We start from the raw sequence: 72,089 nt of genomic DNA on the forward strand, positions 1-72,089 counted from the left end.
TGTTTTTTATTTTTTAAAATTAAATCTATTTTCTTCCTATTTTTTTACCGGGATTTGCATATTTTTTTAAAGTACAATAGTTGAATTCTTAACCAAATTCCAAAAACAAAAACGAGTTTTTAAAAACTACTTTTTTTAGTTTTCAAATTTTGACTTGTTTTTTAAACTATTGATAAAAAGTAGATAATAAATGAAGAAATTTGAAAGTGAAAATAATCTCCATAGGCTTAATTTTCAAAAACAAAAAACTAAAAACCATATTGTTACTAAATAGGGTCATGATTTAAAATTTTGTGATTTGAAATTTGAGAAGTAATTATAAGTTTTTTACTTAAAATTTTGTATTTGAATGGTAACTAAAAAAAAATGAAAGATAAAAATATTTAAATAAGTATTCTTACCCCCTATGAAGCACAGACACAGATACGACTACACGATTTGATACAGCGATTCGTCAATTTCTGAAAAACTAAGATATGAATACGTTGAATGATACATCATTTTTTATACATTATTTTAATATATATTTCTAAAAAACGAGGATACTGATACATTGAAGGTACATTTTTCTCTTGCTTAAAAAAATAGGTTGCCTAGTTTTAAATTGAAAAAGATTAGATGAATTGTTTGTCATTTTTTTTTTTAAAAAAAAGTAAGCGTAAAAGTAGATACATCAAATGTATCTGATACAGATTCTTTGTCTCACATGAAGTATCTGTGCTTCGTAGTTTACCCTTGAACCATATGAAGTCTTGGGAAATCTAACCATTTTAGTAAGAAAGTTTTTTTTTTCTTTGGGTTAAAATAGGATTTGAAATCCCTCTCAATCCTAAGGTTTGCAAAGCTCTATTTGATAACATTTTCGTTTTTATTTTCTATTTTTAAAATTTATGTTTTCTCCTAATTTTTTAATTTTGATATTTATTCTTAACCTTATTATTTAAATTGTAAATTTAGTCCCAATAATTTAGAGAAAGTTAGAATCTAGTTTCTATGGTTCATAATTAGAATTTAACCCCTATAATTTGATAGAAGCCTCATAGATAGTCCCTACATAGAATTGACATATTATTCATATAAATGGATAATATGTCATGCTTGCTCATTTGTAATTAAAATTGTCACAATCTTAACGAGTATACATTCATGTATCAATCGTCATGGACCTTAATCGTAAGGAATGAGATTTTTTTTATTGTGTTTACTACAAATTGATGTAAAGGTAATAAAAAAAAGTACATTGGTATTATTTAAGATAGGATACCGTAATGAAATATAGATGATTACCATAATGTCATTCTTATATTTCTCGTTAACTAAAACATTATAGTAAATGATGAAAAGTTAGATAAAAGGAGGGAGTGAGTCCCAACAGATTTCATAGTGGGACTTACATTTCATTACGATTACCCAAGTTAGACGAACGATTTGCACGTCAGTATCACTGTGGGCCTCCACCAGGGTTTCTTTTGGCTTCACCGTGCTCAGGCATAGTTCACCATCTTTCGAGTCCCGACAGGTATGCTCAAACTCGAACCCTTCTCACAACATTCGATATAATCAGATAGATGGATTGTATACAAGAAGTAAACATGGCCCAAAGTATGAACTTTCAAGTTCGTCCCAAGTAGGTCCTTGAACTTTAAAACGTTTCTCACATGTATGAACTTTCACTTTTAAGTCCAATAAATTCTTTGATCTATAAAAAGTTCCTAAGCTTTCAACTTTGTATCTAATATGTACTTAATCTTGTGATTTTATGTCTAAAGATTACTATCTATTAAACATTTTATAAAATTTGCAAATCTATTGAACAGAATTGGACACATTTAATGATCAATAAGATGAAATTTAATTATATGTAAAGTAGACTTGTATTTTTTTTTTTTTTAAATGTTGAATATCTCATGGACCTATTTGACACAAATTTGAAAATTCATGACCTATTTGACATATTTAAAGTTGAAGAAAATGTTTGGTGCTAAAATTCAGAGGAATATGGAGCCTTTTCTGCCAAATCTGTAAACATTAGTATTTAATGTTTGGTGCTGAAATTCATGTTCAAGAACCTTATACATTCACTACCCTCAAAAAAATTTTATCGCTCCATTATCCTAAAAAGATGAAGTTCTTCGTTGGGAAATTGAGGCACAGCCTCCTCAACGCACTGGATAAGTTGCAAAATCAGCCGCTCTGATGGGTATTTTGTAAGAAGGGGCCAAACAAAAAATGGATATTTTTTAAAATTAAATGAAAAGTGGTCTTCTACTTGGATCAGTATCGTGTGAATTTACCCATCTATCCCTGAAAATCATCCGCATGCTACTATTTATAAGTTTTCTTGATACTTGATATTCGATATTGGATGTTGGATGCTTAATGTTATATGCTCTATGTTATATACTCGCTACTCGATTCTCAATACTCGTTTCTCGATGCTCGATGCTCTACATTTAGAAGTTATGGTTATTTCACATATGGCCACCTCTAGAAATCTCTAACCATCACTGCCGACAAACCTCGACCACCCCTTCCAACCACCACCATCGTCAACTTTTGACTGTCGCCAGAAAACTCCAACAACTGTTGTTGTCCTACCCCAGCCACTACAACTGGCCGTCAACTCTCGTGTCCACTCAATACAACTAACTCTGACGACCATGATTTTAAATTATTAGTTCATAGTATTTTATAGCTATTCTTTATAATAATTTGACATCAAACTAAACAAGCTTGTATATGAAAACACTTTTGAAAATGAGTAGTCAAACACATGTGTTTTTTTATTATAAGGAATTTTTATGAAAAGTATTTAAATAAAAATAAATTTTAAAAAATAAATTTTAAAAAATAATTTTCTTCTAAGTCATTCCAAACATGAGCATCATTTTTTGTGAAGTTGGTTTACAAATACCTCTTCGTCTTCCTCTACATATTCGATAGATCCCCTATCTTTTTTTCAACAATCATCCCTTCAAAAAGGAAATGAAGGTTCCGCTAAATTTCATCCAAGCATACTTATGGTGATCTACTTGGTTTGAGAGAAACTCACGTGTCTTTTCAGATACAGAACAATACTACCATTTCTCACATCAACTACTTTTTTTTTATCCCTTAGTAGGAAAAAATTGAATCCTCCTTTGTCTAATCTCATGATCAAATTGGAGAAGTTTTACTTTTGTAATCCATTAGATAGGATTTTTCTAATGTAATTTCATCTCATCAATAAATTTTTCCGTTTTCTATAAACAAAAAAGAATCTATTAAACATAAAATTGAAATCATAGAAAGTCTAGGAAGTCTATTAGGCACAAACAAACATGAAAGTCTAATCAACCATACTTGTAATTTAAACCATACAAGTTTCCCTGACTTTTGTGATCCACAATTGGTAGTTAGATGATGCTGCAACAACATTTTCGCATGGCCATGTGGTGTTTTAAGCTTACAAGATAAAAGAAACTAACAAATAGCCTTCGCTGCAATATATTTAAGGACATAGGTTATTGCATAAAGCATATGGAGAGAATTACAACATAAAGCTGTGAAACAAGATCCTTAGGCTCGAGGGCGTCCAGACAGTTTGTAAATGCCACTTTTTGAAGTATCCTAAACATAGATGATGAGTAATGATCTAGCATACAAGGAAATACAAATTAGAGGGTGTGATCAATTTGTCTAAGAAAAGTCTATGCAGGCAGCTGCATGTTTTATTCATGAAATCTTACAGCATCGTTATCGACCTAGAACCAATCAGAACCAATGGAGGCACTTTCGACGCTTCTCAACTCTCAACTGCTTCGAGAAGCTATGCCGATTCTATCTGCATGATCAACAAGCCACCTCCTAAAAGCCGGTGAAGAAACTAGTCCTTCCAAAGCCTTTTTAGTCGAGTCCTTGGTGAACTTTTCCCACTCATTCTCTGAAAACTTTCTCCGTTTAGGCGTGGAATGGAACGCTGAAGGATATACATCACTACTTTTAAAAGAATGACAGGACTGCAGCATGAAGTTTTTGTTTTGAGGTCTATAGAACCTAGGGTCTTCATAAAGCAGGGGAGTCTTCAACGTGCATTCATCATCAGAATCATCCAAACGTAGCATATAATACTTTTGAGATCTCATGGGACTTTTCTTTGGAGATTTGAATAAATTCTTGTATAGGCGACGACAAAGAAATCTGTACTTAAAGATTTTCCTCAGCATTGATGAAGCCACTATTCCAGATATTAGAACTCCTGTTGCTAGCAAGGGATCCAAAGAACATTGAAGAATGAGAAGAGTAGCAAAAATCCGAATGGACCATGTGACAAAAAGTGGTATACTTGTATCAATCGATCCATCTTCCTGATGAACAAATTTGTGGACTACCCAAAAGCCCAGCCATGTTCCAATCAGAAAAATAAAACCCCCCAGAAATGCTGCTATTGTTAGAGGATTAACCATTTCCAAAAGTACTTGATCCAATAATCCAAATGTGTAATGAAGAGAAAAAGATACCAGACCTACTGCAGATGCGTATAGAAAAATTCTAAGTGAGCTCCTCTGACCAGTAGAAAGAAGCTTCATCCCCTGAAAAAGGATTATTAACACTACAAGGAGAATTCCAATTACCATAGAACTGCTATAATAGGATACCAACGACTTGCTCAGTATGGAAGCTGAACTCATCAATACCACGCCCAGGATTAAAAAGATTATGCGATACAGAAAGAATTCTTCTTCAATTGATACTTCAAAATTCTTCAAGGACGACCCAGAAGTTCTAATATCTAAAATTTTGTGGTTAAATGATGACATGGATTGAGCCCAAGAACCTATGACAGCTTTCTCCCATTGACTTTTGAGGGCACATTCCTATCCCAAGTGACATATTCCTATGAAAACAAACCTCAACTTTTGGTATCCTAGAACTTGAATTTCTCATTGAAACCTTCACTTTCACTGTGTGTGCAAACTTCCAAAGATTTTTGAACCTCAATAATCCTTGGATGTATACTCTTTCACAAACCATCAGAGTTCCAGGTATAGAACCTGAAGAATTTTTCACAGGCAAGCCACAAGATAATTGAATAGTTGTGGATTCAGAGACAACAAGACGAAGGTCTTCAGGGTCAGGAGTGGAGTAGGCTGAAGCGAAGAACATTGCAAGAAATAGAAGGCAAGTAGAAGCTCGAAACGGTGTTGAGTGGACCATGCTTTTTCTGGTTAGAAGGACAGAATCAAAGCTCTGTTTTTCTTGACGAAGCAGAAAATTAGGACGGTTAGATTGTACAGAATGTACTAAATAAGCATTCTTAAATCCATGCTCACAATATACCAAATATTATCGTGATGTTTCCATCTAGACATTTCATTAAACATGTAAAGCTCAAAGTGTGAACTAGGAATGGTTTAAGAAATTCCAAACTACAAAAAAGTTCATACTCTTGCAGACTTTATCCTTCAACCTAAATTATTTCATCAATCAATTAAATGCTACTATTTCCCAAATTTTTTTTTTTAAAAAAATGAATGTGATCAACCTTGAAAAAGAATTTGCTAGAAAAATTCTTCAGAAGTAAGAGGAAAAGTGGGGAAAAAAAGAACAAAAAAATTTGAACATACCAGGACAGCAGCTGAGAGAGGTGGAAGGTTTGTCTCTGTTGACCAAGAAGAGGATGAAATTAGGTTTATTGTTTGGCAGTTCTGATCGGAATTTGTTGGCATTGAAGTCGGAGACGGTGGCGTTCACTACCTTCACCGGCATTTTTTTCTTCTCAGATCTCCAAGAATCGCAGGTCAATGGACGATAGTGAAATGGCGGGGAAATTATACGGTTGACCCCTTTGATCAAAATGCCAATAAACATTGACTTTCTATTGAAATTACGGGTGTGCCCTTTTAAAAAAAAAATTCTTCAACGGTCATGTGGGTTTGTTTTTGAATTTATGATCAAATTTTAAGAATAAAAATAGATTCTTGAAATATAAAGATTTTTTTTTAAATAATATTTTTTTAATAAATAATGACAAAAATAGGGTTGGAGGGAATCAATTTCTAAGAATAGGTGTTTTGGGAAAGTATTAATAAAACTAGGTTAGTGGAATCGTGTACCGAGTATCCAATTTCCATATGGCTGACTCGTGTACCCGGTACACGAGTACCATTTAATCTAGTCAACTGACTACGTCGGCTGACTGGTTGACCGGTCAAGCGAACTCATGTACCCGGCACACGATTCGCTTATAATTTTTTTTCTTTTTCTTTTTAAATTAATTATTAAACTTAATTTCTTCATTATTGCTTATAATTATTTTTTTAATTGTTAAACTTAATTATTAAACTTAATTCCTTCATTATTAAACTTAATTATATATTTAATCTACAATGAAAACATTTTGCACTCATATTAAAACAAAAAAACACCATGATATTAAAGAATATTTACAATTAGTTCTTTAATTTACAATTTGAAAATGATATAATATGGGATTAAAAACGACCCGTCTGGCCCTTACTCCTCATGGGGATGTCTTCGTGTCCCTCTAAATTAGGTTCACCCCGTTGTCGCTGTTGTCTATGACGAATACGTCTTCGTCGGTGTCAGCAACATTGAGTCGTCTTGTTTGTTGAATAATACCTTCTACATTGACCAATGTTTGTTGACACATTGAACCCAATTCTGGTAAGTTGTTCTGCACTGAATATTGTTGAACATCGCCAATAAAATTATTCTGTACAATAAAAATAAATAAATATTAAACAATATTCATATCATATATATGGAAAATGTCTAATTTTAAATCTCTTACCATGTAGTAATAGTAAGCGCCATCAGGGAAAGTAGTCATCGCCATCAGGGAAAGTAGTCATCTGATACAGCTGACTCATTTGTTAATTCTCCTTGTGGACAACAATCACGTCATCCATGCCAGTAGGATAAATATTACGCGTGGATTCGACGACAGTCTTGGTCGTGCTTACCTCTTAAATCGATCTGGTGTAGTGCTGGGAGTGTATAGGACAATGAAAGTATCGTTTGTCACATACTGAACTGTCTCAGCACACGATCTGGATGATGCCACTCTACTATATGGAAGCATATAAGAGGGCTAACAGTCAAGTAGATGTGTTCACCATCACGACAATAATCAGGTAAGGATGACCAAATCTGTGTGTATAGCTTCCAAATAACCTGACAAAAAAATAATAATAAGTATACATATAAAATATTTTAAATATTCATTTATATACATATTTACTACCTGATTATACGTCAGCATGTCGAATATTTTTCTGTACACGAGCAACATATTTGCTGACTGTTTAGAGGCAGCTAATACACCACTCCATCTAAAATTATAAAAAAATACAATTAATTTATATTCTTACATAAAATGGTAATGAAATAAATATATAAATAAAATAATATCTAGCACTAAGTGGACGATGATCTGGGGCCTGTAGTTGGACTTATGGTGCTATAATTGGAAATCGATCATAAGCCCATACTTGTAATAGTATCAGTGGCCCCGCTATTTCCAATGGACTCCATTGGAAGCCCGACAAAGTTCTCTATACAACCATGCAAGACATGCACCACCCCACGAGTACATACCAGCGTGCTCGAAATTAGACAATAATGGGAGGAACATGAGATGCACCAGAGTATTTGATTTGTCGGCAAATAAAAATCCTCTAATAAGCTGCAGGATGTATGCTCGAGCGTACCTACGTACACTGATGTCGTCGGCATCGGGAGATAATTCGGGAAACTGGGACGCCAACCAAGGGATACTCAATCTTGATCCCTTCAGATTCTCTGGTAGAACACCTAAGAGCTCTTCACAAACGTTCTTCCAGTCATACTATAGTGAGCCTGTCAGTGGTTGCCCATCCACTCGTAACCCAAATTGTATGGCAACATCCTGCAGCGTAATCGTACAATCCCCATAGGACAGGTGAAATGTGTGGGTCTCTGGTCTCCAGCGCTCAACTAAAGCAGTAATAAGGTGCCAATCAAGCTGGATGAAACCAATCTGTGCAACCCTAAGAAAACCTGCCTCCTGAACATATGGAATAATGCGGTGATCAAATGGGATAGTATATTGTGCAGTCGCCTCCCTTCTCCGACAACTCAACACTATAGTGGAAGAACTATCTCATACTGTCTGTGAACGATGCGTGTTTTGTTGGTACAATTGTACATGATTAGAAGGACCAGACTCCATTACCTAAAAAGTTCAAATTGTATTACATAATAAAATCCATGACATAAAACATACATAAAAAGTACATAAAAAATATAATTACATAAAATAAATTTATTACATAAATTCATTATAAACACATAAAGAATACAAATACATGAAATATACAATTACATGAAAAATATAAATACATGAAAAATACAAATACATGAAATATACAATTACATGAAAAATATAAATACATAAAGAATACAAATACGTGAAATATACAAGTAAAAAAAAAAATACACCTAATGACCCGAAGACGACGAAGCACCCAGTGTACGGTGTGGACAAGGGCGTCTGTTATGTCTTTCTCTTTTACAAATTGTACATCGCACTTTTTGGCTTGCTTCTCTCCAATCCATTTCATTATGAATGCACGTACTTTTTGGCCGACCTTATTCTCTTAGTAAGTCCGCATTTGGACGAATTTCTGTAAATGATAATTCTGGCCAATAATCTAGGTGTTGAATTGGATGGAAGCGGCCTTCATAACAACGCTTGAAATTGGACAATTTGTAGCATTCATCAATAAGTAGTAGGTATGTCATATGCATGTAATTACAAACTGCAATTTCATGAGAGCATGAAATCTTGAATGATTGTCACTTATAGCAACAATATGTCCCTTCTTTCAAGCTTAAAACTTGGGTGTGGTGTCCTTTGTAGGGAGAAATCATACTTATGCCAGTTTATACTTCAAAAGTTTGACTTTCCCTGTCAATGGATGTCACTGTATGTGTCGATGCTCGTTTTTCCCACCTCTTCAGTTTCTTTAGGGCATATTCTGTATATATGTCCCCACGATCAAGTGCTTCACTGATTTCTTGTCTCCGGTGTTCAAAATACAATATTGTGCAATAGAATGTTACCCTAACCAAAGAAGTAATTGGTAACATTCTAGCACATTTGAAAACGCTGTTCATGCATTCAGTTGCATTGCTGGTAATCCACCCGTAGTAGTACCCACCATCATGTGATTATGTCCATTTTTCCAAGTCAATGTCTGAAAAAAATTCAAGGCATTCATGGTGCATTTGTTTCAATTCTTTCATGCACCGAATGAACTTACGCCTTTGGTGTTGATTTCTGCCTTAAACACCAAATATTTTAGTTGCTTCGATTTGTATTTTGTATTCAAATTACTAGCAACATGGCGAAGACAATATCGGTGGTACGCTCTGGGTTCACTCCAACCAATTTCTTCATTTTTAATTGCAGCAAGAATGCCCTTATGTCTGTCAGAAATCAAGCAAATACCCTCTCTTTGGGTAACACATTCACGCAATGCCCACAAAAACCATGACCAGCTGGACGAATTCTCATCTTCTACGATAGCAAAAGAAAGGAAAAATATATGTCCGTTCGCATCAATAGATAAGGCTGTTAATATTTCTCCTTATACTTTCCATAGAGATGAGTTCCATCAATCTAGATTAATGGCCTACAATGGTTAAACCCTTCTCTTGCAGGACCAAAAGATCAAAAAACTCGTCCAAAAATAGTCGTACCTAGCACATCAGAGGGAAGAAAAAACCAATCTGTTCGTGTTTTTGGATTGTAATGAACAATAGCACTCAGCCAATACGGAAGCTCCGAATATGATTTCTCCAAATTGCTAAACACAACAATTAACGCTTTTCTCTTGGTTTGCCACACCCGTCTTTAATTGACATTATAGCCATATTGTTTTTTAATGGCTTCTTGAAGTAAGGCCACAGGTATTTCAGGATCAGCTCTAACCAAATTTTGAATTTCGATACTCATGAAATTTGAATCCAGTTGTGAATGATCCTGTGTCAATTCTGAAAACAAACATGAGTATTCTCCTTGAAGTTTTGTGATTTCGAACATCCCATGAGTTTTGCGCTGACATGCCCGTAGTCTCCAAGCACAACTGTCACTTCATGATTTACATTTAACATACCAAAGATCCTAATTTGATTCCACTACGACAATTTCGTAGTGTTCTGTCACACAATATTTTTTTACTGTAAATCTTCTTTGGTATTAAACAACATTCCTTTTTGTATTAAACTACAATTATCTACTCCTACATTCCTTTCTTCCTAAGTAGACCCTAGTTCACACGTTGAATTTGTCATTTCCCAATCTATTTGGGTAAACATTTCCGATGGTACCAACTCAAGATCATGTTCACCACTACTGTCGTTTTCGAATAATTCATCAACTTCAATGTCAATGTCACTATCTCCATCATTTCCAGGTTCAAGAATTACTAAATCTTCAGGACGCATCGACATATTTATTATGTTTTTTTCAAATCTTATAATTGACAAAATATATATATAAGATCTAAATATTATACATTTAAATCAGACCAAATCTTAGATTTATAAATTATATATTTAAATCAATCCAAACAAATAAACAAATTTAAGATCTACAAACATATACATATAAGATCAGCCCAACAAATACATATAAGATTTCTAAGTTTAAATCAACCCAAACAAATAAAAAATATATAAGATCAACCCAAAAACATACATAACTAGATCAGCCCAAAAACATACATATACATACGTATAACATACATAAACTAGATCAGCCCAAAAACATACATAAACTAAATCAGCCCAAAAACATACAAATAAAAAAATATAAGAATTTCATTGATCAGCCCAAAAACATAGATAAAAAGCATACATAAGCCCAAAAACATGCAAAAACATATGATTAGCCCAAAAACATACATAAAGTAGAAAAAGAATTCCAAAAACATACATATATTTCTAAGTTTAAAATATATTGAAAAATAACTAGAGAAAGAAATATACCACATAAATGAGCAAAAATCGGCAGCCAAAAAGGTATGATGGAGGATTCGGTGAGGATCAAATGGAGGACTAAAAATTGAGCAAAATCAAAATTTTGGAAGATTTCGGTGAAATGGAGGCCTCGGTGAGGAAAATCAACGAGATTTTGGAAAGTAAAAAGCAAAATAGAAGAGGAAATCAAAAAAATCAGTGAGAGGAAGAAATCGTTCATGCAAAAACAAAAAAGAAGTGTTGGTTTCGGTGAGGAAGAAGAAGGGTCGTTTCGGTGAGGAAGAAGAAGGGACCGTTTCGGTGAGGAAGAAGAAGGGGCGGGCGGAGTTATTAATGCGAGGAAGTCGTGTACCCGGTACACGACTTAGGGTAATCGTGTACCCGGTACACGATTCCCCCAGTTAAACTTGCATGACTGTCACGCCAAACTGGGCGTGCCAAGTGGTCAGGTACTCGTGTACCCGATACACGATTTAAACACCTATTTTTGGGAATACTTTCCCTCCAACCCTATTTTTGTCATAATTTATTAAAAAAAACATTATTTTAAAAAAATCAAATATAAATAAGTACACACACACACACATATATATATATATATATATATATATGTTTTAAGTTTTTGAAATTTGATTTGGTTCATAAAAACATGAGTAGAAATTTAATAACAAAACATAGAAGTCGAGGAGAAGAGTGACAAGAGTGTTTTTGGTTTTTTGTTTTTGAAAATTAAATATATAGACAATACTTTCACCTCCGAATTTCTTCCATTTTTATTTATTTTTTGTCAATAGTTTAAAAAACTAAATCAAAATGTAAAAACTAAGGCCCTGTTTAGTAATCATTTCGTTTTTTAAAATAAACTTATTTCCTCCCTATTTTTTTACAATAATTTGTATATCTTTTTAGTACAATGGTTGAATTCTTAGCTAAATTTCAAAATCAAAAGTAAGTTTTTCAAAAGCTACTTTTTTAGTTTTCAAACTTCAACTTGATTTTTTAAACAATTAGTAAAAAGTAGATAACAAATGAAGAAATTTGAAGGTGTAAGAAGTGTCTATAGGCTTAGTTTTAAAAAACAAAAACTAAAAACCAAGACCCCATTTGGTTTTTTAAAAAAAATTAAAAAAAAAATAAGCTTATATCATCCACATTTCTTACCAAGATCTGCATCTTTCTTAAGTACAATCATCAAATTCTTTGACAAATTCCAAACACAAAACAATTTTTTGAAAGCAATTCTTTTAGTTCTCAAAATTTGGCTTAGATTTTTAAACAATTTGTGCAAAGTAAATAACAAGTGAAAAAATTTTGAGGTGAAAGTAGTGTCTATAGACTTAATTTAAAAAATAAAAAATAAAAAACGAAATGGTTACCAAACGGGGCCCAAATAATTACCAAACGGAGCCTATAAAAGTAGCTTTTAAAAACTTATTTTTGTTTTTGAAATTTGGTTAAGTACTCAACCATGATACTTAAGAAAGATGCAAATCATTGTAACATAATGAGAAGTAATATGTTTAATTTTCAAAAACTAAAAACCAAATAAAATAGTTACCAAACGGGCCCTAAATTATTATCAAATGTGATCTAAATTAAGCAATTTCATTAATTCATGTGGCTTAACTTCATTTTAAATGATTCAATTGAAAGAGTAGATAACTATTCGCAGCGAACGGATCGTGTTCCAATTTTAATTTTACAGAACATAAATAATGCAGAGGACGGAAACTAGGATTAAACAATGTTAATTAAGTAGAAAAGAAAAAGTAGAGAGGATGAAGGGATTAGAGGATCACTTACCCTTGAAGACCAAGTTCTTCACGAATCCTCCCCCAGTGTATTGTACGAACAATTCGAACTCTCCCTTGAACTCACGAACACACGAACAAGAATGGATACCATCAAGAGCTACTCCTTATTATTCTCAATTATGAGAATCGCTAAGAGGTGTAGGTTTCAGTAAGATTAACTTGGTTGGGAGAGAGAAAGGTTTTGATCAGAGAACAAATAATTTCACAGAGAGAATCTTAGATATTTCTTGGAAGAAGAAAAAGTGACATAAATCTCCTCTGTCTATTATACACAACGTTAAAGAGGGGAAGTGAGGGGAGGGGGGTTATTAAATAACTCCCTTCACAATAACTGTTAAATTATTATATCACATATATTATAACATATATTATAACATATAACACATAATCTATACGTTATATTATATAACGTATATGTTATAACCAATCAACAGTGCATTGACCCTTCACAAATTGCTCGCAAGTATAGCTAGGCCCAAATTGCCGTTTTGACCCTATAGTTACATTTAGCTTCTTTAGTACCACTTTTAAACCTCGAACCCTACTTTTCCTACTTAATTATGTTAATTGGTGTGTTAATTAAGTTTAAGTATAAGTTAATATTATGTTTGTAGGGAAAAGCTTGAGGATCATTAAGAAGAAGAAAATATTCTAAGTGTTGAGGACGGTGCTCTCGGGTAGTAAAGCATGTAGGCATGGAGTGAGGAAAATTTGACTAAGTATGGAAGTCTTGCGTTGGAAGCCTTGATGCGTTGAAGAGGTGTGCGGCAACCATGTTTCATTGAGGTTAAGTGGGTGTTTGATGGGCGTGAGGCTAAGCATTGGCCGAAGATGTTGTGCATATTGGGCTTGAAGCTATGCGTTGGCTAGATGAGGCTTTGGGCATCGGATGTTAGCCTACGTGATGGTTGAAGAGACAATGACGTACAGGATGGAAGGTAGTTGGCTGCAGGTGTCAAGACAAGGCCATGCGCTAACCACCATGCTAGGCGATGGCGCAAGAAGATGTTAACGTGCATTGATCGAGAGGTGTGTGCATCCAAGGTTGTTGTGCGATGGCAAGGAGTTGGTGAGCATGCGAGATTAAGAGATGATCACAAATTAACCACCAACTTGAGTGGGTCAGCTGTCATGATTAGGAGGGTTAAACCTGAAGGAACCCATATGAGGGGACCATGAGCGAAAGTGGGATCGTCCCAAATCCTAATTCTTTTGGAAAACAATTTTACAAAGAAGATAGAAGAGATCATATATTTGTAAAGATATACAGCATGCTTAAATTAAAAGAAAAAAGTTAAGGTTTTTAGAAAACCTACATTTGAAGACTTTTCTTCACTGGTGAATCCCTTGGAATCCCAAATAACATTACCACTTGGAAACCTCACTATCCTCTAGATGATGGACCCAAGAGTGGTGGACTCTTATTGATTTTGGGAAGAGGGAAAAAGAAGAAAGAATTTTTTTATTTGAGAGGGAAAAAGGATCTCGGTTGAATTCTATAATTCTATCTTTCACACCCTCTTCTCTGTTTTTGCAAGAAGAAGATGAAGACCCTTCTACCACTAAACCACGTATGTAGTGGAGAGAAATAAAAGAGGGGAGAGAGTTGTAACACCCTCCTCTTAATTAATTTTAAAATTAAATAATAAAATAATTAATCATTAATAAATAATTTTAATTCATGACTAAAATTATAAATATATAACAACTAATTTATTATATATTCATGTAATCATATGCCATATCATATACAACATATAACATATAGTTTAATATTGTATCATATACAATATATAACCTATAGTTTCTTTTCTCTCACTAATGACATTTAATATAAATCACATTTACATTAAATTTTTAAATATATAAATCTAATTCATATAGTTACCATTTGAATCATATTCAAACATTTAATTCAACTCACAAATACTTTATGTTATAATGTATCAAATACATTATAGTAATTATATCACATATAATTAAATAAACTTAATTATATCACATATAATTAATTTCCTCAATTAATTTGAACAATTCAAATTAATCCAAAACTTGATCCTCATTAAACCTCGTTGAGCTACCAAGGGGACCTCATGGACCTGTAGCTTGAAGCTTCAATGGTTCGTGAATAATTAATTAAACTCTTTAATTAAATTACTCACCATCTGTTAACTATCAAGCACTCCACTGAAGACCGACAGGTACACTTTTTGCACTTCAAAAATATTTATGTGTCCAATGGATATAACTAAACAACAGTACGAAGGTCAGGCTCTCGGTTGAATCGAGGTGAAATATTAAGGAATCGAGGTGACATCTAACGTTTCCTCCAAGAAGGTTTGGCTCTCGATTGAATCTGGGCCAGTGGTGAAGATTGGAGGTTTTCAAAAAAACCATGAGGGGTTTAGATTTGAATAAGCTGGCAACTTCTTAGGATGAACAAGCAGGCAGCATGAACAGCCAGGTAGAGGCGCTAGTGAGTGGGCGCGCGAGGGCTAGTTGACACAAAGCACTACGCGGGTAAGGATACTCAGTTGTGCGAAAAATGAGGCATAAGTGTGCGCACAAATCGCTGGGCACAAGGGCCACATGGAGCATTCGTTGGCGCGCAGCTGGACGAGCGCATAAGGCATGCGATAGGCACATGGATGGTCTTGTGACCGCATAGCCTAGAATCATAACTCAATAAAATTCTAAGTGTTAAAACGCATAAAAGAGGTGTGCGTTGAGCTAAAATGTGATGTTCAAAGTTAAATGTTAAGCTTCTTTATGTGAGATAGCCTCACAAGGAGACCAATGGCTTTGGCTAAACATGTTATTCATGTCTACATGGTTAACACCAATAGGAAAAGCTTATCAAGCCTAAGAGAAACGTCCAAGGCTGTGAGTGATAAAACTAAGAGTTTTCTAAATGTTCTAGTAACCCATGTTTTTCTTAAAAGTTTAGACTCATGCTTACTTATTTTAAAGGAATGTTTAAGATAATTTCCAAGCAAACTAAGTTTTAGAGGGCTATTAACACGTGATAGTTTAAAAGGAATTTTATAGAAGCACGTGCTAAGCATTTATGTGCTTTATGATCACAAGCATGCATTTGAAGTTTATGTTAATATGTTAAAGATGTTAAAAGCTCGTGTTTCATGTTATTATTCTTCCAAGTATACATGCTTCAATGATTAAGTTTTTATGATGTATATGTTGAGTTGATACCGAAGGACTATGAGAAGGTATCTAGGTAGTAGTACCTAAGGTATGATGGTACTTAGCTATTACCACGTGCAAGTAGGTAGGGTTGACATTGGTTGTGTTAAGATTACTCCACATCAACTAAGGATTGACGTTGAGGGAATGAGCAAAAGGGGCTCTCTCAACTAAGGATACAAATTTTTACTGTTTTCTAGCAGTTTCATGTCTTAAAGTTTTAAATATGAGTTTGCTTGGAAATTTTCAGTTTAAAACATGATGTTTATGGTTAATTGGTCACTCACGGGGCTAGTAACTCATTTGTTTTAAATGTTTTCTTTCTTCCTAGGTAGTGGTCATCTGTCTAGAAGTTAACTATACTACCGCTCATACTACCGCTCCACCACTCAAGAACTCCAGTTAAAGTTCCAGTTTCAGAGAAGTTTTAGGTGTTTACATGTAAATGTCTGTACATATGTGCATTCATGTTAGGAACTAGTGATAAGTGTTGGGACCCGTTGAATTCTATTTTTGTATATATGTGGTAATTATGTTGTTTGTTCAACCTCAGGTGTTGCTGAAGCTGTTTTAGGTTCTATTAGCACATTAAATGTTGAGTATGTATTTCTAAGGTTTTCTAAGCAGGTTAAGGATGTTAATTAGGCAGTAAGTGCCATAAAAGGTTGGTAACTGCTGTCGTCACATTCTCTACTGGATTAAGAGAGTAATCTGGGAGGAGATATGACACCATTGATCCCTCTAATGAACAATTAGTTATAGTCCAACTATAACACAATGAGAAGAAATATGTCTAACTCCCTACCTTCGTCTTTTCCACCCACTACTTCCACTGAATTTCTTCATCTGCTTGTACTTTCAGTGATCATTCTGACTTCATCTACTTTGGTTCAACTCACTGATTCTTCAATTACTCATCACGAACAGTACATTTTCCTTACTTCTTCTAACAATCCCTATGTTTTGCATCACACTGATACATCCAACGTAGTTCTTGTGACCAAGCCTCTTACGGATGATAACTATGTTACATGGATTTGTTCAACAATCCTTGCCTTTTCGATTAAGAAGAAGTTTGGCTTTATTGATCGATCGATTGTTTAACCTACATGTGATCTGCTACTTTTATGGATTTAGCATAATAATGTTGTAATAGCCTAGGTTTTGATCTCCGTTTCCAGAGGAATTTCTTCAAGTATTTTGTTTACTAATTGAGCTCGAGCGATTTGGCTTGATCTTCAAGATCGATTCCAAAAGCGCAATGGATCACGAACGCTCGGGCCTTTTCGTTTGTCCGTGTCCATTGTGTGTATGCTTCTCAAACATTTCGAGCAGCATTGGGAGCTAGAATGGGAGGACAGTCCTCCATCAGAAAGAAACGAAGGTCACCGATTATTAAAATTGTGTTGATCGTATTTTTCCATGATATGTAGTTTTCGTTGGTTAATTTATCAGCAGTGAGCAAATTTAAAGTAGTGGTAGCCATTGAAACAAATTTTCTGAAACATACAAATTATTTATAATTAGCTTGTTTGCATTAAACCACTAAGACAACCAATCAGTTTTAGCAAAATAATCTAATGTACCCTAAGTGACATTTATTTTGCAATGATGTTTCAGTGAGGCAGGACAAAAGTCACCGTAGGGTGATCAAATACCCCATCACTGAAATGAGACATTTTCAACCATTAGACAGAAACAATACCTTGTCATTGTAAATAAAAGTCACCATTGTTTGGTCCAGAATTTGTTAACTTACATAACAATTCTTGTAAGTATAACTTCTCATTTTAGGTTCTAGAGTTTCATCCCAATGAGCCAACTATAAGAGTATATCAGGATGCATCGAAAATAACAAGGATCGATAAGCACTCTAATTCATTAATTTTAGCAGAAACTAAAACATGTTCATCTAACATAAGAGGGTTTGAAGTCATACCTTTGTAGAACTCTTCAAGATCTTGATTCTCAGTTGTTGTCCTATCCAAAACTTGTCGTGAACCACCTCAAGATATTCCTCACCATCCTCTTGGAGCTTTAGAATGAGTTGTGGGACTCAATAACAACTTGAACGACCGAAACAAGAAGAGTAGCTCACTGCTATAACCCACTTTGAAGAACAATTCTTTAGCTCGAATTTTTCTGAAATAACTCTTTGAATGCATCCCTCAATTCCACCCCAATCTTCTTTATTTATTACAGGTTAACATGCAAAGAAGATAATTACATGAGATGCAGTTCATGCTTGGAATTAATGAAACAAATATGAATGGTTTTTTTGTGAGCTAGTTGAAGAAGATAATGAAAAAACTCATTTTTTTTTTTTTATTTTGTGTAAGTTTTCTAATTTTTCAATTTTCCATCAAGTTATTTCAAAGTCAATTTGATTTTAAAATTGAAAATATTATTAATTTTATAAAACTAATTTCATAAATTATTTTTCTAATAAAATTAATAAATAATTATTTAAATAATTCAATTAATTCCATTTAATTTAATATCCAATATTAAATTGATTTTTACACAAATCCATCTTCATAGATTTAAATTATATTTAAATATAAATTCTCATATTCCATTTCATTTTAATTTGAACGTTTCAAATTAACTTATCTACTACTCTAAAACTTATCCATTTATGAGCTAGTAGAGGGACCTCGCAGACCTATAGATCATGGGCTCTAACTATCCGAGATTAATTGGCTAAACTCATTATACCGAATTAACCCTCATTCATTAACTAATGGATCACTCCACTAAAGCCCATAGTTGAACTCATCTCACTGTAGATATATTATGTCCACTTGATATAACCATAATCAGTAAGTCGATCCTTCACAGGTTGTTCGTAATCACAGTTGGGTTATGATCACCGTCTTACCTCTGTGAATACATCTTGTTCCTTAAGTTCCTACTGACCCTCTAATGAAAATTTTTGATTCATAATACCTATGAATCAAGTCCTTTCTCTATCAAGAGAAGGCGGGGCCCCGATTATTCAAGACCTGGAATCAGTACTTAAGAGAACAACCTATCTGCTAACCCTAAATCGAGTATGAGTGAATTCCATCTTGCAAGGCTATGTCCCCAACTATTCATCCGGTCTTATCCCCAAAATGGAAGGCTTATTGAGCAGTGTTGTTGGACTACTCTCACCCATGTAGATCAAAGGATAATCTCAAACAAATAGGAATTCATAGCTAGCTCAGAATTAAGATCGAGTTAACCTAGGTTACTAAATAATGAAATAGTCAGTTTTAACAGTAAACGGTCGTTATAAAGAAAAGTGACTATTTTCGTGGTCTAGTCAATATGCAAACTCATTGCATAGGATGCCCCCACTCGCATGTCTCTACATGAACGATCTATGGATCACATCATTTGTAGCACTTTACAACTCCTTGTAACAACTATAGAGCGGGCCGCATCTAATAGTGTTACCAGGCTGAGATATCTAGTTCCATCCATATACTTATTAGACCATTTAAGCTATACACTTTAACTTGATTCTGTTTATGTCACCACATAAAGTTAAAGTATTCAGACTATAGCGATGAATATGTTTATTGGATTCTCATAATAGAATGCAAAATCAACAACTTTATTGAATAAATTACTCAATAATATTTTATTGATAAATAGAATGTTTAACACGAACTGCAACTTCTAGGACATTCCCAACACCAACCGTAGAAAAAACTGATTGGGACATGAAATTAAAGTAACTCTATCCATTTTTGGAGATTGAATAAAGCGTCATGTAAAAATGTCATCCTTTAGTAGTGAAGGAACTCTAATGAGAGAACCTTGAGCAGAAGCGAATTGACCAAATTCCATAATCTATTGAATACAAAGTTTACAGTAAATAAGCAATAAGATATGCATTTAAATCTAAATTACAACATGCTTTACAAGAAAAGGGTTTCAAGAAAACTTTACCTTTGAAGATCCTTTCTTCACAATTTCCCTTGAACAAATCACAAACTTCTTGAAGACCTTCTTCAAGATAAACCTCGAACCAAAATCGGATACTACCACAAAAATACCTTGGTATTCTCAGGGCGAGAACCCAGAAGTGGTAGGCTCTGACTATTTTGTTTATGAGGGAAAGCTTAATGTCGAGGATGACGATTGAGAACTCTTAAAAATTAGGACAAAACTCACAAAACACTTCTGTAAAAATTCTCAATCGTTCAACCAACTTCAATGTAGAAGAAAAAGAAAAACATTTTTTTTTCTTTTTATTCTCCTTGCCATAAAAATTAACAACCACCACTAATGTTGGTGGAGAGAAAAGATGGGGAAAAGTGTAACACCCCGCACATTTTTTTATATAGTAATGTAATTTCAGTAACGTTATTATTTGGTAATTCAATAATTGCTTAGTTAGAGGGCATTTTTGGAATTTAAGTTTGGCGGAAAATGATTAAATTTTAAATTTCAATTGGCAGGAATTAATTTTTCCTTTCGAAACGGAAAGAATTTATATTACATTTTAAAACCCCCATCAATCCTATATTTATTATTATTATATTTTAAAACCCCATCAATACATTTATTATATTTATATTTTAAAACCCCCCATCAATACATTTATTATTATTATATTTTAAAACCCTCCATCAATACATTTATTATTATTATATTTTAAAACCCTCCATCAATACATTTATTATTATTATATTTTAAAACCCCCCACCAACCCTTTCTTTCTTCTTCCTCGCACCGCATGCCTAAATTTTTCCCTCTCATCTCTTCCAACGAACGTCGCCTCCGTCCAAACCCACGAACGTCGCGCCTTTTCTTTGGACTGCAAGCACCTGTTCAGTGGCGTCGACTCGACTCCCTTCAATCGTCTAGGTCACGAAGTAGTCGTCGTCTCTGATCGTCCATGGTATCGCAGCAGTCGCCGCCTCTGATCGTCGACGGTGTCGCTCGCTAATCTGCGCTGGTCTCCATGGATTGCAGGTCGTCGCCCAGAACCTCGAGATCCCACAATCACTCGCACCCAGATCTGAATATTTATAACCAGATAGTCACGCAAGGGTGTTTCGGATCCGTTGTTTCTCGTCGTTTGTGCTGTCAGCAATAAAGATCGTCGGAACTTGTGGATTTGGGGTAAGATTGTGCCATTTTAATTGGATTTGTTGGCTAATGGTGTTCTGCTTCAACCTATTGACACATATTTATTTGGGTTTAAAAATCAAGTTTTTGAGAAGCTTTGAAGTTAAAAGTGTGTTGTAAAGAGGATTTTAGTTGTGGTTTCGACAAGCTTTTTGGTAAGATTATTGGGAATTAGTTTGATTAATTTGGTTATTGGAACTAAGTTCTTTCTTATTAATTGTAAATTTGGATTATGTTTAGGCCTAATTCAAGATCCATCTAAACTAGGAGGAAGATTAATTTGCTTGTCGCTTAGACATAATTTTGACTTCGAGATAAGTAATCTTACCACTGGAACTGCCCACAAGCCAGCTTTAGTTGTATGCTAGCATGGTGAGTGTATGTTATAGTAAATTGTTAGCATGTCAATTGATAGTATGTTCTGGCACGAGTTCTGAATTGTTTAAATACACACCTAAGCACTTGATCGTTAGTATGTGATGGTATGTGTTTTCATATGTCGACGTCTGATCTGCTGGTGTTGAGGCATACTTGTATGTTGTAGAATTATGATGTAAGGTTTACATGAATGTTGTATAATATGTTTTTGAGGATTATGTGTATGTGATGGAGCCATAGTACCAAGGATTTCATGTATATTTTAGAATTGTACGGTGTTGATTCTTTGAACATTGAGACTGTGTGAATATCCTCATTGATTTGTTAGATGCTCACAAGTTTGTGTTTCCTTCGGGATTCACCAGTTTTGTGTTTCCTTCGAGATTTACCAGTTTTGTGTTTCCTTCAGGATTCACCAGTTTTGTGTTTCCTTCAGGATTCACTCACCAGTTTTGTGTTTCCTCTGGGATTCACCAGTTTGTGTTTCCTTCGGGATTCACCAGTTTTGTGGGCATACCTAACTATAATAGGATAGGACTCGATCTCTTGTCTGTTTCATGTGTTTATGTGTCATAGGTGAGTATCTAGAGGACATAGATGCCTAGCCTGACCCCAGTGGTGGGGTTACTTACTGAGTATTTCATACTCATCCTTTCTTATGTTGATGTTTCAGGAAAAGGTAAAGATGTACCGGCGATAGCGTAGCAGAATTCGATCGTGTCACTAGGACTAGATTTTTCGCTTTCGCACCTTGAAACTTGAGTCCTTATTTTCCTCTTAATATTTAGTTTTACTGTTTAAAAATTTATTACTAAGGATTATTTCTTTTATATACTTTTGTTAGTCTTTAAGAATTTTGGGTGCCCTATTATTTGTTTTAACAATTGCATTTAATAAATGTCTTTTGAACTTCTCTTGTTTAATTAGCATTTATTTTAAATAACTGAGCGTCGTTTTAAATTCTGTGCATGCATTTATTTTAGTAACGGCCTTACCTAAGTCCTAGGGGGTCGGGTCGTTACAGTTGGTATCAGAGCCCATGTTTTGGGTTCTGTAGACTGACTTAGTATGTAAGTCTAGATTGTCCCTGTGGCCCATGAACGGATTCCTCGTCATCGCCAAGTACATCTTATCAATTACAAGTTTTATGTTAGTTGTGCATTAAAATATTTGTTTAGCTTAAATGCACCAGTTATGTTCTAATGCTAGGTCAGTGACTCGTTAGAAGTTATTATAAGAGGATTATCAGGTACAACACTACAAAAGGGGAAAAGTAAAATAGAGTAAATTATGAGGTCACTTGGTACTAGTTTATCTCATGGAAATTATGTTAGGAACGAACAAATATATGCCTCAGTTCAGAGATGCTAAAGATTGATGAAACTATGTATAGTTATGACAATTTAGGAATGAAGGTATTTAAATGTTTAAGCCAATGAATAAAATTGTCGAGACAAGAATTGATCAAGGACTAGTGTTATGTGTTGGATAGTGCAATCGGTAGTAGTATAAATACACAGGCCAGTACTCAAGTATAAGGTTAAAAGTTGTTTTATGAATAATTAGGAAAAGAAAAAGAGTCTATAAATTTATTGAAGGTTTTGAGGTATTAAGAACCCAACATTTTGAGAAGAATTTTAGAAAGGATTCATAAGTCATAATCATTTGGGTAATACTATAACTTGATGAACTAGGTAAAGTATGTGTAATGATATAAAGAATTCTTTTGGAATATCTAGCTAGGTAGATGTCATTAAAGGAAGATAAAATAGTTGGACATGACCTTGGACTTAAAGGGGTTAAAGCAAGGTGTTATTTGTTTAGGTTGAAGGGTTATTTTAGTATACCTAGACTAAATCCAGAGCCTTATTGTGTTAAGGAGATCCAAGTTAGACATATTTGAAGAAACAAAAGTCTTTTGGAGTTTAAACGTATGCAAATTGGCAAAGAGAAATTCTACAAGATGGAAATTCTTAGTGAGAGAGATAATATTTATGGAGGAGTTAAGTAAAATATAATTTAGTAAAGAGATTATGTTCCACATGGAAAGTGGAGAAAAAAAAAAGAGGTGTCTTGAATTTAGTAGTTTTATCAGAGATAAGTGTGAATGAGAGAAAAGTATCCAAGAAAGTTTACTCTTTTGGAAAGAGAAAGAAATTTAATGTGTTCGAAACTCCTAGTTAAGTATGGTTTGAAGGCTTGATAAGAGGGGTTACAAGGTATTTGTTTTGGTGTAAAAGAATAATACCTCATTATCATGTGGAACTTTAGGACAATATGTGTTAGATGGAAAGATAGCTTATATAGATGATTTGGTATGGAACTTTATTTTAACACAAGAATCTATTGCCGAAGTAGAAGGTCGAGAAAGGATAAGCTAAAATGGAGTTACTAGTAGCAGTAGATGATCGAGAACTATTGACATGGTATGTTGAGGCTTCATTAGTTAGGAGGTAAATCATTGAGGGCATTAGTAAGATTTAAGGGATTTTGAGTTTGTGTGCTAGTTGGAAACATGAACTAGAAAGACCATCAAGTTGATTGAGAAAAGAAAATAATCCAACTCGAGGTAGACAATAATGGTATATGCACAAAAGTAAGTAAGTTGGATCTTCCAATATAACCATTGGTATAAAGGATAGACTTGGCAATAAAGTTGAGTTGATAGTAAGAAGTTACTAAAAGTGGGTTTAGAGCATTACAAGATAGTATGTATTCTCTTGCATGGGCAATGAGTTAACTAGATTTAGGGAGTACGAGTAATCTAAGCTAGGACATATGAATAAAAAAGGTTTTATCGTTAAAAAAAATTGATTTCAAGGATCAATTACGGTTATTACGAGGTTATGAAAATGTGTTATCAATTGACCGATGCTTTAGCATCTAGGGACTTCAAAACCTCATTTTCATAGGGAATTTTAGATTCAACTATAGTAGGGTCTGAGTAACGATATGTGATTGTTTTAAGGCTAAAGGATAATATGAGGATTGGCTCAAGCAAGTTTTATAGCCCATGATAGTATAAAGCCTCATGATGAGTTTCTCATGAATGTGAGATCTAATCAGACAGAGTTATTCTTAGACATGTAGACCCTAATAGAGACATCATAGTCTGCGCTTCTAGAGCAGAAACAGTATTCAGTTGAGCAAATTTGTTCTGATACGTATCTTTAGATGACACATTATATAGCATGACCAGTTTCTTCACTACACATATGAAGTTTTCCCTATGACAAAATGGTAAGTTCATATATGTTTTTAGTGGATAAGTCTTTCTTAAGCTCACGATAGTTTTCATAGTTCTCAGCTTGAGTATGTTTGTATTGTTGGTTTTCAGCATCTTAAGTTTCACAGTTATATATGGAAGGGGTTGTCACACCTTTTTTTTATACTAGTTTCAACTATGTCAAACAGTGACTCTCGTTTTACATCTAGTTTTTGGAAGAGTCTCCTTTAACATTGGGTATTCGATTAGATTTTAATACAACTTTGCACCCACAGACTGATGGTCAGAAAGAACGTTTGAACCAGACATTAGAGAATATGTTGTGCACTTGTGCGTTAGAGTTTTCAGGGAGATAAGTCTCTCACCTGCATTTAATGGAATTAGCATAATAACATTTATCCGGCTACCATTGGCATGTTGCCGTTTGAAGCCCTCTATGGGAAGAACTGCAGGTCTCCTGTGTGTTGGGATAAGGTAGGATAAAGGAAATTCCTAGGACTTGAGCTAGTGCAAACCATGAATGGGACAATACAGAAGATCAAGGCTCATATGCAAACAGCTCAGAGTAAACAGAAAAGCTACGTCGATGTGAGACGTAAGGACCTAAAATTTAAGACTAAGTGATAAAGTGTTCTTAAAGGTGACACCTATAAACAGTGTTTTAGGTTTGGAAGGAAAAGGAAGTTGAGTCTGAGATTCATTGGACCTTTCGAGGTCTTGGAGCGAGTTGGCCCCGTAGCTTACCGATTGCCATTGCCCCCAGCACTGTCTTCAGTTCATAATGTCTTCCACATTTCTATTTTGAGGAAGGTATGTGACAGATCCATCCCATGTAGTTGACTTTGAGCCTTTGCAATTGAATGATAACTTAAGCTACGAGGAGGAGCCTATAGAGATCCTTGCCAGAGAAGTAAAGACATTGCGCCGCCGGAAAATTACTTTTGTGAAAGTCTTGTGGCAGAACCATCAGTTCAGGGAGGCCACTTGGGAGCGAGAGGATGAGATGAAAGCTCAGTACCCAGAGCTTTTTCAAGAATGAACTTTCGAGGGCGAAAGTTCCTTGAGGAGGGAAGAATGTAACACACGGAGTGTTTTAACTTTCGAGGACGAAAGTTCTTTGAGGAGGGAAGAATTTAACACCCCGCACATTTTTTTATATAGTAATGTAATTTCAATAACATTATTATTTGGTAATTCAATAATTGCTTGGTCAGAAGGCATTTTTGGAATTTAAGTTAGGCGGAAAATGATTAAATTTTAAATTTCAATGTGAAAGTTGGTAGGAATTAATTTTTCCTTTCGAAACGGAAAGAATTTATTATAATTACACTTTTTTTTAGTTATTACATTTTAAAACCCTCATCAATCCTACATTTATTATTATTATATTTTAAAACTCCCATCAATACATTTATTATATTTATATTTTAAAACCCCCCATCAATACATTTATTATTATTATATTTTAAAACCCCCCATCAATACACTTATTATTATTATATTTTAAAACCCCCCACCAACCCTTTATTTCTTCTTCCTCGCACCGCATGCCCAAATTTTTCCCTCTCCTTTCTTCCCACGAATGCCGCCTCCGTCCAAACCCACTCTTTCGACCGCAAGCACCTGTTCAGCGACGTTGACTCGACTCCCTTCAGTCGTCTGGGCCACGAAGTAGTCGTTGCCTCTGATCATCGACGGTATCGTAGCAGTCGCCGCCTCTGATCGTCGACAGTGTCGCTCACTAATCCGCGCCGGTCTCCGTGGATTGCAGGTCGTCGCCCAGAACCTCGAGATCCTACAATCATTCACGCCCAGATCTGAAGATTTATAACCAGACAGTCACGCAAGAGTGTTTCAGATTTGTTGTTCCTCGTCATTTGTGCTGTCAGCAATAAAGGTCATCGGAACTTGTGGATTTGGGGTAAGATTGTGTCATTTTAATTGGATTTGCTGGCTAATGGTGTTCTGCTTCAACCTATTGACACATATTTGTTTGGGTTTAAAAATCAAGTTTTTGAGAAGCTTTGAAGTTAAAAGTGTGCTGTCAAGAGGATTTTGGTTATGGTTTTGACAAGCTTTTGGGTAAGATTATTGGGAATTAGTTTGGTTAATTTGGTTATTGGAACTAAGCTCTTTTGGGTAAGCTCTTTTAGGCCTAATTCAAGATCCATCTAAACTAGGAGGAAGATTAATTTGCTTGTCGCTTAGACATAATTTTGACTTCGAGGTAAGTAATCTTACCACTGGAACTGCCCACGAGCCAGGCTTTAGTTGTATGCTAGCATGGTGAGTGTATGTTATGGTAAATTGTTAGCATGTCAATTGATAGTATGACCTGAATCAAAGTATATTTTGGCACGAGTTCTGAATTGTTTAAATACACACTTAAGCATTTGATCGTTAGTATGTGATGGTATGTGATTTCATATGTCGACGTCTGATCTGCTGGTGTTGAGGCATACTTGTATGTTTTAGAATTATGATGTAAGGTTTATATGAATGTTGTATAATATATTGTTGAGGATTATGTGTATGTGATGGAGCCATAGTACCAAGGATTTCATGTATGTTTTAGAATTGTACAGTGTTGATTCTTTTAAGGTTGAGACTGTGTGAATATCTTCATTGATTAATTAGATGCTCACCAGTTTGTGTTTCCTTCGGAATTCACCAGCTTTGTGTTTCCTTCAAGATTCACCAATTTTGTGTTTCCTTTGGGATTCACCAGTTTCGTATTTCCTTCGGGATTCACCAGTTTTGTGTTTCCTCTGGGATTCACTAGTTTGTGTTTCCTTCGGGATTCACCAGTTTTGTGGGCATACCTAACTATAATAGGATAGGACTCAATCTCTTGTCTGTTTCATGTGTTTATGTGTCATAGGTGAGTATCTAGAGAACATAGATGTCTAGCCTGACCCCAGTGGTAGGGTTACTTACTAAGTATTTCATACTCATCCTTTCTTATGTTGATGTTTCAGGAAAAGGTAAAGATGCACCGGCAATGGCGCAGCGGAATTCATGATCGTGTCACTGGGACTAGATTTTTCACTTCCGCACTTTGAAATTTGAGTCCTTATTTTCCTCTTAATATTTAGTTTTACTGTTTAAAAATTTATTACTAAGGATTATTTCTTTTATATACTTTTGTTAGTCTTTAAGAATTTTGGGTACCCTATTATTTGTTTTAACAATTGCATTTAATAAATGTCTTTTGAACTTCTCTTGTTTAATTAGCATTTATTTCAAATAACTGAGCGTCGTTTTAAATTCTGTGCATGCATTTATTTTAGCGACGGCATTACCTAAGTCCTAGGGGGTCAGGTCATTATAGTTGGTATCAGAGCCCATGTTTTAGGTTCTGTAGACTGACTTACTATATAAGTCTAGATTGTCCCTGTGGTAGAAATGACTAAATTAGAGTCGAACCAAGTGAGCCACGAACCAAACCGGACCAGAACCGGTTGGTTCTTTGTGTATCGCAGCATTACGACGTTGTGCCCGTCGTTGCAATGCTACGGAAAGAACACAACGTTGTTTTTCCTCCAACGTTGCAATGCTACGCTACAATCCCGATTGTACTGCTGCGAAATCCCTTGATTCTTCGTCAAATTTGGTCCCGTCTTCATCAGAAACTCATCGAAAACGCCACGAATGACTCAAGGACTTGTAAATACATAATTAATAGAAATATTATGCCCCAAAACATAAGCCCTTACAAATAAATTTGTATAGAAATAAAGCCATAAAACTATGTATCCTATCCAAAAACATCCATTAATTATACCACATTCATCAGACAACCATTCATTACATAAATTATGACAGAATGCAGCAATTAAAAATCCCACCATGACTGTAAAAATAATTTTAAAAAATGGAAATTTGGGATCAAAACCTAATGACTTTGATACCAATTGAAGGACCCTTGAGCAGAAGCGGATCTCTCAAATTCCAATTCTTTACATAATCAAAATTTTACTAAAAATAAGGAAAAATTATGCATTTAAATGAAAAACCTACAACATGCTTTAAAAAATTAAAAGGTTACAATAAACCTCACCTTTGGTGACAATCTTCACGAATCCCTTCTCTATGAAATTTACGAACAGAAAATAAAACTGGCCAATTGGACACCACCGTAAAGAGACATTGGTATTCACTAGGATGAGAACCCAGAAGGGGTGGGCTCTGGCTATTTTGGATTTTAAGAGAAAGAAAGAGATTGAGAGGAAGAGAGATCTGAGTTTTTTTTTTAAATTACGGAACTTTTTTGTATCTTTCTCACTCTCTACTCTGTTTTGTAGGATGAAGAAGAGGTAACACTCTCTCCATACAACTAGGGTTAGCAAAAATCTCCGCAGGATAGGGTCCCCGTAGATCCCCGATTTGACCGAGGATGGGGGTCAAACCGGGTCCCAATCGGGGATGGGGAAAGTATCCCCGCTCCGTCCTAGATTAATTTTTTTTTTTAGTGTATATATATATATATATATATATATATATATATATATATATATGGGAATGGGTCCCTATCGGGGTTGATGCCCTAAATCTCTTAGGGTCCTATAGTTTGTAAACATTGTATGAATAAACATTTTTGTGATTAATAATATATGATATTTTATTCACTTTGTCTATAAAATATATGATATTTTAGTTGCATTAACCACAAACCAATAAACTAACATCCAAGGTTATGTTGTAACTTAAACATGTATGTGGAGACATACAGGTGGATCGTGTTTAAATGACAACCTAAGTAATCTGTAGTATATGGATAAGGCTGGATATCTTATCCTTATGACACTACAAGTATAGCCCGCTTTGTAGGTGTTATAATTGTTCTAAAGTGCTACAAATGATCTGATCCTGATCATTCATGTATTAGACATGCGAGTAGGGATATTTTATACAAAGAAGTTTGTATAAAACTGGATCACGAAATGTTTAGTCTCATTATATAACATCGTTCATAATAGAGACTTTCATTTCACTAGGATGACAATAGGTAACATGACATTAATCCTGAGTGAGTTGTGAACTCATGCCTATGAAGACGGTCCTTTGATTTGTATGGGTGAGAGTAGTCAGATCGCCAACTCAACAAGCCTACCATTTTGGTGATTCGTCCGATTGGGGAGCTGGGAACAGCTACACAAGATGGAATTCACTCATTTCCCGAAGCAGAGGTAAGTAGATAAATTGTTCCCTTAAGAACTGATTTCGGGTCTTGAATAATGTGGTGTCACACCCTCTCTTAGCCAAAGAGGGGTTAGTCATGGTGGGACTATGATCTATTGGTCATTAAAGGGATCAATGGTACTTAAGGAGTTAGATGTAACTATAGGGGCAAAACGGTAATTTGGCTCAGCTATACTTACGAGCAATTTGTGAAGGGTCATCATACTGTTTATTGGTTATATTCAATGGACACAGAAATATATTTGTAGTGCGAAGAGTGCAGTTGTCAGTCTTTAGCGGAGTGTCTAACAGTTACCGGATGGTGGATAAAGTAATTAAAGAGTTTAATTAGCTATTCACGTACCGTTAGAGCTTCAAGCTACAGGTTCATAAGGTCCCCTTGGTAGCCCAAATGATTTAAGTTCAGTTTTTTGGTTAATTTGAAATGTTCAAATTAATAAGAGGGAATTTAATTATATATGATATAACTAAATTAATTCAATTATATATGATATAATTGATATAATGTATATGATACATTAATAGTTTAATTTGAGGAATAAATATTTGAATATGATTCAAATATATTTTCTATGAATAAGATTCATAGTTGTTAAATTTAATATAAATATGATTTATATTAATGCCATAAAATAGAGAAAAAGAACTATGGTTTATAAATTGTATATGATGCAATATTAAAACTATAGATTATAAATATAATATGATTGTTTTCTAAAAGTTTAAGGACAAAAATAAACATTTTGATAATTCAGAGACTAAATTAAAATAGAAAAAAGTTGAAAATTTAGGATTATAATCATATTTAAACTTAAAATAAATTTTCCTTTATTGCATCTCAAATTAAATGATAAAATGCACTAAATTATTGATTTTAATTTGGTTTAAGAAGAATAAAGTTTTAAAGAAACCTCCCAACTTAAATTGGAGAATCGAACTTTAAATTTTTTTAATCAAGATTACATATCTTATATTAATTGTACTATGCTCACTTTGGTAATATGTACGATAAGTTTAATAAATTATTAAAATTTTAATTTTTTGTGAATGGATTTCCTATCAAATTTCATGTTTATTGTCAAGACTTTGTTTTAATTTATTTTTTTTTAAAAAAAAAAAAGGAAAATGTGAGAGTTTGTTTGATTGATGGGTTTTAATAAAATAGTATAATTAATTTTTTTTGTTTTTCCGCCGAACGCCGCACCTAAGAATTGTCATAAAATAGAGAAAAAGAACTATGGTTTATATATAGAGAAAAAGAACTATGGTTTATATATTGTATATGATGCAATATTAAAATTATAGGTTATAAATATAATATGATAAGTTGGTTATCATATTTATTTATAACTATTATTATTGGATAATTATTCCATTTTTCTCTCTAACCACCTTTAGTGGGAAGTTAAACAGTTTGTGGCATATTGGGATAAATGAAATATGATTTTTGATTCTACACGACAACCTTGAGAGCTTATGCGATAGCCTCATTTCACTAAACGATCAAGAGACTTATCTATGTGATAAAGAGTTTACCTCTTCGATCGTCTTCCTCCTTCAACTCCAAAACACCCTCCTAACCAAAATAGTCAGAGTCCACCACTCCTGGATTCTCACACCGAGAATACTAAGATAACTAAGTGTTCGTGAACGAGTTAGTTCGAGGGGATTTACTTCAAGAAGAGTTCTTTAAAGGTATAATCTCTAAACTCTTGTTTATTATTCGAAAGCATGTTGTAATTTAAGTTATAATGCATAATCTGCTTGTTTTACTGTAAATGTTTGCATTCAATCAAAATGTTCTCTGTAAAATAAGATCCTTCAATCCCCGCGAAGATGGGAAAAAGTACCCTTGTTCACATATCTCTATATGAACTATCAGGATCAGATCATTTGCAGCACTTTACAACAATTATAACACCTATAATGCGGGTAATACTCGTAGTGTCACTAGAATAAGGTATCCAGCCTTATCCATCTACTATAGGCCATTTAGGTTATCACTTAAAACATGATCCACCTGTATGTCTCTACATATATGTTTAAGCTATAAGATAACTTTGGATGTTAGTTTATTGGTTTGTGGTTAATGCAACTAATTTTGAAATAAAACATCAAATATTTTATTACATAAATAAAATATTTGTACATTACAATCACAAACTATAGGACCCTATGAAATTTAGGGTATCAACCCCAACAAATGATATCGTTATTATGGATGCTATTGTTCAACAAATTGATAGACTCAAAGTCTTATAGCATGAATGTTTCAAGCTAAAGATTTGGGTCCTGTGACGTATTTTCTAAAACTTGAACTTGCTCGTTCATCCAAAAGTGTTTCCATCTCTTAAAGGAATTATACTTTACAAGCCTTCTTGATGCTAAGGTTGTTGTCCCAATGGATCCTGCGCTTAAGCTGAAAAGTTATGATATAAATGTTTTATCTGATCCTTCTTCTTATAAAAGGTTAATTGGTCGATTGTCTACTTGACTACCTCAAGGCCATATATTGTTTTTACTATTAACAAGTTAAGTCAATTTGTTTTTCAACCTTGTAAGTCTCATTTAGCAGCTACTCATTATTTGTTGTGTTACTTAAAGTCTTCTCCAAGTCAGGGCATTATGATTTCTCTTACTAAGGGTTCATTTGGATTGACTTAAGAAAAAAATGTTTTTCAAAACACTCATTTTTATTTAAACACTTTTGATTTTTTTAAAAAATGATTAAAATATACTTGAAAAGCTATTTTGAGTAGTTGCCAAACATTCCAATTTCTTCCAAAATGACTTAATTTTAAATTACACACTTGAAAATGTATTCCAAACACACTTTAAGTCGTTTCAATTGCATGCCTTTGCTAGTCTTGACATGTGGAAATCGACTTCAGGTTTTTGTATTTTTCTTGGGGATTCTCTTGTGTCATGGAAGTTTAAAAAGTAGAATGTTGTTTCTTGTTCTTCAGTTGAAGTGGAATACAGGGCTCTTGCTTCCACTACTTGTGTGCGATTGTTTGGCTCACTTCATTACTTCGTAACTTATGCGTGTCTGTTATCCAGTCATCTATGTTATTTTGTGATAACCAGGCTGCAATGCGTCTTGCTAACAAACATATTGAGCTTCACTGTCAATTTGTTTTGACAAGGTTGTTGTTCACTCAAACTTCTCCCTATGTGATCTCTTCCTGCTTATGTTTCTATTTTGTCCAAGTTGGGTATCTCTAATTTAATCCTTGAACTCTTCAATTTTTATTAAAAGAAATCACTGATCTATTAGACACACAGTAGAAATTAGAGACTTATCAAACACTTTAAAAATGGGTACTAAATAAATGCAAACCTCACAGATGAACATGTAATTTAACCTTACTGTTGTTGTTACTACTATGAATTGAAGCATTAATGGATATCAGGCAAGTCCAATCAAACCAAATAGAGCATTTGCATTTTGGCCAAATCAAGAGAAAGAAATCCTTGTAGATGCAAGAAATCTTACTAGTTTAACTACAAGAATGAATCTCTTCATTTTCATACAAAAAAAAAATCGGTCTTTACAATAAAATATTTAACTACAAGAACTTATTCTGTAAAGAATCAAAGAATTATACAATGTTATGCTGTTCCTTTTATTTCTCTTATAATATATATATAGGCATCTTTCTCACTCATATACACATAACCTAGGCTGCACTTCTTCAGTTCATTACTGCATATTTGACTTGACTGCTGTCTGCAGTTACTCTTTCAAAATGTTCTTCCCACAGAACTTCGTTGCCCCGAGACGACACCAACTCATGGTTCTAAAGAGGGCTTGACTTCAATGATCGACCTGGGATTTCCAAGGTTTTGTCGATTAAAACTCTGATTCTTCGAGGCTTTTTGCTATGTTGGCACCACTGATGAGTTGTTTTGACTTATATGGTATGAGCATCAGAGCTGTTGTTGCACATGCATTCAGGAATAGGGTACTTGGTAACATCTCGTCCGACTTTGCTGGTTCGAAGTTCGGGCTGTCCGAGGGAGTCCTGATGCAGCTCCCTGATGATCTTTTTGAACTCTGCTTCCGGGAGTGAGGAGTCCAAGAAAAGGGGAAGCATGTGCCTTTTGTTTGGTGTTATGTACTTCTTGTGCCCAGCATAAGCCCTATGTCCCTGTAATAAAACGAACAACTGACTTGTTATGATCTTATGATCGGACCCGGGAAGCAAAAGTTTTTACACGACAACGAAAATTGGGTGGATTCACATACTGAAGGAGAATCCATACCTGAATGGCATGGCCCATATTTCCTCCATGAGAAGGCATGAAGACATCACTGCTCTCACAAACAATATAGTCAATAGCAGCCATAAAAGAAGCTTTTTTTGCAAAAGGCTCGAGTTCACTCGGCAAAGCAAGATCTTCCTTATTGTAGAAATTTGGGAACTCCCTTGTCAATGGTTGCAGGGCTTCTTTTCCTCCTAGTGGTTGCCCTCCAGCCCAGTATATTCTCGTATCCCTTGGAGCTCCAAGAGCTTTCAGTAACCTGAGCAAGTTCCAAAATTTAGTCGAGCGGAATCACGATTGTAAATGATTAACAATGACAAACATATGGTTAAGAAATCTTTACCTCATAACCTCATAGGCATTCAAGGGACAAAGGCCTGCAAGTTTTCTATCATGGTAGCTCATGTTTGATCTAGCAGTTAAAAGTTCAGGTCTTCGTATTCTTTCGTTGTTTATCATCTCATCGTATTCAGGGCTCAACCCAGGTAAGCAACCGGTTCTCACCCATACGTCCTTTTCCATTCGTAAATGAAGAGCAAGGTACGGTCCTTTGCTTCGCATTCTCTCTGTGAGCTTGTTACCAAGTTCCACAATTGGTGGAGCAAATCTCAGAGCATGAAAAGCAACCTAAATCCCCCAGAGGAAAAAGAAACAATTAACACTGATATCCCACCATTCCATCAGAATTAATAATGGCAAAAGGACTCGGTATGTTTAAATACTACTCGAAATGGTGTTGAATATATGATGAAACCAGTAAGACACTGCATACACTGCGCTCCAGTCCAAGCAATAAACAACTAATCAAAAGATCAAAAAGAGTTATAACAAGAAGAAAAAACCTATTATAATACCTTGCATCTGAGCTTTTGAAGATCAGAAGGAAGATCCTTAGAAAGCCTGGAGTCCAAGCCGCGCAGCAGTAGTACCCCTTCTCTTCTAAGCTGCAAAATTCAACACACGCTCATTATTATCGAGCTACTAACCGAAACATTTTGTGTGATGAAGAACATAAAAAGTCTGTCAATAAACAGAACGACAGCAAAATGCCACAAAAGCTTTTTAGTTGGTAATATGTAGCTGTTTGGTCAACCTTAACAGAGGGCATGTATGTATGAACCTTAACAGACAGGTTTATATTTATAGTTCAACGTATCTATGAACCAACTGTTCTAGTTTAAAGTTTTTGAGTTTAGTAGTTAACAAGATATTTCCTCCTCTCTATATCAATAGTTAGCATGTTCGGCTTTGTCAGTCAAATTAACATCCGAGCCCACACATAAAAAGAGTAAATATATTTTATCCAAACAATTTAAGCTTTTGGGTTTAGTAGTTAGCAATGGGACTTCAAATCCGATATCCATGCATTATGGCAACGTGGACCGTCTCAAAAGCTCTTCTACAAACATCAAAATTTGTTATTATTTAGTTCAAATATCTTGTGTGACACATTTCAAACCAATCTTCAAAGATGCTTTGTGATGAGCAAGCAAGAGTAAATTATATGGTAAGTATATAATGAAAACTAGCATGGCAGTTATCAACAGATTCCTTTCCTATCAATCAAGAAGCCAGCCATTTTTTTAGCGGTAAGCTTCAAAGAGAAGCCATGGCAGCTTGAAGAACAAACAACAAAATTCCTTTGATCATCCTCACCTTCCTGAGGTAACGTGACCGAATCCAAGTCGGCGAGACATGATGTGGAGTCGATTTTTCCTCCACCGGACGAGTCATCAGATGCGTAGATGGCAAAGATGAAACAATATGAACATCGTCCGCTAGAACATTCTTGAAATGTTCCAAATCAAATATATCAGAAAATTCACTGCAACCATCAAACATTGCACAAAAAGACAAACTTAGCAACTGATATATACATAAGAAAACATAGAATAGTTCTTATAAATCAGAGACTTCATCAATCAAATAGACAAAGATGAATTTCTACTTCAAACCAAAATGTCAATCGTGTTCTTATACCTTTCATCTCCCCAGATGACGTTCACTTGCAAGATTGGAACAACCAAAGCAGCCCCAAGAATTCTAGCAATCACAACAGCATCGACGATCTGATTTCTCTGTTGATTCATCCCACCGGAAACTACAACCATCAAATATTTAGTCCTCTCACTAACGATTCCAGGGGTTGATTTTTTATATTCTTCACTGAAATCTAAACAAGGTTTATACCCCAATCCATCAGGTTGTTTCCAGAACTCCTGCTGTTCATTTCCCTCTCCAAAACCCTCATCCGATTTCAAAACCCCATTTGAAATCGGCCGAAGCGATTGGAAAGAATCGTTCATAACCTCATCCTTCAAAGCATTTTCTCTTTCTATACCTGATTTCAAAACCCCATTAGAGACTAAACCCTGCGACTGCGATTGAGAAGTGAAGCAAGGGTACGACACATAAGGGATTAAAGGGTTGAGATTAAAAGTAAGCTTCAACATCCCGAAAAGTCCAAAGAGAAAAATAGCAAGAAGCCATAGCTTCTTCGAGCTTCTGTAAGTGGAAAGACTAAGAAACTTATTGTAGTTTTTAGAAGATTTCTTAGGCGAATCGAGAAGGGATTGGAGAGAAGATGAAGATAAAGAGTTTATGATTTGAGATGGAACTGAAATGTAAGATTGCTTCTTGGAATTACTGTTCTTCTTCGCCATTGACAATCCAGAGAGCAAATTTCTCAAGCTCTTTCACTAACCCACTTCCTCTTTCAGATTATAAATCTCATTAGAGGGAAAAAAATAAAAATAAAAAATTGTTGCAGTAGAGAGAGAAAAATGGGGCGGCGGGAAGAGGAGAAGGAATTTTCCTGATTATAATTACGCGTTACTGACCAACAGCGGCCGTGTTAGAACGGGAGATTTCAAAGATGAGCTTCGTTTGAAAGGAAGATGAAGCTTATTTATATTGTCTTTTAATCACTCAATTAATTAAAATTAAATATTGTAATCCCCAATTTATATAGGAATTACAACTATACCCCTTAACGTTTTAAAAAAAATGAAAAACAAAATTTTCGACCCTATTGATCTATAAAATTCATTAGGCTATTGTTTAATATTTTGAGACGTGTGAGTTCTGAAACAACAATTATGACTATTTATTGAGTGAAATTTTTCTCCAAGTTTGGTAACTATTAGGCTATAACTTTAAAATTCAAAATATATATATATATATATATAACTAAAATTTCAAAATTCAAATGTATCTATCGATTATTTAAAATGATAAAATTGTTGAAAATATTTACAAAATATAGTAAGATTTCTTAGTCTATCAATAATAGACATGGATAGACTTTTATCGGTATTTATTAATGACACTAATAGAAATCTATTAAGGTTTAAGTATATATATCATTGACAGATTCTGAAATTTTGCTATATTTTATAAATATTATGGTTCGTCTTTCTATATTTAAAAATAGCTTTAAAGTAAACTCGTTTTAAAAAATAGTAAAATATTACTATTAGTTTATTTTTATATTTTCACATAAATAATCACATTTTTGTAAAACTAAAATCTCGATATTTTTATCGCGTTATGTTGAAATAATTTTAACAATAAAAATTAAGGACAATCGTGAATTTTATTCTCATGTTTTCATATTTTGTTCAGAATATATATAATATTAAATCATATGGCATAGTTGAAAATCTTGATCAGAAGGAAATTTATAATTTAACAATTTGTTTCTATTCAAGTTGGAAAATGATGTTGTTCTCGAGTTGTTATATTATATCTATAATCTCTAACTATTTGTATCCTTAAAACAATATTAAATAAATAAAATAAGTACTTCTTATTCTTTAAATTTGACTTTTAAAAGCTCGATTTTTAATTATTTATTTAACTTTTAATCGATTGAATTGGGGACAGTTCATCATGTTCAAATATACTTAATTAAAAATATTAAATCGTCTTTGGTATAAGAAAAGTTGTTGACTAATGAAATTTTTACATCCGTTTAGAAGTTAAAGTTGATAAATACTTTATACTTTTTCTTTATTGTAAAAGTAAAATTACGAATGTGACATATACACATATTAAATATTGGTACTAAACATTTTTAATAATTTGTTCAAATATTCTTTTTGTTTTTTAAGTTCAAACAAAGAGATAAGAACTCAAATAAACAAATCTTTTAAGAGGCTAATATCTTGATTAGTTGAATAATATATAGATAACATATACTCAAATCAACATTTTTATAGTCATGTTGCATGCATTTCAATCCTAAAATTTATATGAATATAGATTTTTTTTAAAAAAAAGTCAAATATAAAATAATGCTCATATGCATATTATTTTAATGCAATATTATTATAGAAATAAGTATAAAGATTTTAATGAATATCAATACAACTACATGCCCATTCACATTGCTAAATCAAAGAGGGCATTTATTTGTGATGAAAATGGTTTTAGCAAAACCATGACGTATTAAATTAACATTTTCTATCTCACTCTATTTTATGTTAAAATCGAATAACTCTATTAGATGAATATGATTTCATGTAAATAATACAAATAAATAACAATAATAACACAGATTATCATCATACAATTGTTGAATGTCTTTTTTCAATATTGTGTGTTTTTTTTACAATATGTAAAGTAGAATAATTGAATTTTTTGCATCGTAATTGATAATATAAGTTTTCTATCTATTGAACTACACTCCTTTTGGTCTTTAAAAAATCATATTTGTTTCATATGAATTCTTTAGTGGAATTTATTCTTTCTTGAAATGGGAGATTATTCATTGTGATTTTAAATATATAATTTGACGAGAATTGATTTCTCTTTGTAGAATTGCTTTATATTCTCCAATAACCATAAAATTTCAGCATTAACCAATTTTATGATTTTTTTAAGAGAATTTTTCATAGATAGAAAGAACGTCAAACTATTTACAGAAATAACAAAAAAAATACAGATAAACACTTATAGACTTCTATCAATCTCTATCAATAATAGACTTGTATCAATTTATATTAGTGATATCACTGATAGCATCAATGATAGATTTCTATCAATTTCCATCATTGATATAAACTGATAGGTTTCTATCAGCTTCTATCACTGATAATCTTCTATTAGTTTCTATCATTGACAGACTTCTATCAGTCTCTATCAAATATAGATTTCTATTAGTTTATACCACTGATAGACACGGATAGACTTCGCCAATCAGTGATAGACTTGTATTTGTTAATATGATAGACACTGTGTCTATCACAACTATAATTAAATTTTGCTATTTGTGTAATTTTTTCTTATAATTATATTTTTAAAAATTCCATATTTTTAAAACATAACTTATTAAAAATAAATTAAAATTGGATTTTGAACCTTTTGAGTGAAATAATATATAGAAAAAAAATGATGGTATAAATTTATAAATTTTAGTAAATAAACCGTATAAAAAGCTACTTAACTAAGTATTATTTTAGTTGTTCTTTTTTTTATATCCTTTGAGTACAACAATTGCGAGAATGAAAACGGAATCTTCAATCTCAATGAAGAAACTGCATGTAAATTATCACTAAGTTAAGTTTGCTTTGATTATTTAATTAATAAATGCTTAGTAGAATTTTCTCTAAATAATATCTTGAAAAGATATGAAAATGATAATTTGACTTTTGAACATTAAGAGAGGAAACAAATTACTTATCTACTAAGCTATATTCAAATTCATCCCGTTGAATTTATACCAACCCTATAATTTTAGAGATTTTTTTCTAAGAAAAATGACAATATCGAAAGAGGGGGAGATTCGAATGGAACAATGGGGGGGGGGGGAATATTAAATTTAGACGGACAACTAAAAAAAAAAAAAAAAAAAAACAAGAGACTCTGTGGGAAAATGAAATGTCTAACTCCCTCGAGATGGTTGCGTGTCGTGTTGCGTATTTTGCCAGCTGTCACTCTTTTTTAAAAAAATAGTTTTTGTATATTTATATAAAAGAAAAAGGTAAAAAAGCAAAAATAAATAAAATAAAAATAAAGGCATGTGATTATGCTGCCGCCATTCCCAGACAGGCTGTTGTTTCCCTGTCCTAATATGCCACTCTCATCCAATCAAAAATTCTCTCTTCAATTTCATTTTGCCCTGCCAGCTGGATTCCATTTCCTCTCCACGCTGGCATTCCCTTGCCACGTAACCCATCACCATCAAAGTACGAGGTACACCTCAGCGACACCCATCTTCCACAACAATTTCATGTTTCTTTTCCTTTAATTTAATTTTATTGTTAGAACTATAATGCCTCAAATATTTCTATTATCAATTTTGAAATTAGAAGTTCAGTTATTCATTTTATATATTATAAAAAAATATTTTTTTTTCAAAATTTCTTTCGTGTATTTAAATAAATGTATAATTTTTCTATACAAAAACAAAAAATGAATGAATAATTGAGTTATGGATTTTTTTAATGTATTATTGATTAATAAGTTTGAACAATAATTTTGGAAAAAAGAAACAATTCATGACTTTTTTCTTTTTCTTTTTCCTCATATCATTGTGACATATAGAAAATGATTAATTGATAAAAAATTCAATGAATAATTAAGTAAAGGTTTACTTTAAAACATAACGATGGGACAAAATATTCAAATATAACAATTTTTTTGAAATTGAGTACAAGCAAGTGTATGAAATTATTTTCCTTATATTTACACCAATAACAAATGTTGAAATGAGAAGTTTCTTCTCATACTAAAACTAATATTTATTAGGTTGTTAGGTTTGATGTTTAAGGTTGTAAGGTATAATGCATTTGTTTGTTGTTCTACTTGAGTTTTTGTTTTTTTTGAAAAATTTATGCAAGTTTCTCCCTCGAGATCCGTTTTTTGAGTCTATTTTTTTACAATTTTGATAGTTGAATTATGTTGATTTATTATTTGTTTTTATCATTATTATAACTTTTATCGTTGGTGTTTGTTTGTGTATTAACTTTAATATGTGAAGTCCTCTTTTTATTCTTGTAATTAAGTATCTTTGCAATAATAAAAAAAATTAAACGTGTGACGCATTTAATTTTGTTGATTATCGTTACAAATAAAAGTACTGAAAAACGACAGAAAAAAAAAATAGTTACATTATGATATAACAAAGGTTGATTACCATAGTTGAAAAATAAAATGTTTGTATTGGTATTGTGAAATCATGTAAGGAGTAGTCCAAAATTTAGTTGATCAATTAAGGAGTAGTCCAAAATTTAGTTGATCAATTAACAATTATTATAATGATGTCAATAAATATGAAGATCAATCATCATCTGTATAAACCAATGATTAGTACATAAAACGAAATGAATTGATTAATGTTATAAAATCAATTAAGCAAAACAAAAAAAGATGGTCAATTTAAGTAACGTAGAAGACTAATAATTGAAAGAGATGGATGGGTAAAGTCAAATATGAATGATTGATAATTTCCAACCCAATCCTTTGGGGTTCCTTCAGCCTACAAGGCTCCAGCTGTTTGCTTTGCCAAACTCTAAAAACTTGTGATGTGTTTGCCTATTCCCTTCTATTATTCCATTCTATTGGCCCAAATCTTTTTGTACTACCATTTTTTTTTTCAAATAAAAGCTTGTTCAATTATACATTTTTTAAAAAATAAAAAATTATTGATTCTTAGTTTAAAAAGTTACATGATACATTCTTAAAATTATTTTTCTAATCAATATTGTGTTGTAGGTGGAGTGGGTTAAGAATTGGAATGCAAGTTTACCATTTGTAATTTTTTTTGTTTCTTATGTGTATATTATTGCGGGTTATGCTTATTGCTTATTATAATGTTTCATGGTTTTATCTTTTTAATAAGTAAACCATGAAAAAAAAATAGTTTTTTTTTTTTTTTTTTTTTTTCTATGGGGTAAAGCTTTAAGATTTTAAGGAAAAAAATGGTAAAACACACTTTTTGTCTCTTAACTTAAATTTAATTTCTACTTGGATGGACTATGGGTTTTCAAAACCAATTGATTTCTTGAAATTTGTTATTTGGTCATTAAGATTTTAAAAGTAACCAGTATTGATTCATGAATTTTGAATTTGATTTTTAATTGATCCTAAAGTTGAAAATTTGTTTTTGATTGGCATTGAGTATGAAAAATTAAAAAAACAAACTTATTTAAAAATATATCTCAATAAAGTCTAGCTAAAATATGTTGACACTATAGATCAACTAACAAGCAACCCTATTTAGATACTATTTAGAAATCTATTTTAAACTTTAACAACCTATTTGAACCAAATTCAAAATTTGAGGAACCAAATGTATAGTTTTTAAACTTCAAAGCCCCAACGAAAATTTATCAAAAAAAAATGAAGAGATTACATAAAAATTAAAACCATATTTCACAAACTAAAAGTATATTTTATTTCAAGAAAAATAAACTAGAAAACATCGGTATCTTTTATTTTCTTATTTCTTGATTCAAAGTTACATTAATTTGTTTGAAAACTTAGAATGGAGTAATAGACCTAATCATATTAATAGTATTTTTTTTCTAGTCTTGATCATATTAATTTTATTTTTTAGAAAATTATACTTTTTTTTCTAAGGATGTTTGTAATAGATAGTAAAATAAGGGGAAAGATCTAAAAATATATAATATCTTTAAAATACTTGCAAAAATAAAAGTGTTGACTATACATTTGAATATTTTCTAATTTCTAATTTTATTCTCCCTTACATTGTCTTATTGCACATCTTCTTGTTCCATTTATTTTTTAAATTTGTTTAAATTTTATTTTTTTTATTTTTGCTTCTTTCGTTTTTTTTTTATTTAATTTTTGTGTTCTTTCATTTTTCATTTTTCCTGTTTTTGTTTATTCTCTTTTTTTTTTTTCTTTTCTTTCTCCATTTTTTTACTCTTTTTTTTTCTTTATCCGATTTCTATTTCTTCCCTTTTTTTATTTTATTTTCTTTATCTGATTTTTGCTTCTTCCTTTTTTTTCTTCCTTTCCTTCTTCTTTCCCTTTTTTTCTTTTTCTTATTTTCTTTCATTCCTCTGTTTTTTGCTTCTTCTCTTTCTTTTTTATTTTTTTTTTCTTTTTCGATTTGTGCTTCTTCCATTTTTTTTTCTTTATCCATTTTTTGCTTCTTCTTTTTCTTCTTTTTTATTTTTTTTCTTTATCCGATTTTTGCTTCTTCTTTTTTTCATAAGAATTATGAGACTGAATTTTGTACCCAAGACTTGAAAGTATCCAATTTATAAGTGACCTAACACCAACAAGCCAATCATTAAATTTGATTATTATAATGAAACATTCAATATAAATAGCAAATGAAAACATATTTGAAAGAAACTTTTTTTAGTCCACAAATTTGTAGGATTTTTAAAAACATTTATTAAAAGTTTGAAATAAGAAACAATAGTAGTTATTAAACAAGTTTATTTCTCATAACATGGAAATGTGAACGATATAAAACAGACCATTTTTTATAGGACTGTAAGAATATGATGTCTATCATAAATAAATTTGAAAAAATGGCATGGATGGCCCAAAATGAATGACACAAATTGAAATATTTGTGTATTTGTATACAATAATATTTGTATATTGATAATAACAATTTTTAGTGATATTAGTGATAGAACTTAGATAAATATCAGTCATATTCATGTACTAGCGATATCGAATTTAGGTAGATATCAATGGTAGAAGTCTATTAGTGATTAAAGTCTATTACTGATAATCATGATAAAACTTCCTCAATAATAGTCACTGATAGTTTTGAATGTTAATCTTTCAAATTTGATAGTCACTATTGAAGGTCTATCAATGATAGTCATTAATATTTTCTATCATCAATATCTTAATCTTTGATGATTTTTTTACAGTTAATATCCACTTATAGAAGTCTATCATTGATAGTCAACTTAGTGAAATTAATTAATAGAGTTAAATCTCGAGCCAAAGTGCAAGTGGAATGCTTAGAAGTTATCACTAATAGCATGTTATCAATGATAGAAGCTATCAAAGATGACATGTTATTTGATGGTAAAAAGGAATGACATAATTTATCTATGATGACATGTTATCAATGATAGTAGCTATCATCGATAGCTACAATATAAGTGATATGAGTGAAATCGGTGATAGACTTAGGTGATATCCATATATCGATGATTTCAATGACATAAAAGTCAATTTCATTTGATGAAAGTCTATCATTGATAGCCACTGATTGAAGCTATTAATGATAGTCATAGCTACCAATGATATCCGTATATTGGTGATATGACTTAGGTATATATCAATAAAATGGTCGATATTAATGATAATGGTGGCATGGCTTAGGTAAATATGAGAGATAGTCATAAACCTCTTATTGATAGACTTCTATCACTTATAGTTTTAAATGTTAATCTTTGAAATATGATAGTTTCCTTTCAAAAGTCGATAACTACTTATAAAAGTCTATAATTGATATCCACCGATAGCCTTAGGTATTAATATTTCAAGTTTAATTATAATTGATCAAAGTGTATCAATGACAGCCATTGAAAACTGATAGCAAAATGAAAGGTGATATTTCAAGTGTTACTATTTTAAGATTATATTAATATTTCTCAAATTGAAAGTTATAGCCGATAGCAATTAACAATGATAACAACTAACAGTAGCCATCAGTGGCTATCACTGATTGCTATCAGTTGTTACCACTGATAGCTGCCATTAGTGATAGCTTTCAATTTGAGAAAACTGGAAGAATAAGTGCAAAATGCTAGGCTACGTGTGGGCTTTTTAGTCATTTACCTATATAACTATCATTGATAGTTGTTATAGTGATATCTAGCTTTAATTTTGTACCATATCCCTAATATATTTATTCTTTTTTACATTTTTTTATTATTTTGGGTGTAATTATTATTTGTGCATCTAGTCATATTTGTTAACTTATTACCTAGGTCTCGTTTAGTTACCTTTTTTTTTTTTTTATTAAGTCTATGGACACTACTTCCACCATCAAATTTATTCATTTGAATCTACTTTTCACTAATAGTTTAAAAAACCAAGCAAGAATTTGAGAACTAAAAAAAATAGTTTTTATTTTTAAAATTTGACTTAGAATTCAACCATTGTACTTAAATAAATATACAAATCATTGTAAAAAATGTGGATCACATAGATTTAATTTTAAAAAACAAAAACAGAAAATCAAATGATTACCAAATGAGACTTTAAATATCAAGAATGTATTTTTCAAATTACTTTCCCAACAAAAGTCTCAAATATATAACAACTTTTGGAATTACTATTTCAAGTAAAGATTTTTCTAAATAAGTATAAGGACAAGAAAAAAAATTATTTTTCATCACTATCTCAAATGTGGTATTTGGTTCATTAAAAAAAAAAAAAAACAATGATAATAATCCATGTAGAAAAAGATCATTGGTCAAAATCCAACTTGTATTTTACTCCTTTGTTAGACTTTCCTAGGTCACCCCACAAAAACTCATCCCACTATTTTCCCCTTCAACACTCCCTTTCAATGCCTCATATAATGGTGACTTGGGCCCACTCTCAACCAAATTAAAGTTGAAAAAAAAAAAATACTCAACCAGATAATTAAACAGTAGACCTATAAATATATCATCAACGTCAAAAAAAACTACAACTCATGACATAAATTTTGGGCTGTTTGGCCTATGGACTACACAAGTCAATATTAAATAATTCAAATTGAATAGTATTTATTATTGAAGTTTGTACGTTTATCAATTAACTTCATCTTTTTTTTTTCTCTTATTTGTACATTTATCGAATAACTCTATCTTATAATTCTATACCTCAAACACATACTTATTAATGGAAAGTTTTCCTTTCCTATGGTAGTATGGACAATTTTTCATACTACATACATTTATTGTGTGTTACATTAACACACTTTTAAAAATAGAGTGGGATCCACTAATATTAATGTGAGGTCTACAGATATTTATGAAGATAATTTTTTAGTGTGAATAATAGAAGTACAATACTATCGTAGTATTAGAAAAATTGTCTTTATTAATTCCAATTGAGTATTCTAAACACTGAATTTTACTCTTTATATGTATGTAATTTTTTGTAAATTTTCAAAATGGGCTGCCACAAAAATACTATACTATTTTAAAAATAGTTGTTAAAATAATATATATGAAGAGTTTTGAAGGTGATGGGAACTTAGATTTTAGTTAGTGCAAAATTCATTTGATTGATGACTAAGTCCAAAATAAAAGTTCCCAAAGTTTGAAGCATTAAGCCAAAACCATAGAAATTGATTAACTTGAAAAGGACTTTCCCCTATTTGGATGCCAAGTGGTCTATTTGAATAGTTGTCATTTGTGGACTTCTTTCGTTGCTTCTTCCACCCATGTAATTATTACAATTTTTGTTTTGTTTTGTTTTTGTTTTTGTTTTGTTTTTGTATTTTTTTTAAAAATCATTATGTCTCTTAAATTTTATTTAAAAAGGATTTTAGTTTTCCATGATTGAAAATTAAGTTCTAACTTAATCATAAGTTAGCTATTCAGTCTCTTTTAACTTAGGAATAATGTAAAATAGATTTTAAAATTTTTAATTGTACCTTAATAGGTCATTGAACTTCCAATTTTCTATCTAAAGAAATCTTGACAAATTTAAACTCTTAAAAACGAACTACTTTTATTAGATATAAATTTGAATCTTATGTCTACTTAAATCTTAAATATTTAATTTTATGTCTGATAGATATGCGAATTAAAAAATAAACATATTAAATGTTTAAAGATGAATTTTGTAATTCTGAATATTTAGGGACCTAAATAGATACAATCATCAAATTTTAGAGATTAAACTTGTAATGTAATCTAAAAGTTCCTATTTTAACTATAAACCAGTTTTATTTTGGTCAATATGATTTTAAAAATTTTAATTGGATGATTATAATCTAGTGTAATCTATATTTGTCCATAGATTTTAAAATGTTAATACTTTTATTATTGAGTTTTGTGTTTAGTTTGAAACCATTTTTATGTTGTTCTAAAAAAGATTTTTTTTTTCTTTCAAAATGTTACACTTTTATTATTGAATTTGTGTTTTAGTTTGCAACCATTTTTATATTGTTCTAAACAAGGATTTTTTTTTTTATATGTTACATTTATTTATTTATATTTATTTTTAGTTTGGTTTCCATTGGGCAATAGGTTTTAAGATTCATGATTTTTCACTAAATAGCCATTTTTATTTATTGGTATTACTTTCTATTACTTAATTTAAGATAATTATAGCAATTATAATCAAATTAATTTTCATTTAACTTTCCATCACTATTAAAATTAGTAAACGAAAATTAGTTAATAAAAAATTAATGTGCAAAGATTAAAATGGAGCATTAATGAAAATTTTGATGGTCAAATATTGTAACATAGGACCAAATGAAAACTAAACTTAAAAATTAATGATAAAAGTATAATATTTTAAAATCTAGAGATCAAAATGATATTTTGCTCTTTGATTTATTATATTACTATTTGGTTGATTTTTTTGTGAAATTTCCTTTAATTTCCTCTCTATTTTTTTAAATAGATATATCACACATTCATGACATCATCTTTCATTAGACTTAAATCATGCCTTAATTTTATTGTCGTGCGAAAATGGTAATTGGGTGATCTTCCTCAACTATTTCATTACACATTAATTTAATAATATTGCAAGTGATTCTCAAAATGTAATTAAATAAAAAAAATTGAAAGGAAGCTTAAACTAAATTAATATGATTATGCCAGGGAAATAAAAGTATACTAAAAAAGTTTTTATATATTTTTAATACTTGTCATAAGCATGACACAAAATAATTATGTGGTCTACTTTTTTTTTTTTTTTATTATTATTCAATTGGGTCATCTATAACATATTGAATTATGTCATAAAACTATATTCACATGCGTTTATAACATAGAAACAAGATGTTTGACCAAACACAAAAATAAATCAAAATACCAATTTTAACATGGCATTTTATAATTATTATTCGTTTGCGTACTCTTTTAAATTATATATCGATATGTTTTATAAATATTTTTTTTGTTCATATTCTATAAATAAATTCCATTACGTTCTCTACTTGAATAATCAAAAAATTATCTTACTTGGTTGATGATTAATATTCGTTTTTATGTTTAAATATGTTTAGTACGCTTATTTTCAAAAACTATTTTAAAACATCCAAAAAATAACTTAGTTTTAAAAAGTAACAAGAAATGTCGTTTCTATTGTTTTTTAGTTTTGTTTTTAAAGTTTAAAAAACGGAGGATACAATCTTTAAGGAAATATATAAAATCGAGAGGTTTCCGTTAAATAAACCATACCCCGTTTATTAATTATTTTAAAAAGAGATTTTAGCCAACACATGATATTTACCTATTTGCCATTCCAAATTCATAACCAAACATAATTTCCAATTTGGATTGAAAAAGTTTTTAAATTGGAACCATACAGTTTCAAATAACGTAAAAAAAAAAAAAAAAAATGTCTTTTTACCAAATTCTCTGTCGTTAGTAAGATGAAATCACGAACCAAACAAGCCTAAATTATACCAAATTTAATTTAAACTTAAAGTTTTTAAATTGGATCTAGGTGTATACCAGATAACGCAAAAAAAAAAAAAAAAATGTTTTCTTCTACCAAATTCTCTATTTTAGAAAAAAAGTAGAATCACGAACAAAAGAACCTTAGATGATACCAAACTACTTCTATAGATTATCTTTCACGAAGTTATTATACAAATCATATATCTATATAAGTAGAAAAATCCTAAAAACATACTTTTCTTCCCTTCGATAATTTTTTTAATAAGTTATCGTGACTTTTTTTTTTAATGTTAAAGTAAAATAATATCATTTTAGTATACATAATTTAGGTTTCATTTCATTTTAGTTCTTATACTTTTAAATATTTAAATATAATATTTATATTTTAATAAATTTTAAATTTAATTTAATCCATGTTGTTAGTTTATTGTTGAAATTTTTATGTTAAAAGAATTAGTATATATTAAGCATTATGTTATAATTGTTGAAGATATATTCACATGATACCTTTATATTATGGAAATTATTATTATCATTATCTAATAAACTTCAATAAATATTAATTTTGAACGATATAAATTTAAAATCTATTTTAAATATAAGGACTAACTTTAAACAATTAAAACTATAAGAACTAAAATAAAACAGAATCCAGACTACAAAAACCAATAGAGTATTTAAACATAAATTTTATTTATGTAATTGTCTCATTTTATTTGGATGCAAGGGACCCGATTCCATAAAATTTTTATGGTGTATTTGATTTAACTTTTTGAGTGTTTAATTTTGAAAATAAGTCATTTTAAAAAAAATTGAAGTGTTTGTAAACTTCTTAAAATAGCTTTTGAAACATTTTGAAGTGTATTTTAATTTTTTTTAATTGAAATATGAAAAACCTTTTTTTCTCTAAACAATCTAAATGGACCCTTAGTCATTAAATATTAATTTATAAGGTTGTTTTGAAATGCATAAATATTAACAAAAAAATTTACAAATATAGCAAAATATTATTGTCTATTAGTGTTATAGATACTGATAGACACCGATAAACTATTGTCTTCTATCACCGATAGACACAAATATATTATGACATTTTGCTATATTAAAAAATATTTTTAGAGTTTTGACATTTAAAACAATCTTCCTAATTTATACATTTAAGTTTCGGTTGTATCGATTTAAACACTGAATTTTTATAAGAGTATCAATTTATACTCTCATTCATATTCCATTCTACAAAAGTATAGTGTGAAACTTATAATTTGTATCAATTAAACAACAAAATTTTCATAAACGAATCAATTTAGACTATTCATTACAATTACATTCGAAAATTATCCATGTTTCTCACACGTATTTAGATTTTTTCAAATGTCGAATTTATAAAATAGACTATTAAAAAAAATTAACTAAAAATATAAATTGATTCACTTATACAAATTTAAGAATTTAATCGAAGCAATTATAAGGTGTAAATAATATGATACGCTTATAAAAATTTGAAATTTATATCAATACAAATTATTACTTCAGCAAGTTTATTTGATACAAATCTCAAACTTTACACAAGTATATAAACTAATGTTTTCTCTAAAATAAATAATACGGACCAATTATGCCATAATTAAGAATAAAACTTTATGAGTATCTGCTTTTACAAATCACAAAGTATTCAAAACTATTTTTTAATATATATAAACATGATTACCTACTTAGATTTAATGTCTTTCGAATTTTCTTAACATCTAAATGTTGTAAAGTAAGACGAATTGTCTCATAAAATTAGATGGAATGCATATAAATTGGTCCGAACACTCAATGATATTAAAAAAAAAAATACATATGAACATGATTAACAAACCAATGGCAAATCATTTTGTAACTTATCCTTAGAAATAAATGTATTGGAATGAACATTTTATTTATATAATTTTTAATTTTTAATTTTTAATTTTATTTTTTACAAAATTATACAAGTCTTTATTAATATATTCTCTCTCCCAACAATTGAAATATATTTATTTTTAAAATGACGTACAACAGTGGAAACCTACAAAGGGTGATTAAATATATAAAGCAAGATTAATCATGTGATTATATTTTGTTTTGATCTATAAACAATATTATTCCCTTATGGTTTTAATAAAATTTCAATGTATAACATAGAGTTTCGATTATTTAAATAATTAAATCTATCTACTTTTATTTGTCCACTTTTAATTTGCCGTCCATTTCATCACCATATATTTATTAATTAGTAACTTATAATTACATCATTATTTTAAAAAAATAAACACAAAGTTAGGGAGATGAAATTAAATTGATGTGACATTTTTAAAAATGACAAGTATTCAAATTATCAAACATAATTAATTTCATTTAAGAGATAATGAAAAATAAATTACAAGTAAATAATTGAAAATAATGTGAAACCCGGTCAAAGCTTGATTCCATTTCCATTATATATTTTTTTTTACCTTCACAACAAAATCCCACAAATCAAAGAAAATGCCTAAGAAAGATTCAATTTTTAATGATAGGATTGTCTCTCCCTCTCTCCCTCTCTCTCTCTGTCACCATTATTATTATTTTATCTTTTACCTTTTAAAATAAAAAGTTATTGTAAATATATGAAGAATATAACAAAATCCCACAAAGAAAATGCTAAAAAGACTATAAATTTTTAATTATAAGTTGACTCTATCTCTAAGTGGATATGAAATTGGGTAATGATTGTATAGAAAGGAAGGTGGGGGCAATAAAAGAAGGTTCTTAATTATTTCTTAACAACTATTTAGAGATTAATCAAAAGTGAATAATTAGAAGGGATTTTATTGAGTTATTATTGGGTTAGTTGGGATGATATAATTCCATATTACCAAACTTTGCAAATATACTATAACCACTTTTATTTATTATTTTTATTTTTTAAGAGAATATTATAACCACTTACTTTTAAAAATTCTATATAAAAATTAATTAAGCTCTATGGTTATATAAAATTTTGGTGCACTTCTCCTAATAGTTGGTGTACTTCACCCAATAGCTGGCCTTCTCTTTTTGCTTTTTTCTTTAATCTCAATTCATTGATTTGATTTTTCCTTTCTTATTAACAATGTTTGTTCCCTTTTTTTCATCTTTCATTTTCCTTGGATAACCAATTAACTTTTGCTAGCTATATCAAGTTTGGTACTTAAATTCTTACCCATATTTTTATTTTAAGTTTCTTCATTTTTCAATTTTAATTTAAGTTGTTAACCCTACCTAAATTGTTTGAGAACATTTTGTAACTCTAATTATTTATATGCTATATTAGATTATTGACTTCGTTGGATAAACTCGATATTGGCCAAATCTCTGAGTGTAGTTAAAGTAAATAAAGTACCAATTATCATTCTAAAATGATGGTGTGATTTAATTATCCATCCATAGTTGTTGAATTAAAAAATCCCTGAATTTTTATGAAAGCAACAATTTAGTTTTGGTTGGTTAATTTAATCTCTATATTTTAATAAGTAATAAGTTTTTATATTTTATAGTTTGTAACGATTTAATTTCTAATATATATACACACATCTCCGAGACATGATTTTTTTTTTTGAATAAATCATGAATAATAATTTATTACCTAATAAAAATTTACACTTAGTTTTTATTATACTTTTCATGAGAGAGATTAAATTGTTATAAATTTCAAAGTATAGGGACTAAAGTTATTATTTATTAAAGTTCATGGATTAAATTGTTACAAAATTGAAAATACATATACTAAATTGTTACTAACCGTAATTGAGTGATTAAATTATTGTTTCTATGAAAATTCAATGACCAATCGTACATTTTAACAAAAATAAATATTGAATTTAATGAAAGTTTGAGAATTAGAGTTGAGATTTTATTAAACAATGAAGTATCAGAATATATATAAAAAGTGGACAAATATTGTTCTTTAACCAAGGGGGGAGGGGTTTCAAATGGGAATATTAACAAAGATTCAAGAACTAAGAACCAAATTTAAACCAAAATATGTGTATTAAGCACCATTTGGCTATGGGATATATATCTTTTGTTATTATTATTTGTTCTCAAAATTTTAATATCGTTTTTTAAATAATAATGAATAAATTAGGATGGGAAATGGCCTATGATAATAACCCTTTTGGTTTCTTGGGCAATCAGCATGGTAGTTGGATAGTTCATATCAAAGTTAGAAAAAAAATAAATCAGTTGAACCACTCATGCTTATCAAAAAAGAAAAAAGAAAAATAAATTCAAATTCAAATTAACAACTATTTAATGAGATTTTATGTGGTCATGGTGATGTAACATTGATAAATTTTATGTAATTCTTGTTGCTTGCACAAAATTAATTTGTGAACAATAAAAAATAGAACATTTTATCTCATTTAGGAAAAAGACATTTTTTTTTTTTGCTTTTTATTAGCCATGTTAATTTTTTTTACATTAATTAAAAATATAAAATTTAATCTATTAAACAATAAAATTATACATTAGCTTAGATTCTATTTAGTAACCATTTCATTTTAGATTTTTGGCTTTTGAAAATTAAGCCTATTTATGTGTTAGCAAAAAAAAAAAAAAAAATGTATTTGAATCTTAGTACCTCTAATTGTACTAAAAAAGTAAGTCTATTTTTTTTTTTTAAAAAAAAAAATTATCATGTTTTTCATTTATATTAATAAAAGAGTTGAATTCTTAGGAAAAAAAAAAATTTAAAAATTGCTTTTTAATTCCTCTCTTTCTCTGATTTTTTTTCTTTAACGAACATTTCTATCTTCTAATTTAAAAAAAAATGGGAGCATTTTTTTTATCATTCAAAAAAGGGGAGAACTACCAAAAACAAAAACTTTTTTTTGGAACAATAATGCCCTGTGGGTAAGAGATGGAAAAACCGACCTTTCATAGAGAGAATTTAAAGGAAAAAAGAAGGGGAAAGAATCCAAAGAGATTTTTTTCTTTTCTTTTCTAACAATGTATGGGTGAGGAAAAAAAAATCAAACCTTTGATTTTGACATCGATTTTACAAATTTCATCACAGTTGAATTATCATCATTTTGACAATATTAGAAATAAATTGAAAGTAGTGTAAATCTAAATAAACATCTAATGAAAAAATTGATATATTTAATATAAGCACATGTAAGGGAACTAGATCCATGTGGTTAATCAATTGAAATCAAATGAGGGATGATGTTCAAAATATTAAGTTTAAAATATAGAATAATCTTTTCCTTAGATTATAAATGAATTCTAAACCTTGTATCTTCATTCCTACACAATTTTGAAATTTTGGCCAACATGAATATACATAAAATCTATACTATTGAGTTTGAAATCATACTTAATTTTCACACCTTTATATATTGAAGAAATTGAAATTTTGAATGTTCACACACAGTTACTTGATTTGTGCAAAATTCACGTGCCAAAAATAACTTATCGAGTTCTACTAAAATAAAATTGGAAAATAAATCAAATTAATGAACTTAATATATATATTTTTCTTTCTCTCACTCTAAACACACTCACCCATTCTTATCTCTAAAAAAATAAGGGGGAAAAAGGGTAAAAAAAATTGAGACAATAATCTAAAAATAATGGGTGTGACATTTAGGTCCCTTGTGCATGAATGATGTTTGTTAATTATATGATGGCTGTGTTTGTAAGATTCAATGATTAAAAACTAACAAAGCATCATAATAATGCACATTATCCATTAAAACTTGGTGTGTAGCAAAAGAAACTCAACATATTTGAATTTGATCTACAAATGTAAGTTAATATTTTGTCCACATCACATGCAAAGCCATTGAAGCAAAAATAATAATAATAATAATAATAACAATAATGTCAAAGTTTAAGTTTTTTTTTTTTTTTTTTTTTTTTTTTTTTTTTTTTTTTTTTTATTATAAATTAAATGCTTTTGAGCCACAAAATATTTATCAAAAAGAAGATTGATGGGAATGGTTAAGATGGGCTTTGAGGGGGTCATCCCCACGTGATGCCTACATGGCCATTTTTGTTCATCCATATCTAAAACTACATGGGATTTGTGGTTTGGACTTGAAAAAGACCATTTGAATTCATTGGTGTAAGTAAATTTTAATATCAATATTGTTATAGGTGAAGTTCATAGTCCATGGGCTTTCCAAGAGCCATGTAGACTAGATAGATAAAAAGTTCATCGATTAAGTCATCGAAAGTCGAGTTGAAGAGAGACATCAAATACATATGATGAATTCAGGCTGTTCAACTTACTAAGCTAGCTACGCCCTAACCTAGTTGTGAGGCGTGTTTCTTCTTTTCCTACTTTTCTAGTGACTTTGTATATATATCGTTCTAACAGTCATTGAAGAATGAAATAAATAGAAAAAACTTATCTAGTTGCATAATACTATTCTACTTCAACTTGACACATTAAAATCTAAAATATTGACTTAAGTATTCGAGCATGTTGCATATAGCACCACACGTGTGGGAGTTTACGTTCTTGTAGATTAGATCGATCAACCTTTCAACCAACTATCTCGTCGAAGAGCTAAAGTAGACCTTTGACAAGAATCTCACATCAATAAATATTTCGTTTTGGTATTCATAAAGTGACAATTTTATTGTAAAAGAACAATCCATTTGTAGATGTTAGTAAATTTAAAGTTGCGATGATAAAATGATATTCAGACTAGTGATCTCAATCTTTCTAAATGTCGTATATATATGAGATGATGTGATTAATGATGATAACTTCCTCCAATCATTTGTTTCTTTATATATTGCATGTTTATTTATCGTATAGTATTGTCATCCAAATGAGGGAAAAAATGAACTTTCGAGACTTGTATTATTGCTTAAAACGAAAGTTTATTTATATAATTTACTACACAATTACTTAATATTGAAAATGTCAGATGATGGACGAAGCATAAAGTCTATTAAATAATTATGTCGTTTGAAGATAGCAATCACAACATTTTGCTCATATGATTGTTTTGAAAACATCATCATTTTTTTTTTGTGCTTTGAGATGACAAATTTTGGTTAATATAATATGTGCTATAAATCTCATTGTTTTTAGCCCTCGTATTATTATTAAATAACATTATATGTATGTTCCAAACTTCTATTGCTAATATCTCATAATCTAGTAAATAGTTTTGTTCGAAAAATTCAAATCAATAATAATAAAAAAAGAACAATCAAATTCTCCCCACGACCACACAATATAATCCATCATCACCAAAATTTATCCTTTCGACAATATTTTTATTCTAAATTTAAATTTCTCCATGTTTTTGTCAATACGACAATAAATTCACCATCTCGTAAAGAATTTTATGGCAGACGAGATCGTCAAAATTTAAAAGAAAATGAATACTAAATATCATTATTTACCTAAGATAATAGCTCACAATAATGTACAATTTATAACACATTATCTAATACAATATATATTGATAGATCGCAACTATAAAAAAACCCACTAATAATTGCGTTATCCGAAGACACGTGACTAATGTGATGGCTTTGAAAGGCCAATTTTTGCTTTGGGATGATAGGCTTTGCATTAAAAGATAACATGCTATATAATTATAATCTCATCTTTGTGCTCAAAGTTTTTGTTTATTAATATAAGGAAATTTGGGGAAAAATCTATAAAAATTTATTAAATATATTATCGGGAGCTTCGAATGATAATACCTCTGGAACTTAAATTGTATTCATATCTATGTTATTTACGTTATTATGATTTTCAACCCTAGGGTTAGAAGAGTGTACTATATAAACTCTACACTCCTCTAACTCTACTACACTATGAATTTGTAATATGATATTTTCTCTCTAATAATAAACTGCTTTCTCTCTCCCTCTACTTGTGGATGTAGCCTAACACATTGCTAATGAACTATGTAAATCTCCATGTCAATTTTTTGTTATTTGCCTAATTCAATTGAAGTTAATTAACTATTTTTTTTTTATATATGTAATATATGAGGTGGGAGATCGAACTTCAGACATTGAAGTTGATAGTAGGGGTGGTCATTTAAATCGTAAAACTGAACTGTTTCTAAAAATTGAACTGAAAACTGAGTGAAACCGAAAAATGCGGTTCGATCCGGTTTGAGGAAATTTTGAAACCGAATTAATTCGGTTTGGTTCGGTTTCACTTTCGAAAACCGAATTTGAAACTGAACCGAACCGTTTTTAACTTATATATATATATATATATATATATATATATATATATATATATAGTAAAATCGGATTTAAAACCGATCCGAACCAAACCCTTTTTTAATTAAAAAATATAATATGGATTTTTTAAAAATGTCAAAATCAAATTTGAAACCGAACTGATGCGGTTCAGTTTGGTTCGGTTTCACATTTAAAAAAATTTGGTTCGGTTCAATTTGACCACCAAACCGAACTGAACCGAACCGTTTTCACCCTTAATTGATAGTACAAATTCATGTAAGTTGAACTATGCTGATGTTGACAATTAATTGTTTTATAAATTTTAATAATCAACACGAACATTTTGTTTTAACGATTATCCATCTACATTTATTTAAAATCTTATTCACAATCCATATATTTCTACCTTGGATAAAAATGGTTATAATTTGAGAGTTTTGATTGAAGCCCCACTTGAATCCTATATAGTAGGCAAACAATAATTTTTTTTTTTTTTTTTTTTTTTTCCACTCCCTTTTGGTGGCTCAAATAATTAATGCTTAGTTATTTCATGCATAGTTTGTAGGTTGCTCAATTCATAGCAAATCATAAGGCACAACTGTATTGGACTATTTTCTGTGGTAGCAAAGGAAGCAAAGAAAAAGAACATGCTATGTGGGTCAATTTGGTTGGGCACTTTTGGTTACATGAAGGGCACAAATTTGGGGATAAAATTACCATCAAACCTAAACTTCTCATCAAATTATATGTATTTTTATTCTCATTCATCTCCAACGACAAGGGCAACAGAAGTCAATTAAAACAAAAGATATATGCCATTCCCATTCTCCAAAAGTGAAGGATTGATATATTATAATGAAAGAGACTGATAACATTGAAGAAAACACATGATCGATAATTTCACTAAAAATTCATATATCATATTCTTTTTTTTAATCTTTTTAATCAAACTGAGATATATATATACTAATTTAATTAAAACGAACAAACATAATGACGAGATTTGTAGTTTCATAATAGATTCGAATTATGAAAAAGTATGGAGAATTGTGATAAAATTATTGTATGATTTGAGAGGATAAGGAAAAAGGGGCATATGAGAAAGGGGAGAGGATGATAATTTTTGCGAGGAAACAAACAGAAAATGCTATGAATTTGGGAAGCAAATGAGAAGAAAAACCATGTTTGTATCATGTGAGGATTGTCCCCCTTGCCATGTGCATTAATTTTGCTCAAGTCAGCCTCAATATCTGACCTTTTTTTTTCCTTTTAATTTTTAACATTTAAATTTTACTTTGGTTTGTCATAAAAACAAAGCTCACTTTATTGGTAAAAAGCAAAAAAAAAAAAAAAAAAAAAGAAGAAGAAGAAAAAAATGGCATTGAGTTTTCTATTTGTTTTTGTTGGTTTCTCATTTGTCTTACCTCTACTTAGTATCCACCAAAGGTTTTATTTCTTTTTATCTTTTTTATTGAATCCTATGTTTCTAACATCCTCTCACTCCATTTTATTGATTCTTTCTTAAAAAAAAAATTATTCAAGCTTGAAACTTTGAAAAAAATTAATCATCATTTATATTTATTATTATTGATTACTCACCTAATAAATCGCTCACTATAATAAAAATTCACATTAATAGATTAAATATGTATGTTCAAAAGTCATGTTATCCATTTATTGAATCATCATGGGTGCATTGATGACAATGACGAAAAATGTTGGTTTGAAAAAGATTGTAAAATTTTGAATCAAAATGAAATAAATTTAAAAATTTATGGATAGAGGTATTTTGAAAGTTTAAAAATTAAAATGGAAAATAATTTTAATAAAAGAATAAAAGAGATATTTTAAAAGTTTAATGATAAAAATGGAATAATCTTATTTAAAGACTAAAATAGAACACTTGATAGGTAAATTAAAGCTTTTTTTTTATTATTATTATTTTGAAACTTTCCATTACTCCGATCATGTTTCCAAATAGTGATTGAAAAGCTCTTGATAATAATTGAATCATAACCCTTTGCATTTTTTTTTTATAAAAAAAATTGAATCATAATAATGCTATTATATGAAAAATAATTAATTAATATTGCAAATTATTAACCCCTTTGTCTATAAAATCTTTCCACCATACTAATTCAAATAAAGTTTTACTGTAATTATGGTTGATCTTAAAATTTGAATAGAAGAGACACATTTGATCTTCACGTGACATTAACATAGTGAATTTATTTGAAGGGGGAAAGAACATGACTTGTAAAAGCGAAAATAGGCACACTAATCTGGTGTTTGCCACATACACTCTTATGCTTAAATCACATAATAAAAGAGTGTGAAAACTAGTGAGTTCGAGACTACGATTTAAGTTACCTCTCTGAGTGTTATAATAAATTGATAAGTTAATTTACGATTTTATTAATTGGACTAAGGGTGTGTTGGACATGGGGTCCACCAGATGGATGATCCAAAAATTAAACATAGAATGTGAAATGACCCAGTTTTTTATAAAAATATCGAATGACCATTTGCTGATGTCAAATTCAGGTGAAATTACCAAAATATACTCGTGCGCACGCGAAAAAATACTCTCGCTCTTGCTCTTTCATCTTTTTTCACTCATAAATCACTAGCTTGTCTCATTATCTCTTCTTTTTTTCACTCACAAATCATTATGTCTCTCGCTCTCGCTCGTCTCATTCTCTCTTCGTTTGCTCACTCACAAAATCACTCCTCTCTCTCTCGTCCCTTGCTCATTGAAGTTGGTCGCATCGGAGCTCCTCACGTAGATTTGTTGAGCCAGAGAAGAAGGAGAAGACGTACAGAGGATAAGAAGTTGGAGAAGAAGAAGACGACGTGCAAAGGAAGATTTCTCGCATTGGAGAAAAAGAGGAAAAAGAAAAAAATAAGGACAATAATGTAACTTCACATGGTTATGACATCAACAAATGAGCATTTGACATTTTTTTAAAAAAACTGGATCATTTGCCATTTTGAACTTTTACAATGGATCTTTTGAGCAATTAATCCGTTGAACATGCCCCTTTGTGTTAATAGGGCTCCTCAACCCCCGAGGCTAAAAATGAGCCAAAGAGTGGGTTGGCCTTGAGGCCTAACTCCCTTCCTTTAGAATCGGTTCAACTACATTTTTTTTCCTTATTTATTGAATTTATCTTTTAATCCAAAATTACTTATAACAATGTATATATTCAAGTTGATGTATCTTAAAAAAATTGTATTGTAATTATTATTTGGTTAAATTAAAAAATTGGTTCCTATAATTTGAACATAGTTAAAATTTAGTCCCTATGACTTTAAAAGTTAGAATTTAGTTCTATGGTTTAATAAAATCTTCATAAATAGACCATTTTGTGATGCTTTTATCAAATTACATGGTCTAAATTTTATCTTTCTCCAAAACCGAATTTACCATTTATTCTTATTATTTTTAGTATCTTTTAAGACAAACAACGTAGTAATATAGTTTAAAAATTAAAGAAGAGAGCACAGAGAGTAAATATTAATCATGGGCCCTGGGATTGTTGAAGAAGTGGGAACGAGTGGGCCAGAAGATTAAAGCAACTTGGCCCAAAAGCTTCATCTGGGTCTCCAAGGATAGGCCGTACATTGATGGGCTTGGGCCAATGTCAGAAGTCACTTACAGGGGCGAACGCTTTTGAAAAATGTCTAATCCTTTTTTTCAAGAAAAAAAAAGGAGTCTTTTTAAATATAAAAATATATTTAAAAAAATTTATACTTTATAGTAAAAAGTTCCAAAACTACAAACACTTTTGAAACTTTTTGCTATAGAGTGTAAATATTTTTTAAATTTTCCTATTTATAAGAATTTTTCGAAAAAATATCTAAAATTTCCATATTTTAAAATGGACAAATGTACTTCTCATGAATATCAAAGGGAATTGAACTAAATATATATACACTATTATAGAATATTTAAAACAAAACTTGATAAAAAAAAACAAATGTCAATCTACCCTAACAATATCAAAATTTAATGGAAAATATTTAATATTTTCACTTTATTTATACAGTATAAACAAAAATTCGAGTTGTGCTTAAAGAAACAAAAACAAAAAAATTAAGTTGTATTATTAACCATGCCATAGAAAGATTTAGTGAAGTAATATATTTTTTATTATCGAGTTTATTTGATGAAGTAGTTCAAAAATATAAAATATATATCAATGATAAAAAATAAAAATATAAAACAACTTTTTTTTTTGTTAGAACTAAAAAAAGAAAAAAGACAATTAGGTAAATTACAAAATTACATCACGAGACACAAACAATGAAACATGATTATATAACAAGACACAAACAATAAAAACCACCTAGAATAAGAGTAGAAAAAAGGGAAGACAACTGCTTCTCCAAAACTTTAGTTGAAAGAGGGTGACAAGCACATTTTGATAGCAAGGACATGAGAGAAAGAGATATCCCCAAATTACTATTCCAAAACTTAGCTTATTCGATAAATAAAGAGATTTTAAAAAATATCCACCACAAACATTGTTAACAAATAGACCACTCCCAAATAATTCGATTCAACCAATGAATTTTAGTTAAGGATTACGGAAATGTTCTTTAGTCTAAGAAAAATCATCATTTCTTCGATAATCTTCATCTCGTAACATCTTGAAATGAAAAGTGATCTCGAAACCTCCCAACTCAAAGTTAAGCCTTTTGAAATACTTTATTGATTATACAAAAATAATTATTTGTATAATAACATTTTTTTTGAACGAGTGTAAGAACATATTCGTGTTTATTTTTCAATATTTAGTTAAAAGGTTAATACTTAAATTTTACCTTAAGTAATTATTTTCAAAGTTAAAAATTGGGAAATTGGTATCAAATAGGGGCCATCTCGAAATTTGACTTTACTTTTCAATTTGCTCTATTTTTGGTCTTCTACTGATGTCATCATCACATGAATTTACCACTTTTAACCATATTTCCTTCTTCCTTATTCATTCTCTCTTTTGCAGATTTTTTTTTTACCTTGCTTCTTTTTTTTCTTTTTCTTTTTTTCGACAATTTATGTTTATGTCGCTTTCTCTCTCTCCAGTTTTCCAACGGATTTTCCTTCTTGAAAGAACTCTAGTGAGGGGATCCTTGAGCGAAAGCGAATCTACCCAAAACCCATTTTTACAGAATTGATAATTTTATATAAAAAAGGGAGACAAATTATGCATTTAATCATACAATAATACAACATGCATATAAAAGATATTGAATAATTAAAATTTGGGTTATTGGAAACCTTTACCTTTGAATATTTTCTTCACGTATCTTTCACCTCTGTGCAAATCATGAATTGTGAAATGACCAATTAGGCACGACCACGAGAATGACCTCAGTATTCTCTGGTGAGAATCCAGTGTGAGCTCTGGTGATTTTGGATTGAGAGGAAGGATGAAAGATTGAGAGGAAGTAGAAAGAGTGAGTTTTCTCTAGAATCGCATAACTTTTTATAGAACTTTCCATGTATTTTGTTACAGGAAGAAAAAGACCTCTGTCAAGCCACGTTTTCCACTTACGTAAAGTAGAGAGAAATAAGGGGAGGGAGTTACAACTCCCTCCCTTAATTAATTTAAATTAATAAAATTAATTAATTAAATTAAATTTAATATATATTAATATGTTAACTGACTTATCATATAATATGTATTAAACTATATGTTACATCAAATATAACATATAACCTATAGTTTTAATATTGTATCATATACAATATAACCTATAGTTTCTTTTCTCTCATTAATGACATTTAATATAAATCACATTTACATTGAATTTAACTATATGAATCCAATTCATATAATTAATATTTGAATCATATTCAAATACTTATTTCCTCTCACAAATACTTAATATAATGCATCAAATATATTATAATAACTATATCATATATAATTAATTCCCTCAAGTAATTTGAACAATTCAAATTAATCCAAAAACTGATTCTCATTAAATCCTGTTGAGCTACCGAGGGGACCTCATGAACCTGTAGCTTGAAGCTCCAATGGTACATGAATAATTAATTAAACTCTTTAATTAAATTATTCACCATCCATTAATTGTCGAGGACTCCACTAAAGACCGACAACTGTACTTTTCACACTACAAATATATTTTTGTGTCCATTGGATATAACCAATCAACAGTACGATGACCCTTCACAAATTGCTCGTAAGTACAGCTAGGTCTAAATTACCATTTTGCCTCTGTAGTTACATCTAACTCCTTAAGTATCAATGATTTCTCTAATAAACAATAAATCATAGTCCAACTATGATTAAACCCCTCTCGGGCGAGGAAATGGTGTGACACCACATTGTTCAAGCCTCAAAATCAGCCCTTAAGTGAGTAATTTATCTACTTGTCCCGAAATTGGGGAAGAAGTGAATTTCTTGTTGTGTTCCTAGCTCCCCAATCAGACGAATCCCCAAAATGGTAGGCTTGTTGAGTCGGCGATCGAGCCACTCTCACCCATACAAATAAAAGGACCGCCCTCATAGGCAAGAGTTCACAACTCACTCAGGATTCAGGTCATGTTACCTATGGTCATCCTGGTAAAATGTAAGTCTCTATTATGAACGACGTTATATAATAATACTAAACATTTCATGGTTCGGTCTTATAAAAACTCTTTTGTATATAATATCCCCGCTCACATATCTCCACATGAATGATTAGGATCATATCATTTGTAGTACTTTACAACAATTGTAACACATACAAAGCAGGTCATACTCGTAGTGTCACAAGGATAAGGTATCCAACGTTATCCATATACTACAGACCATTTAGGTTATCACTTAAACATGATCCACCTGTATGTCTCTACATACTTGTTTAATCTACAAGATAACCCTAGATGTTAGTTTATTGGTTTGTGGTTAATACAACTAATTTTGAAATAAAACATCCTATATTTTATTACATAAATAAAATATTTGTACATTACAATTACAAACTATAGGACCCTACGAGATTTAGGGCATCAACCCCAACACTTCCCACCTTTTTTTGTTTAGTTGTCCTCCTTTTCCGATGATTTCTTCTGTTTATGTGACGTTTTCTTCTTCTAATCGAATCAAAGATGTAAGTTGGAGCGTGAATAAGAATGAGAGGAAGAAGTGAGATTGAGACCGAGAAATGAGATGGAGAAGTGAGAGTGAGAATTCAAATGAAGGAAAAAACTACAAAATTGATAAGGAAGAAGCAAGAGGAAGAATTCAAAAGAATGTAAAAATTCAATAAAAAAAATGAAAGAGAGCAACGTGAAATGGGGAACGAGATGAAGGAGCGAGAAATCTGAGTTATGTCTAGTCTCACACGCACTTTGGGTAGTTGTGTTGCACAATCCCGTCACTTGCTCAACCTTCTCCGGTTGCTATTTTCCATCGTGGTTTGTTAGCCTTGCAAGTCTCGCGTGGATCGTGGTGAAGCTCGCTACTACCATTGGTTCAACACCTCCATTTGCCGAATCTTGGGTTTTTGGGGTGAGATTTAAGATTTATTTGATTTTTCTTGAATGGGGTTTCAAACACCCATTGAGAATAGACTAATTTAAGTTATACCCATGATGTGTTGATGCTCAGATCGAAGTTTCGAGGTGTTATTCGACACTATTCAACAGCTTCGATGGTGAAATTGTGGCATTTTCAGCACACTTTGTAGGTAAGATTGTAATTTTTAGATTGCTGAAATTCGGGTTTTAACCCTTGGAATTAAATGTCACACATAAGATTGCGTAATAATTATGGATTGATATGAAATTTGGGTTTTTAGGGCAATTCAAGAGTTACACTCAAGATAAAGAGGGATTTGGTTTTCTAATTACTTAGACTTATTATCAAGGTAAGCTACCTATATCAGTTCGCCCTCGAACCCAAATTAGCGTTAGGTATGAGATTACAAAGTATGTTGGATTGAAAAGTTATGACATGCTTTATTGGACTGTTAGGGGAAAATTATGGAGGCCTATTGTTTATGCCATGGAAACTATGATATTATGATGTTGGGTATTTGATTGATGGATAGATTTTGAGACTGTTTTGAAACCTCTTAAGCATAATTAAGACTATGATTGTATGCTTATGACTATGTTAAACTGATAATGACTATTAGCATTTTTATCGGTAGGCACATTGTGTGAGTCTTTGGGTTCACACACCTTATGCCTAGTACTCCCTTGGGATCACCATTTATGCCTATGATTGTGTTCCTCCGGGGTCGCTACTTATGAAAGCGTATCTTCCGGTTCGTCCCTTATACAACCTATGTCTATGCTTACGATGCGTAATGTGTACTTGAGTCCCGATATCGGAGCCATCAGTATTCTCGGAGTGAGAATCCAAAGGGTGGTCTTTGTTTGGATTTGGTAGTGATGAGAAGGAAAGACAATCGTGTACTAAAGATCAAGCAAGCGGGAGAAAAGAAAGACTATTGCATAGTCGGGTACTTGATCGTTTAGTGCAAGGTATACGATCGTGTAGTAAAAACTGGGCGATCATGTATACGATCGTTCAGTTCAGCTCAAGCGCTAAGCGATTGTCTAGGAAATGGTAAGCGATCGAGGTACACGATCGTGTAGTAAAAACTGGGCGATCGTCTATACGATCGTTTAGTTCAGCCCAGGTACTAAGCGATCGTCTAAGAAATGGTAAGCGATCGTTTAGGAAATGTGTGCACGGATGTGCGATCGTTTAGTGAACGGTAAGCGCTATCGTATAGGCTCTCAAATATTATGCGATCGATTGCAAACACACCATGAGCAATTATGCGTATCTTTTCGTTTAGATTGCAAAATGAAAACAATTTTCATTTTATTCTTCAATTACGATAACCGAATTGAACTCCCATTAATGCATGATTTTGGAGAAAATGGTGGGTAATTATCTCATAATCATCCAATTAGTAAAATAATAAATATAATCATATTATATTCATAACATATAGTTTGATATCATATATCAACCATAGTGTTTTCTCCTCTATTTAATATAAATCATATTTATATCTAATTTCCTCCAAATTAATGTATCTCATACATTTAGTCAATTATATCATATATAATTAACCAGTTCAATTATATCATATATAATCAAACTCTCTCTTGTCAATTTGAATATTTTAATCTGACCCAAAAAGATTCTCAACTTGTATCCAAGTTACCAAGGGGACCTATGGACCTATGGCTCGAAGCTCTAACGATACGTGAATAGCTGACTAAACTCTTTAGCCACGAGATTCACCATCCGTTAACTGTCAGGCATTCCACTAAAGACTGACAGTTGAACTCTTCTTACCACATATATATTTTTGTGTCTATCGGATATAACCAATCACGAGTACGATAACCCTTCACAGATGGGACAACTAAACTCTTTTTACCACAGATATATTTATATCTAATTTCCTCCAAATTAATGTATCTCGTAAGTACAACTAGACTAATTTACCATTTTGCCTATGTAGTTACATCCCACTCCTTAAGTACCACTGATCCCTCTAATGAACAATACAACATAGTCTTACTATGTGTGAACACCTTTCGGGCCAAGAGAAGGTGTGTGGCGCCACATCGTTCAAGCCCTAAAATCAGCCCTTTAGGACGCAATCTATCTACTTACCTTTCATTCGAGGAAGGAGTGAATTCCATCTTGTGTAGTTGAGTTCCTAGCTCCCAAATCTGATGAATCTTCAAAGTGGTAGGTTTGAGTCGGCGAACTGGCCACTCACACCTATGCAAATCAAAAGACCGCCCTAAATGGCAGGTGTAACGACCCGACCCCCTAGGACTTAAGTTAGGCCGTTACTAAAATACAAGCATGCATGACACTTAAAACGACACTCCTTTATGTTGAAATCAATGCTAAATAGATAAGGAAGTTCAAAAGCCCTTTATTAAATGAAAACGTCAAAACAAAATTAGGATACCCATAAATCATGAAGGTTAATAAATAAATATGAAAAACAATTCTTACTAACAAGTTCGAACATCAAAACTAACTTTAAGAGAAATATGAAAAGAACTTTAAATCTCTTTATGTGGAAGCGTAAAAACTAGTCCTAGTGGCTCAATCACGGATTCTGCTTGTCCATCGATGGTGCATCTCTACCCATACCTGAAACAACAACATGAGAAAGAATGAGTATAAAATACTCAGTAAGTAACCCCACCACTAGGGTCAGGCTGGGCATCTATGTCCTCTAGATACCCACCTATGGCATATACACATGAAACAAGAAGGAGACTGAGTCCTATCCCACTGTAGTTAAGCATGCCCCATACCTATGGTGAATCCCGAAGGATACACAAACTGGTAAATCCCGAAGAAAACACAAACTGGTGAATCCCGAAGGAAACACAAACTGGTGAATCCCAAAGGAAACACAAAATCTAAAGGGGCATATAACTAATCAGTAAGGACAGTCACACGATCTCAACATCAAAATCACCACCGTACGAATCTATGACATGCACATAATCCTTGATACCACGACTCTATCACATACACATATACCTCAACAGCATGTTCTACAACATTCAATTATACATTAACATCATAGTTCTACAACATACATGTATTCCTCAACATCATCAGATCAGATACAATCATATGGAAACACATACCATCTCATACTAACATTCAAGTATCTATGTATATATTTAAACAATTCAGATCTCGTGCCAGAATATACTTTGGTTCAGATCATACTATCATTCATCATGCTAACATTTACCATAACATATACTTATCATGCTAGCATACAACTAAAGCCTGGCCCGTTGGTAGTTCCAGTAGTAAGATTACTTACCTTAATCGAAATTCCACAGATAAACTCAGACAACCAAACGATGACTGCGGTTTGAAGTAACGACCCTAATATACGAATAAAACCATTAAATTTTCAGTCCAACAATAATTGCGAAATCTCAGATTCAAACTACAATACCCAAAGCTTACCCAAAGAACTTTATCAACAACCACTCCCAAGATTTCGACTCCAAAAATCTCCTGTTAACAGATTTTAACTCCCAATGGATGACGACTTGGAACCTTAAAGATACAAGGGTTAAGTCAAACTTAATTTAGTAATTCAAACGTGCCTACAAACCAACAATAAGGACCAAAACTCTTACCAACACTCTTGCCGAACGATCTTGAATTCGCTGGACAGTCGCTGCTGTGATTTCCCAAGTTCAAATATGAAATTAAATAAGGCGACTAATTTAATCCTTAATTCACTTAGTGGGCATCCAAAGTCTTTCAAGAAATCCAACCACCAAAAATAGATCTTACCCAAAAACTAAAAGTCAAGTTGCCGGAAGACGGCGCGGCGCGCGGTGGTTCGAGGGCTGGACCGGCGGTGACTTAGACGACCCTCCTGCTGGGCGAGCGGTGCGGCGGCGTTCGGACCTCACAGTGAAGAAGATGAGGCGCGGCGGCGGGTCTGATGCGGTAGTGAGGGAAGCGGCTCGTGAAGAAATTTTTTTGGGTAGTGAAAGAGGCAGCTCGTGCGAGAGGGAGGTGCGTGAGGGAGATAAAGATGGGTTTTTCTTTTTATTTTAAAATAATAATAATAATAATAATAAAAGGAAAATAGTATAATTATAATTAAATCATTTCCTTATTCCACTTTATACTATTTAATTTCTTTCCTTTTCCAAAGAAAATTAATTCCTGTCATTAATTTTCAAATTGAATTTCAAAATTGAATAATTTTCACGCCAACACTTAAATTCTCGCACTTATACTTCAAATCCAAAATTCCAAACATGCCCTCCAACTAAGAACAATTACTGAATTTCCAACTAATAAAGTTATTTAAAATTACATTATTATTAAATAAAAAGTGTGGGATGTTACAGCAGGAGTTCTTAACTCACTCAGGATTGAGGTCATGTTACATATGGTTATCTTAGTGAAGTGAAGTCTCTGTCATGAGCGATGTTATAGCGAGACGTTAACACTTCGTGGTTAGGTCTTATACAAACTCTTTGTATAGGATGCCTTCGCTCGCATGTCTCCAACATGAATAATTAGGATCAGTCCATCTGTGACAAGTCACAACACTTGTAACTATTCTACAAAGCGGGCCACTTATATGTCCATACACTTGTAACTATTTCGTAGCATTACCGGGATAAGGTTTCCCTCCTATATTCATATACTACAGACCATTTTAATTATCACTTAAGACATGATCCACTTATATGTCACTACATACATGCTTAAGTTACATAAAGACAACCAGAGATTTTAATTTATTGGTTTGTGGTAAAGCAAATAAAACATCTAAATGTGCAAAGTCAAGAAGTGAAGTAAATATCATATATTAAACATCACAAGTGTTCGTACAAACTGTTTACAAACTACAGGACACGAGATTTTAGGGCATAAACTCCAATAAAAAAGACTAATAATTCATCTAGTGGGCTCAATAGTGGGTCGTTTATTGGGTTATATACTCATTCTTTTCTCTTCATGTTTTTCAGGTAAAGGTAACGATAGACCGCGAATGACATGGGGGGATCTGTGACTCGGTCATTGGGACATGACAGTGCTTCCATACTTATGTTTTTTTTTATTTGGCATGATTTAATTTAGGAGTCTAGCATTTAAAACTTTTGGTTATTTTGTTTATTCATTTGTTAATTTATTGGTTTGCTCAATTTATTCTAAATTAGAGTTAGAGGTACCATAGACAGTGTTTTTATGATATTATTATTTTAGAGCTTTATTCAATGAAATAAAAGTTTTGTTTTTATTCAATTTTTCTTCAAGAAATATATATTGTCAAGCTTATGCATGCATGTAATAAGTGTCCTGGAAGTATAGTAGAAAATCGGGTCGTTGCAGTTGGTATCAGAGCCATTTAGATTATGTAGATTGACTTATTAAGTAAGTCCAGATTGTCCCATTGGCCAAAAATGGATTCTCTATCATCTTCAGCTATGTCCCTTAAAGGAAAGTCCTTTAGGATTTTATGCATAAAACTTTATCTGAATTAGTCGTAATTGACAGGATTTCTTGTAAGGGATTTTGTTAAAGTTGATTATGTGTGATTATTAGGAGATGGCACCATGGACAAGAGGAAGGGGCGGTCGAGGTAGAATGTTAAAAGGGAGTAGGACCCTGAAGTATAAGACCCTAGGGTGCAAAACCTAGAAGTGTAGGACCCGTCTGCACAAGAGGACCTCCTGCCGCCTCTTTACCTTTCTTGGTCAACCTGGCAAGGGTTAGAGTAAGAAGCAGGACTCGAAGTTTGACCATACCCTCACGAGTGCAGACACCCCCAAAGATTTCAACCGAGTACACCACCATGGCTACAGCGATTGGAGAAGTTGTTACAAAGGCTGTGGTGGGGCAGCTAAAGGACATCGTGATGGAACAAATATCTCAACATGTTCATTCGTAGCAGGTACCTCCCCTGCAGGTTTCGACGCCATAAGTGCAGAATTAGGACCGGGCTTTGAACCGAGTTGTGGCAGGTCTTCTAGAGGAGGCTAAGCACTTGCGGAACTTTAAGAAATATGACCCTTCGAACTTCGATGGGTCACTGAAAGACCCCACTAAGGTGGAGTTTTGGATGTCTTCTATAAAAGGTGTCTTCCGGTACATGAAGTGCCTAGAAGAACAGAAATTACAGTGCGTCATATTTATACTTGTTGATAATGCCAAATGCTGGTGGTGCTCAACAGAGAGAATGATAGATGTTGGTGGAGGCAAGGTAACGTGGGACCAATTCAAAAAATGATTCTACGAAAAGTACTTCTCTGCTCACGTGAGATACAACAAGCAGGCTGAATTTATGAACCTAAAGTAGGGAACCATGACGGGGGATGAGAATAAGGAGAAGTTTGATAGGCTATCATGTTTCGCCCCCGACTTGGTGTCCATTGAAGCAAAGAGAGCTAAGAGATTTGTTCAGAGACTTCAGGATGGGGCGATGCATTGTGCAAACGTTTGAGCCTACCACCTATGCAGCAGCATTCCATACCGCAACATGAGTAGGCTGCCTACCGAGGCTTGAGTTTCTGAAGTCCTTGGCAGTAGAACCCATCTTGAGCCAAAAGAGAAAAGCAAACCAGAAAACTTCAGAGCCTCCACAGAAGAGCCAGAACATAGACAGACTGCTGGAACATATTAAGTAGTAAGCTTCTATTCAAGAGGAGTCTGGAGGGATAGGCCTATGTGCAAATCGTGTGGGAAGTGACATTGGGGACATTGTTTGATTGGTACAGGGACTTTATTAAGATATAAGCAGGCAGGATATATAGTTGACCAATGACTGAGTAGTAGTTTTGGAGGTGGTAGGGGTCAGCCCCTGAATTCTCAGCATGGGAGTTCAAATCGACAACAATAGTAGGGCAATGACTCGATGTGAGGCAGAAAAGTTAGACTCAGTGGTGATAGATAAACTCCCTATTCTGGGACATTATGTACTTGTATTGAAACACTAGTTCGATGCATTTGCTCATATCGTCTGTGTTTGTGAAGCATGCTAGTATAGAATTAGAGGCGTTGCATTATGTGTTGTCAGTTTCTACTCCATTTGGAGATGTTATTCATGTGACACAGAGAGTAAGCATGTCAACTTGTTACAGAGCATATGTCAGATGTGACTTTGTTAGTCTTGGATATGAACGATTTCAATGTTATTTTAGGCATGGATTGGTCAGCTGCAACCATGCCATCATAGATTATTTTCGTAATGGGGTGGTCTTTAGCCCGCCTGCGGGAGCTAGTTTTAAGTTTAGAGAAGCTAAGACCAAGGCTTCGCTTAGGGTAGTATCAACTTTAAAAAGCTAGGAAGATGGTTGGCCAGGGTGCTTGGGGCCTTTTGGCTAGTGTAGTTGATACCAGAGTCCCTAAAGTCATAGTCGTTCGAGCCAGTTATGAGAGAGTATCCATATGTTTTTCTAAAGGATTTCCCGAGGTTTCCACTTGTACAGAGAGATAGATTTCACTATTGAGTTGGAACCAGACACTACCTCGAACTCTAAAGCTCCTTATAGAATAA

At 31.7% G+C, this 72,089-nt stretch overlaps 1 protein-coding gene, 1 long non-coding RNA gene and 1 pseudogene across 3 annotated transcripts; 1 reads left to right on the top strand and 2 right to left on the bottom strand.

The window, feature by feature from the left end:
* Positions 1 to 3,539: 3,539 nt before the first annotated feature.
* Positions 3,540 to 5,793, bottom strand: LOC120091886 (uncharacterized; annotated as a pseudogene). Its single transcript, XR_016524709.1, has 2 exons — positions 5,607 to 5,793; positions 3,540 to 5,237 (listed from the first exon to the last, which is right to left on the bottom strand). The product of XR_016524709.1 is annotated as an uncharacterized LOC120091886 (transcript).
* Positions 5,794 to 20,679: 14,886 nt separating this feature from the next.
* LOC120090272 (uncharacterized) lies at positions 20,680 to 27,998 on the top strand. The gene is made up of 2 exons (XR_005485494.2): positions 20,680 to 21,158; positions 27,747 to 27,998. It is a non-coding gene; the product is annotated as an uncharacterized LOC120090272 (long non-coding RNA).
* A 5,471-nt stretch (positions 27,999 to 33,469) lies between these two features.
* Positions 33,470 to 37,313, bottom strand: LOC120091969 (O-fucosyltransferase family protein). The gene is made up of 6 exons (XM_039050154.2): positions 36,217 to 37,313; positions 35,893 to 36,061; positions 35,091 to 35,180; positions 34,580 to 34,863; positions 34,237 to 34,495; positions 33,470 to 34,121 (listed from the first exon to the last, which is right to left on the bottom strand). Exons 1-6 carry the CDS (start codon positions 36,897 to 36,899, stop codon positions 33,885 to 33,887), a joined length of 1,722 nt encoding a protein of 573 aa, XP_038906082.1. The 5' UTR covers positions 36,900 to 37,313; the 3' UTR covers positions 33,470 to 33,884.
* Positions 37,314 to 72,089: the final 34,776 nt, after the last annotated feature.

Source organism: Benincasa hispida, chromosome 11, assembly GCF_027475165.1.
Source record: "Benincasa hispida cultivar pf3 chromosome 11, pf3_genome.v1.1, whole genome shotgun sequence".
Lineage (NCBI taxonomy): Eukaryota > Viridiplantae > Streptophyta > Magnoliopsida > Cucurbitales > Cucurbitaceae > Benincasa > Benincasa hispida.

What these genes read in the sequence shown, in the direction of transcription:
- LOC120091969 (XM_039050154.2), bottom strand. Translation starts at nt 36,899, where the DNA reads ATGGCGAAGAAGAACAGTAATTCCAAGAAGCAATCTTACATTTCAGTT. An exon ending in GGTCACGTTACCTCAGGAAG is followed by an intron (nt 35,181 to 35,892) that starts GTGAGGATGATC and finishes TGAATTTTGCAG; the next exon opens with CTTAGAAGAGAAGGGGTACT. An exon ending in ATATGGGCCATGCCATTCAG is followed by an intron (nt 34,122 to 34,236) that starts GTATGGATTCTC and finishes GTTTTATTACAG; the next exon opens with GGACATAGGGCTTATGCTGG.